Genomic DNA, 72,089 nt, shown 5'->3' with positions numbered 1-72,089 from the left:
TGTTGGGGAAGTAAGTCATTTCACTCGTAGTGGAAGATGTTATTCTAAAGAGATCGAGCCGGCAAAGAAGAATAGTGACTTGAAACAGAAAGGAAAAGCACCAATGCATATGACCGAAGATGAGCATGAAACTGTGCCTGAACAAGAAGCTAAAAAGCCTGTGGACGAGGAGGAAGCACAAGAATTCTTAAAATTTATCAAGCATAGTGAGTACAACGTGGTAGAACAATTGAGTAAGCAGCCAGCGCGAACCTCGGTATTATCTCTACTGTTGAATTCAGAACCACACCGGAACGCTCTGCTGAAAGTGTTAAATCAAGCTTATATGGCAAACAATATATCCGTTGAAAAACTGGATAGGTGGGTGAATAACTTGAATGCAGATAATTTTATTTCTTTTAGTGATGATGAAATACCGCCCAATGGTAGAGGTTCAGTGAAGGCATTGTATATCACAACCCGTTGTAAGGGCTATATAATACCAAACATGCTCATCGACAATGGATCGACACTCAACGTCATGCCTCTGGCCACACTTTCTAGGATACCGATGAATTTATCCTATCTGAGGCCCTGCCATTCTACAGTAAGGGCATTCGATGGAACAAGACGAGAAGTCATGGGAAAAATCGAGATCCCTTTAGAAGTGGGTCTCTACATATACGATATTAAGTTTCAAGTCATGGACATTACACCATCATACAATTGTCTCTTGGGAAGACCTTGGATCCATTCTGCTGGAGCAATCCCATCATCCCTCCATCAAAAGGTAAAATTTATCATGGATGGCTGTTTGGTCACTGTCGAGGGAGAAGAAGACATTGTAGCATCTATTTCTGCCGACGCACCATACATTGAAGTGAGTAAAGATGCTATGGAATGTTCCTTCCGATCTCTTGAATTTGTCAATGCCACATTCGTCGTTGAGGGAAACAGAATTCCCCAGCCAAAACTGTCAAGAAATACTAGGATGGGTGTCAAACTGACTGTAGGAAGGGGGCTCGAGCAAGGAAAGGTTTAGGAAGGTACCAGTAAGGAATAGTCAAGGCTCTAAAGCCAGTACACTACAAGGCCTGATACGGTTTGGGGTTCTAGCCAGATATACATCAAAAAAGAAAACAGTGGAAGAAGGATTAGGAGAGAAGGATTGCGAGAACTTTGGGCCGAGAAGTAGAATGGGAGCCCATAACGTACCCTCCTTTGTCAAAAACATTTACATCTGCAGGGATGATATACCCCAGACAGGATAACATACAAAGCACACTGTTATTAATTGAAAGGGGTCTTCAGAATGTCAGTATAAATGTCATTGACAAAGGAAGTGAGGCTATTAAAGATGTTTCAACGATACGCCCTTGTCCTCCTGGTTTCATGTTGAACAATTGGACTGTCGAGGACCTTCTTGTAGTTTATAAGTCTTCAGAGTAATGCTCAAACATTAACCCTCTATTGTGTCCTTAGATATAATAGAATTCTTTTGTAAGAGTTTGCATTCGCTCTTTATCATTTAAACGGATATCAATGAAGATGCATATTGTCACGATCTTTTGCATTATCACTAATTTCATAACCATCTTCTCATTTCATAGCCTATTTGTACATTTGCCTCATACCATGCCATAACATTTCGTTTGTTGGTTCCAATACTGGGATGCCCCTCTATAGTTTCCTTTTCCATTTAACTTTCAGGTGCTCGGATATCAACAGCATGAACAAACCCGTTACAAGTCCTGAAATCGATTTTCAGAAGGCTATTTTTTTAGGAGAATTCGAAGTTGAAGAAAATGTCGAAGACTATGTCTCTTCCCCTGACTTGCTAAGAATGGTAGAGCAAGAGGATAAACAGATTTTGCCTCATCAAGAATCTGTTGAAACAATAAATTTGGGAACAGAAGAAAAGAAGAAAGAGGTGAAGATTGGGACCTCCATTTCAGGGAGCACCAGGCATAATTTGATTGCTTTGCTCCTCGAGTACAAAGATGTATTCGCATGGTCATATCAAGATATGCCAGGATTGGATGAAGATGTAGTAGTCCATAAGCTCCCATTAAAGCCAGAATGCAAACCCATTCAACAAAAGCTAAGACGAATGAGACCTGAGATGTTATTGAAAATAAAAGAGGAAGTCAAGAAGTAATTTGATGCTGGCTTCCTACAAGCCTCCAAATATCCAGAGTGGGTGGCTAACATAGTCCCGGTACTAAAGAAAGACGGCAAAGTACGAATGTGCGTGAATTATCGTGACTTGAATCGAGCAAGTTCCAAAGATAATTTTCCCTTACCACACATTGATACGTTGGTGGATAACACATCAAAGCATTCATTGTTTTCTTTCATGGATGGATTCTTGGGGTACAATCAGATCAAGATGGCTCCTGAAAATATGGAGAAAACTACTTTCATAACAATATGGGGAACATTCTGCTACAAGGTGATGCCGTTCGGATTAAAGAATGCTGGGGCAACGTATCAGAGGGCTATGGTAACATTATTCCATGACATGATGCATAAAGAAATAGAAGTCTACGTCGACGATATGATTGCTAAGTCCCGAGGGGAAGAAGAGCATGTAGTGAACCTGAAGAAGTTGTTCGACAGACTGAGAAAGTTTCAGCTAAAGCTCAATCCGGCCAAATGTACGTTTGGAGTTACCTCAGGAAAGTTGCTAGGCTTCATTGTCAGTGAAAGAGGTATCGAGGTTGATCCAGATAAAATAAAAGCCATTCAAGAGTTACCACCTCCGTGCACGCAAAAAGAAGTCAGAGGATTTTTAGGAAGGTTGAACTACATCGCTCGGTTCATTGCTCAACTCACTAACCAGTGTGACCCAATCTTTCGACTCCTTCGAAAACATAATCCCAGAGAATGGAACGAGGAGTGTCAAGTGGCTTTTGACAAGATAAAACAGTATTTGTCTAATCCTCCAGTGCTAGTACCACAATGCCGGGAAGACCATTGATATTGTATTTGACTGTGTTCGAGAATTCAATGGGTTGCGTACTGGGGCAACACGTCGAGTCAGGAAAGAAATAAAAAGTGATCTACTACCTCAGCAAAAAGTTCAATGAACACGAGGTAAAGTATTCGTCCATTGAGAAATACTGTTGCGCTCTGGTTTGGGTAGCTCAAAGACTCAAGCAATATATGCTGTATCACACGACATGGCTAATTTCAAAGTTGGACCTAATAAAGTACATGATGGAATCACCCGCACTCTTAGGAAGAATGGCATGATGACAGATCTTACTATCAGAATATGACATCGTCTATGTGAGCCAAAAGTCGATAAAAGGAAGTGCAATAGCTGATTTCTTAGCAACTCGAACGATGGAGGAATACGAGCCATTGATATTTGATTTCCCGGATGAAGACTTGATGTGCATTACAGAAAAAGAATGTGAGTCATCAAAAGAAAAAGTCATGGAAGATGAGATTTGATGGTGCATCGAATGCATTGGGGCATGGGATTGGAGCAGTCTTAGTATCACCAGAAGGGAACCATTATCCGTTCACTGCCAGGCTGAATTTTTTCTGTACCAATAACATAGCGGAATATGAGGCCTGTATCATGGGACTTCGCGTAGCAATTGAACGAAACATCCAAATTTTAGAGGTATACGGAGACTCAGCATTGGTGATTTATCAGATCCGTGGAGATTGGGAAGTGAGGGATTCAGAATTAGTCAAATACAGTGATCTCATGGCAGGGTTGATTAAAGAATTCAAAGAAATAACTTTTAATTACTTCCCACGAGAAGAAAACCAGTTAGCTGATGCCCTGGCCACTTTGGCTTCAATGTTTAAAGCAAACAGAGAAACAGAAATAATGCCTCTTCAAATGAGCATATATGAAGTCCCTGCACATTGTTTCAGCATTGAGAAAGAGCCAGATAGGCAGCCATGGTTCCATGATATCTTAGAATACATCAAGAATCAAAGGTATCCCGAGCAAGCAAATGAGAATGACAGAAGAACAATCAGAAGAATGGCAGCGGGATTTGTTCTTGATGGGGACATCTTGTACAAAAGAGGAAAAGATCAGGTGCTCTTGAGATGCGTGGATGCTGTTAAAGCCAGAAAAATACTTGAAGATGTCCATGAAGGAATTTGTGGGACACACGCTAATGGTTTCACTATGGCCAGGAAGATTATGAGACTCGGTTATTACTGGCTGACGATGGAAAGTGACTGCATTAGTTTTGTACGGAAATGCCACAAATATCAAATTTATGATGATAAAATTCATGTAGCCCCTTCGCCCCTTCATATCATGACTTCTCCGTGGCCTTTTTCTATGTGGGGTATAGATGTTATAGGGCCAATCTCTCCAAAAGCTTCTAATGGACACCGGTTCATTTTTGTGGTCATTGATTACTTCACAAAATGGATAGAAGCTGCTTCGTTTGCCAATGTGACAAAGACTGTAGTTTGTAGATTTTTGAAAAAGGAAATCATTTGTCGATATGGTTTGCCTGAAAGAATCATTTCAGATAAGGCCATGAATCTGAACAATAAGATGATGAAGGGAGTATGTGAACAATTTCAAATAAAGCATCATAACTCATCACCCTATCGCCCGAAAATGAACGGAGCTGTTGAAGCAGCCAATAAGAATATCAAGAAGATTATTGGGAAAATGACTGAGACATATAAAGACTGGCACGAAAAGCTACCATTTGCTTTGTACGCATATCGCACATCTGTGCGGACATCTACGGGAGCAACTCCTTTCTCTCTGGTCTATGGAATGGAAGCTGTACTACCCATCAAAGTTGATATCCCCTCTCTACGAGTCCTAATGGAATCAAAACTAGAAGAAGCAGAATGGGTTCGAGCTCGATATGACTAGTTAAACCTTATTGAAGAAAAACGTCTGAAGGCAATCTGCCATGGACAGATGTACCAGAAGAGAATGATCATAGCCCATGACAAGAAAGTACGACCAAGAGAATTCCACGAAGGAGAACTCGTGCTGAGAAAGATTCTCCCAATACAAAAAGACTTCCGAGGAAAATAGACACCAAATTGGGAAGGTCCATACGTCGTAAAGAAAGCGTTCTCAGGTGGAGCTTTGATTCTCACAGAAATGGATGGGAAAGAGTTACCGAATCCAATGAACTCAGATGCTGTGAAGAAATATTATGCTTAAAAAAAGCAAATCAAGATGAAAACCCGAAAAGGGCATCTTAAAAAAAATAAGAAAAAAAAAAGGGATCAAGGTAAAAACCCGAAAAGGGCGTCTTGATTAACACAAAATATTAGGATGAAAACCCGAAAGGGCATTCTAATGAAGCAAACCAGGGCTTAAAGAACAAGGCATTTCGAACGGTGGGTCAAACAGCGAGACTACAATATTTGAAGCATTTATGAAAGCTCGAAATCTTCCATGCAAGAAGCCATACTCGAAAAGATTCTAGATGAAGGAACATGGAAGAGCTCATGTGTTGAATATCTAGAGCATTTGTATCCGTTGAATGCGATCCCTTTTCTCTTTATGACACTTTTTACTACCATTGATTAACTTTCTTTGTTTGCTACATTTGAAATAAATAAATATGAGGTAGCCTTTTTGCCCCTACCTAACCATTTTCATGCATCTCATTATGTGTTTATTTACATGATAAATAGTGAAATGACATACTCTAAACAAAAGAAATGTTAAGCATTACCTGGATGAAAATTTGACAAATACAAGAGCTTCAAAGCAAGGACAAAGTTCAACCAGGGGCAAGAGTGTGATATCTGAAGAACACAAATTACTCGCGAAATTTAGAGACGGGTACAAAGCCTAAAGAGAAAGTCAAGAGCTGAAGTCATGAATACAGATCATCATGATGAATCGTGACGAAAAAGGACATACGACAAACAAGCCCAAGACGCATAGCATAATCATGTAGGCATGAAAACATTTAAGACCAACATGTGTATATCATGATAACAGCATACATGACATATACAGGTACTCCAATAGAGCAAGAAGATGTGATGATAGATATACTGAATCAAGGAAAAGACACCTGAGTTCCACCAGATGACATCTTTTGGTATTTTGATGTTTTTATTTCTGTTTTCAAAAAAATTAACTCATATTACGAGAGGTGAGTTGAGCCTCGGGGCACGCTGAGGTATTTTCAAATTCAGTTTTTTCAAATTCTTTTAAAATAAAAAATAAATAAAAATCAACTCATATTGCGAGAGGTGAGTTGAGCCTCAAGTCACATGACGAGGTATTTCCAAATTCTGTTTTCAATTTATGTTTTTCAAAAATTAACTCATATTGCGAGAGATGAGTTGAGCCTTTTAATTTATGTTTTTCAAAAATCAACTCATATTGCGAGAGGTGAGTTGAGCCTTAGGGCATGCTGAGGTATTTTCAATTCCTGTTGTTTTAATTCAGTTTTCAAAAATCAACTCATATTGCGAGAGTGAGTTGAGCCTCGAGACACGCTGAGGTATGTTCAATTTTTTTCTTTAAGTTACGTTTCAAAAAAATCAACTCATATTGCGAGAGGTGAGTTGAGCTTCAGGATACGCTGAGGTATTCTCAAATTCTGTTGATTAATCTGTTTTCAGAAATCAACTCATATTGTGAGAGGTGAGTTGAGCCTCATGACATGTTGGGGTATTTTCAATTTATATTTTTCAAAAAAGGTATTTTCAATTTATATTTTTCAAAAAAATCAACTCATATTGCGAGAGGTGAGTTGAGCCTCAGGGCACGTTGAGGTAATTTCAATTTCTATTATTTTTAATGTTTTTTAAAAATCAACTCATATTGCGAGAGGTGAGTTGAGCCTCAGGACACGCTGAGGTATTTTCAATTTCTGTTTTTCAATTTACATTTTTCAAAAATCAACTCATATTGCGAGAGGTGAGTTGAGCCTCGGCACACATGTTGAGAAATTTTCAGTTTTTGTTTTTCAAATCTGTTTTTCAATTTCTGTTTGTCAAAAATCAACTCATATTGCGAGAGGTGAGTTGAGCCTCAGGGAACGCTGAGGTATGTTCAATTTTTGTTCTTTAATTTATACTTTTCAAAAATCAACTCATATTACGAGAGGTGAGTTGAGCCTCGAGTCACATGACGAGGTTTTTTCAAAATCTACTTTTCAAATTAAGTTTCAAAAAGACCAACTCATATTGCGAGAGGATCACATGTCGAGTAAAGCATAAAGATGGGAGCTGATGGAAGACACCAGATTAGGCCTTTTCAAAGTTGCAAGTCTTGATTTCCTAAAGTTGTAGTGGAACTGATCGAGGATATCAGATCTTTCTAAAGTTGCAGAAGACCAGGCTACAAATCTTATTTCACTGAAGCGATAGAAGAGCAGATTTGAAGCTATAGATCTTGTCTTTCTGAAGTTACAAGTGAAGCAGATCGAAGCCACAAATCTCATTTTCTTGAAGCTACATTGAAGTAGATTGAAGCTACAAGGCATATATCAGAAGATACAATGGATTGAACCAAAGTTACAAGATGGGCTGGAAGGAAACTATCTGAACAAGAAGAGCACCAAAAAAGTCAAAATTTGACAAGACGGGGCAAAATTGGCCTTTCATTTTGTCTTTGCTCTATTCCCGTTACACGACAATGAGCAAAGAGGGGCAGCTGTTATAGGCCAATTTTGGGCCATTCAACAATTACCCATTTACCCCTTTTACAACCCAAACCCCAAAAACATATCAACTAAATCTACCTAATAAACCAAAACCCACACCCGAATCCCATGTCAAACCCAAGACCCAACCTTACCCACTAGCCTTACAAAACCATTAACCCATTTAAACCTCAGCCCATTTACATTATAACCCAAACCCATTTACTACCCAAACCCAACTAACTACCCAAACCCACTTAAACCAACCCTTACCCACTAGCCCAATACAAAACAAACCTAATTTTAACCTAACCCATCCCCAATCAAATCAGAAAACCCTCTGCCATCTGACCAGCGCCGCACCAACCCTCTGCCACTACCGCTAAGGTCACCTCAGCACCGGCCATACCCTGCAAAACAAAGGGAACACACAAACATCAAAACGAGACAGTGTAATAATGGCTATAAAGAGCCAAACACAACATTTGTAAATGTGGGACATTTCAAACAAAGAAATAAGAAAATCATTTCAAATACAGAATCAAAGTAGCAGTCTAATGAGCATTTAGATTCAATAACAACGTTCAAAGCAAAAGAAAATATCAAAGATCGAAGAATAGGAAGCTAAAAAAACTAAGGTTATTTCTTTTTTTCTATTTTGTCTTAATATCTATCTTATTACTCATACATATAAAAATATAATAAATAATAAAATAAACAAGTAAAATATAAAAACAAAAAAAAATTGAGTTTTACCTTTTCCGCGGTGGCCGGCGCCGGCGACAGTCCGGCAGTCGACCGGTGACCGGCCCCCCCTAGCCGGCAGCCCCCCTCTCTCCTTTCCCCTCTCCCTTCTCTCTCTTCCTCTCATTTCTTCTTCTTTTTTTTTCTTTTCTCCCTTCAAATGATTTTTTTTCCTGAAAATGGGCCTATTTATAGCCCTCCAAAATGACGTCGTTTTGAGGGTTACACTTAAGCCCCAAAACGACGTCGTTTAAGCCTTACCCGACCCGATCCGACCCGCTCCGGACAAGGATTCGCGCGTTTTTTCTCTTAGGGTTATTTGCGCAATAGGTCCTTCCGTATTTTTGATGTTTTAAATCAGGTTTATATGTATTTATGAACCCTAAACTTTGTCGCGCTTCTCAATTTAGTCCTTGACCAAGCGCAGCGTTTTAAAGGCTTGGGAAAATTGCTTTTTTGCCCCCCCCACTATTTGCAAGCGCATTCAAATAGATCCTCTGATTTATCTTTTATTTTAAAATTCGCCCAAAACTTTGTTTTTAATTCGAATTTAGTCCTTTTTGTCATTTTTGCTCTCAAATTAAATTTGTAATATTAATTTTATTTAATATTAATATTATGTTTACTATTATTATTTTTAAATATTTGTGTACTTTGTATGTATATATTATTATTATGTATACTTTTAGTACGTATATATATTTATGAAGTATTATTACTAGTTGTTTATAACATTATTATTCTTTAATATATTATGCATATATTTTAATACTATATTATATATATATACAATTTTTTTATACATACTTTTAATATTATATTCATATGTATATTCTTAACATCATATTATTATATATATCATGTACAAATTTTTAATACTTTATTACATATATATTCTTATATATTATATGTATATTTTAGTACTATGCTTTATATATCTATGTTTTTTTTTCATACCATACTATGTATATATTATTTATATTTATTATTAATATTAGTACATATATTTCATTACACGTATATATATACTTTTTATTAGTATTATTTTTGTATATCGTATTATTCATTATTATACATGTATATATATATAGATATTTTTAGTACTTATTATAATATTTTTCTTATTATTTATATATGTTCTTTTAAAATATCATAGTATTCATGTATTTTATTATATATGTATATTGTATAGGTTCATTTTAAATATATTATGTATATATATTAATACCTATATTTAGTATTATTATGTAAACATCTTTCATCCCTATGTATATTTACGTAATAGGATTTTTATATATATCATTATTCCCAATATGTATATATTATGTCAATATTATATTACATACACATTTTCATGTATTTATACTTTTTAATATTGTATTTTTATCGTGCATATGTTTTGAATAACTATGTTATCTTTTTGCATATTATATTATGTATATATATATTTCTTATATACGCTATGTACATACATCTTTCAACATTTATTATGTATATACTTTAACATTACTAGTTATATATTTTTATCATTTCATATATAGTTCAAATAATATATATAGTATATTTCTAACATTATTACTACTTATATATAGGTGTGTACAAAAATATATTACGTACATACTCTTAATATAATTTTTTATATATATGTATATTCATTTTTTTCTCGTATTTGATACTATTATTACATTTAATCTTGCATGTATTGTTATTGTTTTCTTATATTACTGTCATGCTTATTATTTGCTTCAATGTATTTCTGGTTCCTTTATTTATTTTTATTTCACATCAATTTGCTTAGCATTATTTCGAATATCTTATTCTTGTTTTTTAATAAGTGAGGCAATGTATCGATTTAACATTAGGCCGTAAGTTTCATCGCTATGTTGGATGGAATTTTTAGGCTCGTGTTTAAACGGTATATCCTTCTAAAAAAACCAAAAAAAAACTAAAGTTTCTTGTCTTTTCAATTGAATCATGACTAAATATTACATTAAACTAGTATTTTTGAAAATCCAGACAATACATGTTTATGAGATACCAATTTTGGGCGTCGCGAGGGTGCTAATACCTTCCTTGCGCGTAACCGACTCCCGAACCCCACTTTTCCTCTGGATTTTGACGTGGACCCAAACTCAGCCTTCTTTTGTTTTTAAAAACATAAATCTAATAGGTGTCCGATCACACCTAAAAAAAGGATTGGTGGCAACTCCTTGTTTATTTTAAAATCAAACCTCAGTTTTCAAGTTTTCAATAGATCACCACAATTACCAACCAAGCTAAAATTTTTACATCGCTACAATGACAATCAACCTCAATATGCTTTGTATGTTCGTGATTAATGGGATTACGAGCAATATCCAAAGTAGATTGACTATTACAAAACAAAGGAATAGCTTTAAGGTGATGCATCCCGGAGCTAAGTAGCAAAGCCTTTAACCATTTCAATTCACAAGTAACAGAGGCCAAAGAACGATACCCTACTTTAGTTAAGGATCGAGAGACAATGTGTTGCTTTTTAGTTTTCTAGAAGATAGGCGATTTCCTAAGAAACATGAGTCATCTAGTTAGAGATCATCGAGTGATGGGACACACGACCCAATTTGAGTCACATTAGCCTTTTAAAGACAACCAACTATCTACATAAAGGAAGATACCTTGGCCTGGAGCACTTTTTAAATAACGAACTATTAGAATTGTCACATCCCAATGTTCCTACTATGATGTTGCATAAATTGAGATAAAACATGCACAAGGGATGATAAATCTGGATGTGTAACAACCAAATATATAAGGCGATCCATCAATGTCGATAGGATTTAGGATCTGCAATCAATTCTTTTGTAGCATGTGCAAGTTTGTGGTTTTATTCAATCAGAGAGCCAACTAGTTTGGCTCCCAATAATCCTGTCTCAAAAATAATATCAAGTACATATTTATGTTGACACAAAAACAAACCTTGAGCACTAAAGCAACCTCAATACCCAAAAAATACTTCAGTACTCCGAGACCCTTCATATGAAAACAATTACTGAGATAAGCCTTAAAAAAACTTTAATGCAGTCGAATTGTTACCAGAAATGATCAAATCAACATACACAAGCATATTTATCTATACAATACCCCTCGTATATGTAAAAAGGGAATAATCAAAGTAAGATTGTAGGAATCCATACCCCTTTAGAGTCGTAACGAGCTTGGCAAACCAACAACGAGGTGTCTGCTTCAAACCATACAATGATTTTCGAAGCCTACAAGCTGTGCCAGGATCTAAAGTGTCAAAACCAGGTAAAAATTTCATATATACCTCCTCATCAAGATCCCTATGCAGAAAGGCATTGTGAACATCCATTTGATGAAGCTCATAATTCTTTAATGCAGTGATGGCCAAGAAGGTTCAAACAATCACCATTTATTCCACCAGAGCAAAGTCTCATTATAATTGATTCCTTCAATCTAATGATTGCCGAAGACAACTAAATGAGCCTTCAATATCTCAATGGTACTGTCAAAGTTGTATTTTATCTTATACACCCATTTGCTACTCAGAGCTTCCTTTCTAGGAGGAAGAGACTCTATAGTCCATATGTCATTAGCCTCCAAAGCTTGAACCTCCTTTTTCATAGCACTACGCCACCCGATATCTTTCACAACCTCCTTAAAAGACTGTGGCTCCACCCCTGCAATTACTGTTGCAAGAAAATTTCTATGTTTTACAGTAAATTTATCACAATTAACATAATGTGCTATACGAAAATGCGTACCTGATGAAGGAGAGGAAGCAGGTGATACGGGAGATAAAGTTTTCTTAATCACAGTATGTGTCACAAAATCCTTTAATTTGGATGAGGGGATTTTTGTTCTCATACCTCGACCCATAGAGGAATCAAGAAAAGCATTCGAACTAGAAGTTAAATATTGCGAACCATTACTTAGCTGGGCAGCCACATTTATCAAAACATCCTTATTGAAACAAGAGATGATTGTGTTTGTGGCGACGAAGAGGGACGAAGCTCACCACTAACCTCTTCCGCTCCTTCTGGCACCTCACCCCCATCCATAAAAAAAAGTATTTTCATCCAAGTTATGTATAGGTTCGACATTAGCAATGTCAACATCCAAGTATGGGAAAATATTTTCATAAAATCGAACATCCCTAGATGCCAAAAAAACCTTTCTCTCCAAATTATATAACATCTAACCTTTTTTCCAGAAGGATACGCAACAAATACACATTTCGACTTTGACTTGCAAATTTGTCACCTTTTGCTTGTTGATTAAGAGGAAAACACAAACAATTAAAAACATGCAAATAATCATATGAGGGTAGAGAACCAAACAAAATGTCATAGGGAGTTTTATTATAAAGTACAATAGAGGGAGTTCTATTAATCATATGTGCCACAACTAAAAACACTCTCCCCAAAACATAACGACAAATTCCCTTGAAAATGCAAGCGCGAGCAACATTTAAAATATGTTGATGTTTTCTCTCTACTCGTCCATTTTATTGAAGAGTGCCAACACAAGAGGTTTGGAATAAGATGTCATTAGCCAAAAAATAGTCCTTCATTCAATTAAACCCAATACCATTATCACTTTGTACTATTTTGATTTTCTTGGAAAATTGGCACTCAATCATGGCAACAAAGGACATAAAAAATCAAAAAACTTTGTTTTATCAACCAATAAATATATCAGTACATCACGTGAAAGGTCATCAACTAATGTAAAAAAATATCTTGCTCCACAGGAAGATAATAGATTATAAAGAACTTAGAAATAACAATGTATTAATTCAAAAATTCATTATGCTTTATTATTACTTAAAAGAAAAGACTCTCTAGGTTGCTTAGCACGATGACACACTTCACATGCTTTAATTTAAATGTTCCCTACACCTACTAACATAATAATAATAATAATAATAATAATAATAATAATAATAATCTGACTACTTTTTTGAAATGATGTCCCAAACTCTTATGTCATAACTCCACCAAAGATAACCCTACAACCGAAGCCGCTTTAACACTTACATGCGCCGGAAGTAATAAAGTCTATCTTGTCTATCACCCATTCGTATCAGCTTCCTCAAATGTCGGTCTTGTATAGCACACATGTTAGATGAAAATTGGATAAGACAATTTAAAAATTCTACTTGCAGTGTACCAAATATTTTCTTCTAGTAAAATATAAAAAATATTTTAAAAAAGAGACACATATGTTTAACTAATAAATGTAAATCAATTTATAATTGTAATCATCACAACTTTTTCTATCTAATTTATGTTTAGAGTTCTATTTAGCAATAAAACTTTGTTTACATCAAACTTGTTAACTAATAATTATTTTTGTTGATTTAGAAATATCTCCAAACTCATAATTATATATATTATAAATTAAATAATTCATTTGTAAATAATTAAAACTTTAAAATTAATTCAATCGAATAGATTTAATGTTGACTTTTACAAACTACCTTGATATGGACCACAAAACTTTTAATAAACAAAAAAAAAGAAGGTCAAATCAATTACCAAACATTTCTTTGTTTTATGAACTAATGAAAGCTACAATGCATGTTTTTTTACATGCAAATATGCATCCAACTATAAGAATTTGATTAAATCTATGAAATTTTCTACATGCACCACCTTTTAATTATATACTATTATTCTCTCCCAGCTATGCCGGGGTTTTTCCAAATTTTTTTATATAAATTTTATATAACAATATTAAAATTTATTTTTAAAATAATTATCACACAATTTAATTACTTAATTCTTTTGCTAATTATAAAATTTAAATTTACTATTTATTTAAGATTGATGAGATGCAAATATATAATTTAAAAATAAATATTTTTTTTTCTGATAATGCAGCAAATAACAACATTTAATTAAAGATGAAATCTAATTTCAAGGTTGAGATCTTTTTGAGCACATCTTCGATACTTTGGTGTTTGATTTGGGAAAATTTTACTAATGGGGATTACATTAGAGATTGAGGAAACAACAATTTTTTTTAAACAACAATTGAAGTAGCAGTAAATTTTGTAGAACTTAAATTTTTTATCAATTGAAAATTGACCTAAATTCCATTAAAAATTGTACTATCTTTGTACAAAAAACTTAGAACAAATACAATTATCGTAATATTAAATAAAAAAGAACATCAATTTCAAAATAGATAAAAAAATTTTATGTTAGTGGCTATGATTTCTTTTATAGATCCTTTATGAATCTATTTGTTTTCTCATCCTCTGTTTGTTTATTTAAAAAAAATTGTTAAAATATTTTTTGGATTATTTAATCTGATGTCTCTTTTATTTCGAGATAAAAAAATTCTAACAAAAAGTGACACATGACACCCTACAATTGGGCCACATGTCCTGATAAGGTACCACCACTACAGGAAAATAGGGCTTTAGCGGCATTTTTAGCAGCGTTTAATCAAAAAACGCCGCAAAAATTGTAAAACACAGAGCAATAGCGGCGTTTTACCAAAAACGCCGCTAAAAATGAAGCAATACCGGTGTTTTTTGTTAAAACGCCGCTAAAAACAGAGAAATAGCGGCGCTTTTGGTAAAACGCCGCTAAAAACCAGAGCATTAGCGGCGCTTTTGGTAAAACGCCGCTAAAAACCAGAACATTAGCGGCGCTTTTGGTAAAACCCCGCTAAAAGTCATATAACCCTTAAAATCTTAAACCCAAAAAATAACATAATCACTAATCTATAACCCTTAAAAGAGTAAACCCTTAAACCTTAAAACCCTAAACACTAAATTATATCCCCTAAAACCCTAAACACTCCCACCGCCAAGATTCACCCCTCCCACCAGCCTTCCTGTCAATATCTCGTAATCCCATCTATCATTTTCCCCATTTTTTCCCATTTCTATTTCCCCCTTTTTCCTCATCCTAAATCCCTAAAGTATTATCACCCATTCTTGAATTCGACATCCCAAATCCCTAACGATTTTTCCCCGATTTGAAATCCCCAAGATTCACCCCTCCCACCAGCCTTCCAGTCAATACCCCGTAATTATTTTTGGTATATGACAAATTATTTTTTAATTTATATGTTAAATATTTTCTTATATAATTGTAAAAGAGATTGTATTAATTTTAAAATATTGAACTAATTAGCATTATAGTTTAGAGTTTACGGTATATGGTTAATGGTTTAATGTTTATGAGTTACTATTTTAAGGTTTGGGGATTATGGTTTAAGTGTGGTTTAAGGGTTGGGGTTTAAGGTTTAGGTGTTAGGGGTTAGGGGTTAGGGGTTAGAGGTTAGAGGTTAAGGGTTAAGGGTTCATGATTTAGGGTTTATGTTTTAGGATTTATGGTTTAGGGATTAGAAATTTAGGGTTTAAATTAATTAGTATTTTTTAATTTATATGATAAATATTTTATTATATAATTATAAAAAAAGAGTATTAATTTTAAAATATTGAGTTAATTATATTCATAGTTTAGAGTTTATGGTTTAAGACTTATGATTTAGGGTTTAGTTTTCAGTGTTTAGGGATAAATATGGGGATCAGGGTGCAATTGTATATATGAACTTTAATTTAATCTAGTTCTTATAAATTATTAACACAATTATTGATATAACATCATTTTATATTTATATATTGCATACATAAATATTTATATTTATTCAATATAAAAATATATTAATGTATTTATTTTTTAAAATCTCTATGATTAAATCAAGAATAAAAAACTTAAAAATTTTAGTCCATATTTCAGTTAAAAAGTTTAATATTCAAAATTTAAAAAAATCTAAAAAATGATAATCTCAACACAAAAATTTTGAAAGAAAAAAATAGAAAAAAATATGTTAAAAATAAAAAAAAAATTAAAATTGAACAATAGTAGCGTTTTTAGTGGAAACGCCGCAAAAAACTAAAGAATTACCGGCATTTTTTAAAAAACGCCACAAAAGCCATTATTTTTTATAAAAAAAAAAGCAAAATCCCGCTCATCCAATTTGTTTACCTGCTCATTAACCAAATCCCCAAATTCTCCTTTTACTCTCAAAATTTGAATTCACCCACCATAGCTACTCTTTTCTATCGATCTGTTAGGGTTTTGGAGAAACAAATAGATATTGAAGAGAAGGAGAACGAGGAAGAAGAAAAAGAAGAAGAGGAAGAGAAGACGGGGGAGGAGGAAGAAGAAGAGAGTGAAGATGAATGGACTAAAAAGGTCGAAGGTAGTAGTAGAAAGGGGAGTTCTAGGAAATCTGGTCGAGTTCGGCTGAGAAGAAAGAGCTAGTGACGCCTAGTAGTGAAGATGGGTTCATCGCTTGCACCACTTCCGTCCAACGATAGTACTGCCATTGATCAAAGAGTTGCTTTCATTCTCCTTTTACTTGCTCTGGCCCTCTTTGTTATACCATAGCTCCAGTTAACGATGGGATTAATTAACGATGGGATTAATTACAGTTGCATAACTCCAGTTAATCTTGGCCCTCTTTGTCTTTTCTTTTTGGTATCTAAACTGGTTATATTAACGTTTTTGTTTCTAGTATTTATAGCTTCTACTTTGGAATCAGAAATTATTGGTAGGAAGTGTTGAGAATTGGAGCTAATTTGGTGTAATATGCTTGTTTGACAGGTTTCATGGTTTCTTTTGGAAGGCAGCCAGAATAGGTGGGTCTCCTTTGCTGCTTGGTTAACTTCTTTCTGGTTGCATTGAGAATTTGGAATAGTCATGTAATCTAATGATTTTGATCCTAATAATAGCTCCTTTTCGTTTTTTTTTTAATTTGGGGTTCTTTTTATGAGAAACTATTTGCATGTTTGCTTCTTTAGATTATGTTACTGTTCTTTGGATGATCAAAATTCCTATATGAAGAAATTTAGTCCAAATTTGTTTCTGTTTTTCTTTCTTAATAATGGGTTGTCAAATATGACGTTAATTTACACTTCATTTTTTTGGGTTTTTTTAAAATAATTATTTGTTGGCTTAGTATTCATACAATAAAACTGGATAAAGCGGGTTTCATTTGTATCGATCAGTGTTTAAGTACTCACTACAGCATTCTCATCTGCTTATTTCCTCTATTGAGTTTATGTTTAAGTTGTTTTATCAACATTGCTATCCATACTGAAAGCTGAGGATGGCATTTTTCCCTGTTTTATGCATAATGTAAATAACATTTAATTCCGTTTTTTTTGTTCTTTGATATTGACAAATCAGGTTAGTTGATGTTTGAGTATCTTTATTGCCATTGTATATGGGCCATTCTAGTTTCTTGAATTTGTTGTTTACTGTCGGTGTGTGGTGTACTGTATATATTACTGTCGCGGTTGTGGCGTCTTTGCGCATCTTCAATTCAATCTATTCATTCTGAGTCAGTAAAGCAATTTGACTGGTGTGGAACGCTGTAATGGGATATGCACAACTGGTTATTGGTCCTGCAGGCAGTGGAAATGTGTGCTAGCCTATCGATTATTCTGTTTAAGGCTTGAGTTGGGGTCTATCTTCCCTGTATTTCCAGTGTCTTTTGTAGAATGGGGAAATAAAATCATCGTTTGTTTTTGGTCTGCTTAGTAAATGAGTTTTTATTTACATCATGATGTATAATTGCGTCCTAAAGTGAGTATCCGTGTTTTTGGAGCCAGTCAACCTACTGCTTTAGTCTGTGCCAGCATTGTGAAACCCTTGGACGGTCAATACATATTGTGAACCTTGATCCTGCTGCTGAAAATTTATGCCCTTATTTTTTAAGACCAACCAGTTCCATTGTATAAAATATTTTTTTTATATTTAAAAAAAATACTAATCAGTATTTAAAATCATAATCAATTTGTTATTTTTGAATTACCTTAAAAAAGTTCAATATGTTGAATTTCTCTCTCTAGAAGACAAGCATTAATATAAAGCTAAAATCTTTCCCTTTCAGAAATTCCTTCCTTTTCGTACGTTTCTCTTTCTAGTGATGAAGAAGAACTGAAATTGGAGAGAAACAAAACTGAGATTTGACCCCATTTCTCCTTTATTTCCAAACTCTCTTTTATATTTTCTTTACACCCTTTTACTCCACAAAAAGGGTCTTTCACCTCTTAATAATCTCTCTAAAAGGTTAATCATATAGTTTTTCTTTCATTTCTCATGTTTTTGTTTCAGGGTTTTTTGTTTTTCATTTTATCTCATGTTTGTAAATTTCTGGGTTTTTTTTCTTTCTATTAGTTTCATATGATTTTGCATGTTAATTATCTTGATGGATAAAGGCTTGATCTTTTGTTGTAGCATGAGCTAATGTACTTATAATTTAGTTTTTGATCTGGATTTTATCTGATTATTGGTTTTTTCCGTTATAGTTGATCATTTATTTAGAATATTTACATCTATTTTTGCAATTCTACTGTTTGTTCACTCTTTTGATCTGATTAATGAGAATACTAGCTAAAGGAATGGCTTTAGATTGCACCATTTCAAATTGTATTGGCTACACTGTTCTTTAAAAATTATTTATTTTTAATATATATTGTTTTATACATGTCTATCAGGTGTCTGGTTTTAAAATTTTTATTTTATGAATGAAATAATTTTTATATTTATATTTGTTGTTATATGACATGGTATCATAATCTTTGCTTTTGGATGTTTTCAGGTAGCTCAAATTTGTGTTTAATGGGTGTTGAGGTTGTTGACTCAGACCTGGCACAATTGTCTATTGACAAAGTGACTGAAGTAGACAAATCATTTCTTCATGAAAATGGGAAACTGGATAAGGATCCAGTTTATAATAACCCCATTGAAGTTGATTCACATAGTGAGGAACCAGATAAGGAAGAAGAGAATGGTGCATTTGATCCCCACTTTCCGAAGGATGTGGTCAATGAGTGGCCTGCACCTAAGCAGATCCACTCTTTTCATTTTATTAGGTATCGCTTCTACGAAGATCCGGCTATAAAAGCCAAACTTGATCAGGCTGATAAAGAGATACGAAATTATGGTATATTTACTTAATAAAAATTGATTCATTATAAATATTTATAATGTTTTAATTCGTCGTTTTTATTAGTTTAATTTAAATATGTCTACTGCTATGAGATCTTATAGATGATGATTGAACCTTCACAGAAAAGGCAAAGATTGAAGCTCAAATCTTAGCTGCTGAAGCAGCAGCAAAAATGGGCAGAGGTTGAGCTGAAAAAGCAACGGGAAAGAGAAGAGAAGCTGCTGGAATTACATTACAAAAGGTTTTTATCTTTTTCTTGCGTTTTCTTTTTTGTCCTTATTATGTTTATATAGTGGAGGGTTTTAGAGGCTAGAACACTGTAATACCATATAGTATATACAAAATATGAAACAGACCATGCCATTATTTATTGAACAGGTAAAAAGCCAATTATTTTTTTTCCCTTTTTTCTTAAATTAAAGACCGTGCCATTAAGGTAAATGCATATTATTGTTAACTATTAATTATATTAACTATTTATTTTACATTAAATTAATGTTTAAACATAAAAAAAAAAAATAAGAAACAATCAAACCAATTGGTTTAACCTGTGGTCCAGTTTCTTTAACATTGGCATTTATGTCCTTTAATGTCGAATTTCTACATTTATGTCTTTCATTTTGAATTTTTAGATGATAGTAGTGTCAATCAATTCTTTGTCCCTTGTTATGCTATTAGTTCCTTTGTTTTGCATTTTCTTTTTTTCTTTTTTTGCCAAAGCCACTTGTCCCAGTTGTCATGTTTTTTTATGCATTTCCTTGGCTATGGGGTTTTGCTTGGTAGTTATGCAGCTATTTATTGAAAGTTGAAACTCATGCCTGTTTTATGAATGCTTACATGCATGGCAAGCTGTTGTTAGCCTTTCTTTCTATTATGTTTGTTGCTTTGTATTAGCATTCTCTATGCTACTTGCCCTGCAAAGTTCCAAGTTTCCATTTTTATTAAAGATGGCAATCGGGTATTTGGAAATGTTAATTATCTGATCTTTGGCAATTTTGCCCAGCAGAATTAAGCTAATTTTATGGTTCTATCTTTAATTAATACATGACCGAGCAATGCTTCCTTTACAGGTCAGTTTCCTGTTTCTCTGTCATGGATGGATGTATTTATTGGAAAATGGGACAAAGTAACTTAATACAAAGAAATTTTACATTTGATTTTCTATGCCTTTTAGATCACCTCTAATTTTAAGATTGATTGCAAATGCCATTTTTCATTTTTTACAACTTTTTCTGACCAACTATTTATTTGTTACATATATGTTTTATTTTATTTTAATCGTTAATTGTATGTCACTAATGCTTAATTGTTATAATTTTTTACATAATTTTTTTTTTTACTCAAGGCTAAGAAGTTAGCATCACAATATCAAAAGGAAGCGGACAAATGCAATTCGGGTATGGACACGTGCGAAGAAGTAAGGGAGAAAGCTGAAGAAGCACTATCGGCTCAAATGAAATTAACAGCAATTTGGGAAATAAGAGCTCGTCAGAAAGGGTGGAGAGAAAAGGTCGCCAAATCTAATGCATTTCCTTATTTCATTTAAGTAACTTCATTATAATGTCTTATTTTATTGATATTTTTATATTTAATCTAGTTTTTATTATTTATTTTAGTTTTGATTCTAAATTTTTATTTTTATTTTAATATTTAAGATAACTTGAGTTCTAACTTTTGGATTTTAATTGTGTTATTAATTTATTATTTTAAATTCTAAATTTAAATTCATTAATTTTTGTATTTAGTTTTAAAGTTAAAATTTTAATAGAAAATTTTTATATTTATATCATTCAATATTTTGATAATGAATTTTAAATTTTTTATATTTTTCACAACTTTTATAACATTTTATAATTTTCTTTTTTGAATTTCATGACCTTTAGCGGCGTTTGTGGGAAAAGAGTCGCTGTGTTTGTGCGAAAAGTGTCGCTAAAGGTCATGATCTTTAGCGGCGTTTTTTTCAAATAAACGCCGCAAACTTTAGCGGTGGCGGAAACAGAGGCGTTTTTAGCAGCGCTTGGAAAAACGCAGCAAATAGTTTTAGTGGCACTTAAAAGCGCCGCTAAAGGTCTAAAAAAACGCCGCTAAAAGTTAGTTTTGCTGTAGTGCACATTGATAAACAAAGAAAAATTTTAAGTACCAAAATAGATATTTTCAAATTGTGTACCATATTAAAGATATAATAACATACAGGGACTAAATATGATATTATCCCAAGTACTAAATGTCAAACATGGAGGGCCAAATCATAAAAAGGAAGAAAAAAGTTAAGTGTCAAACATTGAGGGCCAAACATCTACAGTGCCCTCAGTGTATGTTATTTCTATATATGTTATGTATATATACAGGCTTGTATGTATTTAGAAAAAAAAAAGTTGTTTGCATTTTCACGAATATCCCTTTTTAAATTTTGATATTTGCTCAGGTTTTCATAATTGTATTAAATGGTGAAATCACTAGTTTTTGGTTAATTATTTAAAAAATATAAGAAAGGAAAAAGAAAATCAGTTCAACTATCAACTCAATCAATTTTTTAGTTTGGTTCAATATTTCATGTCGGTTCATGAGTTAATCAATTCAAACCCTTGTTTTGGATCAATACCTAGACCAATTCATGGTACAACCTGTTGGGATCTAATGACCTTGGTGTAATATTTTCAATTAAGTATATTTGTATTTTTTGAATAAATTGATTTAATAAATTATCCATTAATTACATTTACGCCCTTTATATATTGTCTTTAATGTTTTTGCACACAGAGCAAAATGGAAGTAAAAATCGGCTCATCAATTATCTAAGATTTAATTAATACTAAACAATATTACGTGTCGGATCATAATACAGAAAGACAACTTATTTTAGTATATGAACCTAAACATATCCTTAGTCTAATTGAAAATGAGCAAATTGGTTGAAAGACTAATATGTCATCTATTGAGTCCAATTGGAGAGATGTTTTATCTTGAGTATCGAAGCGAATGATTCCTTAAAGATAGAGATATAGATATGGCTGATTGGGCTGACAATACATCAAACATGACCCAAGTAGAATAGATTCTAGATCCATTTATGGATTTATTCACATGCAACATTCATAATGCAACATACTTTAATCTTGAGTGGATGATGAACTATATATGCGTTGCTCGTATATTTTGATTCAAGTAAAAAACTGAGTTCAAATAGATAAGGAATCGAAAGTTGGTATGTTGGATATATGACATCTGCAACATGTAGCATCATTCACAATAGTGAAATTCATAGTCCAACTAAAGAGTAAATGATATCCTCTAATTGACATTACATGACAGATGAAAAGTAAATGTGGTTACGGGTTGTTTGTCTTTGTGATAAACGACTTGATTATTATTTTATAGTAATTGAATTTTCATGAAGGAAGATATAATGATTACCATAAGATAAAATATGATTATATTAGGAGAACTAATTCATTCCAAAAAGATTAAAAATATCCTATGAGGGTAGGTAATACATTTATGAAAAGGTTATTGGACAAGCATTTATTGAGTAGCTTTCGTGATGATATGTAATTAAGCGAGCTCAGTCACAATAATATTATAATGGAATGACTATGTGATTAAATAAACTTATTGCAACACCCTTTACCCGTATCCAAGGCCGGAACAGGGGTACGAGGCATTACCAGACTTAACCATACACATAGACGAAAACTGAGCCATAAAATTTCATTTAATTCAAAACTTTTTGAACACATGCATAGACTCATATTTAAAGACATAAAACGTGGCATAAATGAGCACTTACGCATCTATAATCATGCAATAACTTGTCATTCACTTTAAACATATTTGCTTACCATCCTGTATATAATATACATTCTTACATTAACTAGAACTAGACATGTTAAATGTAATACCCCCTACCCGTATTCATTGCCAGAATAAGGTACGAGGTATTACCGGAGTTTACGAATTAAATTTTTTTTTAACTCAATATAACCCCTTTATAGATATCTAACATTCCCTGCAATTTTAAACCAAAAACAATCCACATCAACCAATCCAATTCAACATATTTTCAAGATAGATTAACGCATATAGATTAACGCATATTTATAAGATAACATCATCACATACCAAAACCAGGTTTGCTAACCATACTAATGGCTAACTTTACATTCATTTCACGTTAACATTTACTTTATTAGCTTATACAGGCCATTGATTTCCAAAATAAAGTTTCTTGATATACCGAAATCTTGAAGTTGATAGTGTGACCGACCAAATCCGACCTCCGAGCTTTTAACACAACAAAACAGGCAAAAAGGAAATAGGGTAAGCACTTTGTGCTTAGTAAGCTCATGTAACAAGAATTATACTTACCTAATATTTTCAATACAATGCAATAAACATTCATATATCAATTCAATGCATTATTACCCTAACATGCACAAACTCAACATTCAAGTTAGTACAATAATTTTTATGTGTCAATAATATATATACCATAATTGATGAACTCATCAATACCATGATTTCCATTCCCTTATTATTTTTCCATATTTATCCTGTTGAATTTCTTGAAATTTTAGATGGGTTTTCAGAGGTACACTTTTAGTGTACAATTTCCGGGTCCGTCAATTCATATTCATGTGTGCACATTTCCATTTTAGAGAGTACACTCCCGCGAACCTCATCCTTACAGCGGGATTACCAGTCCAGGCTAAATCCCCTGTAATATAAACTCATAGAGTATTGTCAGGATTACCAGTCCAGGTGAAATCCCCTGCAACGACAATTACTCTAATGAGCTTGGATCTGAATTACCAGTCCAGGCTAAATTCAGACCTTGATTCGGATTACCCATCCGGGCTAAATCCATTTTACACGTATTCTTCGGGAGGGCTATATCAGGATAGGATCACCCGTCCGGGCTAGATCCTTTTTACCGTCAATTTCTTTTCAGAGATCCATCAAAATTTCCTTTCATTCAACCAGGATTTCTTCCCCTTTTTATCAAATATATCAATGTTTCATCAATTTTCATACAATGAACATTCAAATCATATTCACATCAATAACATACATTTCAAGCATTTAAAAATATAATTCAAGTTACACGAACTTACCTCGATACTTGTTCGTATACACAAATCTACTGATCCCGAACTTTTTCTTTTCCTTGATCTAGCTTAGTATTTGAATTTTCTGGATCTAAATAAATAAATTTAATTATCAATTTAATACATTTCATGTTCATATGCAACATTCTCTATAATTCAACTATTATTTATAGTTCATTCAAAGCTGTCTACTTGAGTCATAGTCACTAAATTATTTTTATCTTGAGCTACAGAACTCAAAATTAGGATCTGCTAATTTTCTCTGAAACTAGACTCACATATCTTCTTACAATAAAATTTTTAGAATTTTTGGTTTATCCAATAAGTACAGTTTATTCTTTAAAGTCACCCCTGTTCTTCTGTCCAACAGTTCTGATCTCTCTTCACTAAAAATTAATTATCTCTTCATACAGAATTCAAATGATGTTCTCGTTTATTTCTATTAAAAATATACTCATTCAAGATTCTATAAATATAAATTTAAGCCACTAATTATTTTTATTCAATTTTTTATGATTTTTCAAATTCATAACAGGGGAACCTGAATTCATTTTGACCTTGTCTCACAAAATTTATTATATCTCATGATTTACAAATCCATTACTTACACCGTTTCTTCTATGAGAAACTAGACTCAATAAACTTTAATTACATGTTTTTTTCATCTTCTAATTCGATTTCTAAAATTTATGGTGATTTTTCAAAGTTAATCTACTGCTGCTGTCCAAAATTGTTTTAGTGCAAGCTGTTTATTACCATTTTTCCCCTAAGCTTTTAATAAATAATAATTTAGTCCCTACTCAATTAGCCTCTTAATTGAGCTGATTTTTCTCAATTAACACATTATTCTATCACTTTAAACTACCTTATAACCTTTGGGAATCAGAATTTCAGCACTAGACTTTAATTCCAAACATTTTCACAATTAGATCCTAAAAATCAATTTCTATTGAAATCACCTAATAAAATCATCTTATAAACAAATTAAAGCTTCAATTTCATTATATTTCATCATAAGCTTATAGCACTCAACCATGGTGACTTTCAATTTCATCCATGAAATCAAAAACTAATGAATTTAATAGTAGGACCTAGTTGTAAAAGTCTTAAAAACACAAAAAAAATATAAGAAAAAGGTAAGGATTAACTCACTTGGTGCAAAAATTATAGAATACCAGCATAAAGAACCCCACCTATGGTGTTTTGGCTGATGAGAATGAAGAAAAATGAAGAGAAATCTAGATATTTCCTATTTAGTCCTATCTTTATTTAGTTAATTATTCAATATTCCAATTTTGCCCTTAAATCATTAATTTTCCTGTTGATTTCATGCCCGTCCAGCCCAAATAAATTTTGGGTCTAATTTCCTTTTAAATCTTTTCTCATTAGACACTTAAGCTATTTAGTCATTCTAGCAACTTTTACACATTTTCCAATTTAGTCCTTTTCATTTAATTATCTACCCAAACGTTAAATTTTTCAAACGAAATTTTAATACCACATCACTAACATTTTATAAATATTTATAAAAATATTTCCTAATCATTTTTACGAGATCAAGGTCTCGATACTTTGTTTTTACTCAATTCCTTCAATAATTCTTTTTTCTAACTAACCATTAAATCGATAAAAAAAATTTATCGATATTTTCATACGATTTTCCTATTATATAAATATTCATGAAAAAATATTAAAATAAATTTCTCTTTAAATCGAATTTGTGGTTACGAAACCACTGTTCCGATAACCTTGAATTTAGGCCATTACACTAAATCTTATTCTCATTTTATACCATCATAATGTAGTTACCAATTTATCCATTAAACAGCCATATTCAAGGCAACATTACTCATTTCCATTTAACTCATGATCCACTGGTCTGCATTTAACTTACCTGATGTATTACCAATCATGCATAACAAATAAAACTAACTATATCATCACGTCAAAACATAGGACATGGCATGATTAATTAAACTTACAAACCATAATGGATAAGGACCACATCTCATGATCATATACGATAACTCAATGCAGACTGATACGTGTGGTCAAAGTCATAATAATAATACATATCACAAACCAACTTCCTATACATGTCACTCACTTGATATTTTTAATATTTGAATTAATTCTCCCAAAAATGATAGCTTGATAGTGTGATTTTGCCTCCGACAATCTCCAACCCCAAGCCGACCTGCCAAAACTGAAGAAGTAGAGAGGAGGCGTAAGCTTTACGCTTAGTAAGTCCATATGAAGTTAATAAGCAATTACCCACATGTTTTTTTTAAGGTAAAACATCATAATTATACAATTTACTCTTGTTCAGGCTAAGCTGTTTTACCGAGTTACAGTTACTAATTCATTTATATCTGGAACTACAAGACTCCAAATTAAGTTTTGTTAATTTTCCTTGAAACTAGACTCATATATCTTTCTCCCATAAAATTTTCAGAATTTTTGATTTAGCCAATTAGTACAGTTTATTCATTAAATTTTCCCCTGTTTTGCTGTCCAACAGTTTTGACCTTCACTAAAAATTATTTTTCTCATAGTACAGAATTTGGATAATGCTCTCATATATCTTTCTAGAGAATAGACTTATCAAATATTTTAATAATATAAATTACAACCCATAATTATATTTATACAATTTTTAATGATTTTCTCAAATCGAAACAGGGGATCACGAAGTTATTCAGACTCTGTCTCACAACAATTTAAATATCTCATAATATAAATTTCAATTGCATATACCGTTTCTTCTATCTGAAACTAGACTCATTGGAATTTAACCTCATATTTTATTCAGACCCTAATTCAATTTCCACAATTTATGGTGAATTTCCAAAGTTGCTCCACTGTAATAACCCAAAACTGCCAAGGCTAAATTTACTCATTCATTACTATTATTCACCAAATCCATACAATATCATTTCATTCATAATGGTAAGAACACATAATTATGCTTCATAAGCATAAATCCATAATCTCAATGTCATCAAGTATCAAGGACTTATTCCAAATCATGTCATTTTCATAATATTCACCAAATACTATATACATCATAGGTCATCACATGTCAAGGCATCACACATAAGTTTAGTGTACATACCTGTACAACTTGTAACATAACTCAAAGACAAACTCACCAATGGCCTATCTCATTGAGATCATCAACAAATACTTCGCCAAATTACCCGTTGAACGCTCAGAATATAATCGGATACACGGAATGCATGCACATAAGTGCCATGCCCACAGCTGGACAAACTCAATAGCCTGCGGAATATATGTGTAGCCAAGCTACCATGTAACCCACCCATAAGTGAACTCAGACTCAACTCAATGAGCTCGGGTGTGCGCATCCATAAGTGAACTCGGACTCAACTCAACGAGTTCGGATGCCTAATTACATCTCACGAACTCAGACTCAACTCAACCAGTTCGGAACTCAAATATCTTAGTGACATGTCACTTGTATCCTAATTTATTCCTAAGGTTCAAACGGGATTTTCCTCGATCATACATCTTTTTGTCTTCTACGGAATGTCGGAACCGATACTTGGTAGCATTTCATATTTATCAAGTAATTCACATAATTTTGCATATTACTCAACAATAACCACAAAGCATAATATTTCATAATAATAATCATCATATCATATAAATAACATTAAATTACTTAAAATGACAATTATATTACCAACATTTACACATGAACTTACATCTCATTTAATATCAAGGCAATAACATTAAATTACACATTGCATTATTAAAAATCATATGAACTTACCTCGTATGCGAAAATGGCCATTTTTACCATTTTATCCACAACCTGATATTTTCCGATTTTAGCCTGAATTTCTATTTTTCCTTGCTCTATCGTTTCAAATATAGCCTACTTAGGACTCAAATTATTCAAATTAACCCAAAATCATATTTTGGAAAAATTACAACTTTACCCCTAAACTTTGTCAAAATTACATTTTTTCCCTAGGCTCGTAAATTAAACTTCATCCTATTTCCTTATGTTTTATGACATACTAATAATTTTTCCCTTCTATAGCAACATCAAATTCACACTCTAACATGAACATTAGCTATCATCTTCTTCATTCAACCGTTTCTACCAGCAGCAGCCATGGTTAAGGTTTGTTCAAACTCCCAAGCTCGATTGTAAGTGCTCCTTAGCCACGTTTTTAAAGTTCTTTTCATTTTTGAAATCCCGGTAACTTGGTTAAGCTTATTCTAGTAATAATTTAACGTAAGGTTTATATTGAGAAAAATACCCATAGGTGAAATGTGTTTATTTTGATGTTTTATGGTAGAATATGAAGCTTGAAATTGTGTTAATCAACTTTTACTAAGCGATTTTACGTGAAAATGAGTAAAACGACATAATCGGTTTATAATTAATAAGCGAAAAGTTGAAACTTAAATTATAAATTATTTGAGCCCTAATTATATATGTCCAATACATCATCTCGCTAGCTCGTTAAAATAAAAAATTAATTGCATGTAGAATTAAATGAACAGAAATGAATGAAAATTATAATTAAATAATTGAAGTTTGAAAATGAAATTAAATTAATTAGTCATTATGAATCCGTTGAAAATAAAAATTAAATATATTTTCTCATGTATTCTTTTACGGTAAAATTGTCATGACTTTACCAGAATTAAAATTAGGTTGAAAAAATTATTTAATTGAGAAATTAATTTATTTAAATTAATTAAACCAATAATATTTATTTTGAAAAATAGAAAACAAATATTAGATTGAATTAAATTATAAAGTGCTGACTCAAAAGTTTAGAAAACACATTAATTGGATCCAATACATAAGAGACTAATGCTTGAGGGGCAACAACTCTAATGTTTTTTTTTTATCTAAGGTGTGCTTTTCTATTAAATAAATATTATTTGTTTAAGTCTTATTCAGTTAGGATTTTTCTGTCTCTTCCTATAAATAAATGATACTAATAGAGATATTAACACGAGTTTCATATATTGTTGTTTTGCTAGAGAATAGTGAATTTTTTTAAATAAATTGTATTTTTCGAGAATTACAATTTCTACTGATTTCTATTTAAGAGAATTAATTTCCTACTTAAAGTAATTAAATTGTTTTTGTTCTATGTTTGGTTTGTGTTGCTCAAGCCCACATTTGACGCAATTTGAGGTAGAAGGATAACAAAAAATATTGTTTGGTTAAAAGTTAGAAATGATTTAAATTCTTTTTGCTCTAAGCACAGGTACGTTTTAAGAAAAAAATTATTACTATAAATATTACAAATCGATTTGATTTTCTAAATTTTTAAATTTATGTTATTATTGACAACTATTTTCTAAATGAAAATTTTCCAACCTAACCAATTCAATCTACCAATCCAATTCTAAAAACAATGATATTTGCTTCTTAATTCAATAGATTCTTTTGTATTGTTTTGCTTATTATAATTATTTTAATGTTCGTGTCACATTCCTATCATTAAAATATGCTTTTATTGTTTTTACTCCGTAATGGGTATAAAAATTTTAAGGAAATTCTATCACACATGTATATGTGGAAACTATGTAATTTGAATATATAAGTGTGTTTAAAAATAACATATGATAAATAATGAAACGTTTGATTTAAAACTAATTAATAATAATATCTAGAATATGTACGACATCAAAATGAAAAAAAAATTATACACCAACTCAATCAACAACATTATTAATATTAGAAATTTTATCACACGCGTCTGTATATATGGAAACCATGTGTTTTAAACATAATGGTTTGTTTAAAAAGAACATAAAAAAAATAACATGCAATTGACTTGAGTTCAATTCTCACAACATGCAAACTTTTTATGGATTTTTTAAAAATTAAAAAGACTAAAGTATCATTAGATAATATAACTTATTTTAATTACAAAAGGACATTTTTGTAATTTTTTTAATTAAGTTGATGTTTGATTGACTTATGACACTATCCCAGTAAGGAGTGTAAATAATAGTATAGATAAATTATACTTTCTCTATGCTAATAACACTTAGAATGTGTTTGATAAACTGAAATTTTATGTATCGAAGAATTAAGTACTAATATAATTATGTTGTTTGATAAAAATAAATACTAATTTTAATTTTTTAAAAATTTTAATCTTATTAATATAATATTTTATATTATTTTAGATAATTTTAGATAAAATATACATATGATAACTTTAAATATCACATTTAAAAAGAAAAATAATTTATTTTAAATGTTTTAATAAAATAAAATCAACTTAATATTTTCTACCTTCTTATTTATTTTATTCAACATTTTTTCTTAAAAAAATTATATTAAATAAAAAATTAAAATATTTATTAATCATATTTAAAATATTAAATATTAAAAATTTCAATATTTTATGACATTTGTAATCTCAATTTTGAATCTCACGTTATATAAATATAAATCACATGTAGATTTATAATTCGGATTTTATTTTAAGTTTCATTGTCGTGTATTATTTATAATTACAATTACGAATATTATTCAATCTTGAAATATATATATATATATACTTTCTCAACCATATCTCCTATACCTTTCTTTTTTGTTGGGAAATTACCATCAACAAATAATTTTATAAATTAAAAATGTATTTTTATTTAAAAAACAGGTTAGATATTATCTTAGCAAAACCCAATCAATTTGTTTTCAAATTTAAAAACAAATAATTTATCATAATTATTGCCTGCAAAGTTTCACCTACTCAAAACAACTACTACTCTACTAGTATAAAAATCAACCCAACAAACATTAGTTTTTTATTTTGAAAATTCAAATGTTTATATATTAAAGAGTTTAAAAATATAATCATAGATACGATAATTAATAATACGTGTCCAATCAATTAAAAAATAAAATAAACTTTTTTGTGTTAAAAAAATTATAAATACAATTATTTTACAATAATGAACAATACATGTCGAATCAAATAAAATTATAATAAATTTGTTACAAAGAAAAACAGAATATATCGAATATTGCACACATGTAATGTTACATAAATTTAGAATACATGTTTACTCAACTAGAATGATGTGATTCGAATTTGAGTGCTCAATACAATAAACCTTTCCTTTTACTAGTACTATAGTAGTCTTAAAAATTTTATTTTATGAAATCAATGAATCTTACATGTTTTGAAGATTGATTATTTTAAAGTTTGTGATTAAATTTTTTAACAATCTCGTCATTAAATGTTAGAATCCGAATTTTTCTCGTAAAAATATAATATCTTGTTGATACCTAATTAGTTAGGTTCTCATGTATATTTTTTATTGGATCATAATTATAATTAATTTACTTTATTATTATATTTAGTGTAATATTTTATTAATCTTAATCAAAATTTAAATATATAATAAAAAATAGTAATTTTTGTTTTAAAATACTAAAATCCACCTACTAATATAATATCAATTTTATCATTGAACTTCCTCTCCAATCATCCAAAACATTTTTATTTCTCTTTCTTTCTCCAAAAAAAAAAAGTATTTCCTTTTTCTTCGTCCAAAAGAAATTTCCCGAGAAAATTAAATCCTTGTCTTATAACCCAGATCCAATTGATCACCCCCCCTAAATTCTTTGCCCATAAATTCGTTCCTTTTGGTTTCTTTTTCCCGTATTCCCCTTTACCGGGGCAATCAAAATATAGCCTTTTTTCCCCCTTCTATACTACTGAACGTTTATCTCCTTAAAATTTTCTCTTTTCTTTTTCCCAATGCAGCTTGATGGTCCCAAAACGTTTGCCTTGGTTCACTGATTAATGGGTATTCCGTAGTTTCTCAGTCAAGTTTGCTTCTTTTGTTTATTATCCTTTTAGTCACTAAAGAGGTTAACGCCTTTTTGTTCTTTTAAGGGAGCTTTTATAAGGATTTTAGAAACTGGGTTTTGATCTCTGGAGTTGATAGTTAATAATTTTGATCGATCTGAGAACTAGTTTAAAGAGAAGGATAGTGAGTCAATTTGTCAATATTAGTTTAGTGAAATAAGAGGCAAGGGTGTTTTTCTTTCCCTTTATTGTGATATATAGTTGAGTGTGCAAAGTTTATTAAGATTAGATCATGGAACACATTATTGGCGGAAAATTCAAGCTTGGTCGAAAGATCGGGAATGGATCATTTGGTGAACTTTATTTAGGTATTATTGTAACCATATTTCTTTTGTTTTTTTTTGTTTTTTTCCTTCTTTTTAGTTGTTTCATTGATTTTGGTGTTTTTTGTTTTGCAGGCGTTAATGTTCAAAGTGGAGAGGAAGTGGCTGTTAAGCTGGTAATGTTTTGAAGTTTTACTGCATTTCTCACACATTGGATTTGGTGGAGTTTTTTAAAAGATTGTATTGGTTAATCACTAGACGTGTTATATGGTCAATTAAGCCGATACTATTGTGCTTTTGTTTTCCATTATTCTGTGATGTATTTCTTTGTGTTTCATTTGGATTACTAGTACTTTAGATTAAGCCCTTGCTTGGTGCTTTAGATTAGGGAGTGTAAAACAATTTCATTAGTATATTTGACGCTAGATTTTAATGTTTGTAGAGCTACCTTGTCAAAGGAGATCAGGACCATCAGGTGGCACCTGTGTTTGTTCAAATCCAAGCAGTTCTTTTATGCCATTGAAATCTAAGAAAACCAAATAGTGAACTTTCTGCTTTTATTAAGTAGTTCACTGAGTTGGAGTTTAGATGTATGCAATAAGTTCAAGTTGACTTGGCTACAAAGCATTAATGGAGAGTTTCTTTATATGTTTACTTTTGTAATGTGAAAATGGAGTCAAGGTAAGAATTTGTTTGACTGTGATTTATTTCGAGTAGTCGTAGAATTGGAGAGTGACGTTTGCTGCTAATACAGGGATGGTGCTTAAGAAATTTCTCTAGAACTTGAGTTCTTACATTGTAGTAATGTTTCTATCATTTCTTTTTCCATTTGTTATTCTAATTGAACTTTATAGTATTGTCATTGCTTGAAAGTTTGAACCAATTATCACTGTGTACTCTCCTTGTTTGCCCAGGAACCTGTCAAGACCAAACATCCTCAACTTCACTATGAGTCAAAGCTGTACATGCTTCTTCAAGGAGGGAGTGAGTTTTCAGTTTTGTTGTGTTTACTCTCTCTCACATGTTTATCTGTATATTATCATAAGTTGGAGTCAGTAAGTAGTTTCTCTTATGTGCAGCTGGTATTCCTCATTTAAAATGGTTTGGAGTTGAGGGTGAATACAGTATTATGGTCATTGATCTTCTTGGACCAAGCCTTGAAGATTTGTTCAACTATTGCAACCGGAAGTTTTCTTTAAAAACGGTTTTGATGCTGGCAGATCAGTTAGTAAGTATGCTGCTTTTTTCAGGGAACTTTTAACCTTGTCAATTGGCTGCCTTACTAATACTTGTTCTTTGCTTGTTGGTAATTCAGATAAATAGAGTTGAGTATATGCACTCTCGTGGTTTTCTTCACCGTGATATAAAGCCTGATAATTTTTTGATGGGTTTAGGGCGCAAAGCAAATCAGGCACGTTTTTCTGTTTATTTCCTATATCTAGAGGCACATGCATTTCATGGATTTGTAAAGAGATGATAAGGCTCAAGATCATGCTTATAAGATTTTCACAGTATTAAATTCTATTTGAAATATCATTTTTCCTCCAAATAGCTATTGTTTTCCTGTAACTGAAAATTATGTTTGAGATAAAAGGACTGTCGGAGTAAAAAAGATGTCCTAGTATATGTTGCTTAATTCTGTTGTTTCCCACTTTTCACCATAGGTATATGTAATTGATTATGGCCTTGCAAAAAAGTATAGGGATCTTCAAACGCACAAGCACGTACCATACAGGTAATACTTATGATGTTTTTTCTTGTAGGATTTAATGTTTTGTCTTTGAGATTGTTCATCAACTTACCCAACTTAAAGAACTCTAAGCTTGACTTAATTCATCATAATAGATTTAAAGCCCACAAGTTATCACAGAAGGGCTATTTATGTTAGCAAACGGAAGATGGTTAAAATTTTCGTTGTTCATGTTTGTCGTGCATCAGCATGCCTAAGGCATCCATTTTCAATCCTTGACTTGGAGTGCCTCATAATTAACTACTTCGAGAAAATTTTGATATTTAATTTTTCATTAAGCTTTAGCATCAATTGTCAATTCTTCCCATAAGCGCATAGCTTATATGTTGCCATACTAACTTCATCTTGTACTATTTTTGTCTTCTTTATGAACCTTCTTACTGGACATGGGCTCTCTTTTTAAGTTATCCATTTTTTCTAATAGGGAAAACAAGAATCTTACAGGAACAGCTCGATATGCAAGTGTTAACACTCACCTTGGAGTCGGTGAGTGAACTTACTGCATTTTTATTGATATGGGTTTTACTTTCAGCAAAGACCTGTCACTTTGGACTGTTCTGGCTTTATGTATGATTCACCGTGCTTTACATAACTCGCAGAGCAAAGCAGGAGGGATGATCTCGAATCTCTTGGTTATGTGCTTATGTACTTCCTTAGGGGAAGGTTGGTTGAACACATAACTGGTTGTATACTTCACAATTCTTTTATATATTGAGTCACATTGTTAACTTAGTTTGTTGTTCTGTCTCAGCCTTCCATGGCAGGGTTTGAAAGCTGGTAATAAAAGCAGAAGTACGACAAAATTAGTGAAAAGAAGATGCTTACCCCCATAGAGGTAGTATTATTTGCTTGCTTTAATTACCAGTGAATTCTTTTATATGAATAAATTGAAGATGGTTTGTGTGCCTGACAAGTAATATGCCATTTTCAGGTCCTTTGCAAATCATATTCTTCTGAGTTCACATCGTACTTCCATTATTGCCGATCACTACGGTTTGAAGACAAACCAGATTATTCATACCTGAAGAGGCTATTCCGGGACCTTTTCATTCGAGAAGGTTGACTTGCTAGTCTAATCCTCACTTTTGTTTTGAACATTGAATCAGTCTTCGGATTAGTTCATCATCTTAAATTTGCTAGAGATTTCTTACCATTATATATGCTTTTTGAACTCCCAAAATTATTGATTTTAACAACAAATTGATGCAGGTTATCAGTTTGACTGCGTATTTGATTGGACCATGCTGAGATATCCACAGGCTGCCTCTAGCTCAAGAGTACGGGTCAGTGATCTTTAATATGCTGGCATTGATTTTCATGGAACTAAACTTGTTTCTTAATTAAGATTCTTATACTATGTTTTGTATTATTCTTTAACAGCCAAGCCCAAAGCCGGGTTTAAATCCTCAAGGAGTATCTGCTGAAAGAACCGGAAGGCCTTCAGGTCTGTTCCTTTTCAGAACCTGGTTTGAGATTATAAGAAAATTTTACTGGTGAATTAAGTTTTTCGACATAAATATTTTATTTAAAAGGCACCCTAATTTGACATGTTCTGACCTTGATTTGCTGTAGTTGGTCAAGAGATTCGAGAAAGGTTCTCTGGTGCTGTTGAGGCATTTGCAAGACGGAATGGATCAGGGCATGGTGATCAGTCTAGACACAGATCTCCCGACAATGCGCTATCATCCAAAGACACGGTGAGCAATCCTGCTTCTGCATTTTTTCTGTTTATTTCAACTATTGTGTTCCTATGAATGCCAGCATACCATTTTCTTTCTTGGAAAATGACACTTTTAAATGTCTTTAAGCATATGTGCGACAGAAGTAATGATTTTCTTCTAAACTCTCTCCTTCAGCAACCTGGTTCTGATAGGGCTCACTCTTCCTCAAGAAATGGTAGTACTTCAAAGAGGCCTGTTGTATCAGGCAGCCGACCTAACTCCTCTGGTGAGCCTAGTGACAACCGGTCTAGCAGATTGATCTCAAGCAGTGGTCGCCTGTCAACAACTCAGAGAGTTCAACCTGGGTTTGAATCCAAATCATCAACTTTTACTCGTACTGCAGCCACGAGAAGTAGCCGCAACGATGCCCTTAGGAGCTTTGAGTTCTTGACAATCGGGAGCGGGAAAAGGAAATAAACAGCACTACACATCTAGTAAGGATTTGCTTGTCTTGAGGGAGATCTCCGCACTATTTCGGTATCTACAAACAGTTTACTCTTGTGTATCAGTGCCCACAATTCGGTTCCATCAAGAACCGCAACAATCTCCTTGTGCACCCTTTCAGGTATTCTCACTAGTATCATGCCCCTCTAGATTGTCATTGAAGAAAAAAGAGAGGAATGATATCATGCTCACCTTAGGGAAAATTGTTCATATATTTTCCAAGTTTCAACTTTTATTCTAGCTGTAATAAAACACTTGATGTTTCTTTTATTTCATTAGAAGCAAACAAGAAGAAATGCCTGAAAAGTATATTATAGCAAAGACACTATGGCTTTTATGTGTCATCTACATTGGAAGTATTGTTCTCTTCAAGTCCTTCGAGGCTTTGGTTCGAACCAAGGACCATTTTTCGCAACATAAGTATTAAGTACTGGCTAAGTTTGTAATTTACTGTTAAGAAAAATGGATGCTGCTATGATTAAAAATTTAACATGGGCTATGTTGTTAATCATTGTTCTCTCTTTTTTCCTTTTATTATTATTGTTATTATTATTACTTTGTCTACTTCAGTTTAAAGTGAGAAAAGGGTTTGTTTAGTGTCCTTTTATCATCATTTTGGTAGGCATTAATGAGTAAAAGGGAGCATGTAGGGCATCAATAGTTGACATAACTTTATCATATATATGCTACATAACATAATGTGTCGGATTTATATTCTTATCTGATACTTGTTTTGTCTTTGGTGCTAGATATTGCTTTGTATTGTTCATGATTTATCTTTTTAAATAACAATATTATTAGAATAACTCCATGAAAGGGGTTGAGAAGCATATAATAATTACATGGCTGAAGTGGTGCCTTTTATTCACATGAATCAATGATGCAAAGCCAAAAGATACTTATTCATGACTTAAATTTTATTAATTTTTGGGTAAGCTACAATTATGCTTTAAGATTTATTTTTGGTCATCTAATTAAAAAAATTACAAAATAGTTATCCAAATTGTATTTGTTTTTTTTGTCTAATTTTGTTAGTTGTCGTTGACTTTGTGATGAAGTGGCAGTTCTAAAATCTTCTATTTTCCTTTTTGTTCTAAACTCCTTCCCCATAGAGGATGGATTTGGGAAAGTAATGGAGGATAAGAAAGGAGAATACAAGAGAATAAAGAAAAGAAGTTAGGGAAAGAAAGAGGAAAAAAGGTTATGATATATATATTAAATTGAGATAATGTATAAATGTTGGTTAATTTTTTTAAAATCATGATTAAATATATAAATGTTGAGAGTTAAATTTAATATTATATTAATTTTAGAATTGAAATGACATCTTTTCATCACAAAATTAATAAAATCAGATAAAAAAGATAACTAGTTGATAGAGTGATTATTTTATTGACAAAATTTGAACATAATAAAATGTTTTATAGCGTAATTTATTCTTAACTTTGTGTTGAGAAAAGAACAGAAATATAATAAAATTTACAAAAGCATGGGCGTTGTAAAGCATTAATATATGATGCATGGTAAATAGCCACTCGAGTGGACATCTAACAATAATATTTTTACCTCATTTCAGGTTGTTTTCAAAAATAAAACTAGTTGAATAATTTTTGATGATTTAGTACAAATTCACATAATCTTTTGTTACGGATCAATCGATTTAGTTCTTGAATCAAGTTTGAAATTAATTTTTAAGATTAAATCATTTCCAAAAAATATACATTATGGAATCCTAAAAACTGCCATCAGACTGTATTTAACAATAAATTAGACACAAAATTAAAATAAATCACAATATCACTAAATTTATTCTATTAACAAAATTATAAAAATTCAAACCTAATAATATAAATAATTAACTTTCATAAAATTAAAACTAAAATCCGAATTACACTAAAAATTCAACACCATTATTACGTTTAAATAGTGCAATACTAATGCAAACGGTTACGGTACTGGTATAGCTGAGAACAAGTAACTAATAATTACATGCAAAATGAAAAACAACAATGGGGATCTTATAAAGTAACTTCTTTCAGCTATGTCAATTGACATAATAATTTGGAGAGGGAAAAAAATTACACAACAAATATGAAAAAAATATTTACTTTCAGATATTATTTTTACAGAAAAGAACAATTTCCTAACTGGCTCAGGAAGAGCCAAATCCCATATCTCAAACCACTTTGTTTTGGGGACCTTTGCCCCTAAAACTTTGAAATGTTAATGTGGCAAAAAGCAAACGCTAAGCACCGGGGAACACAAGGTTATCACGAGGATATGGCAGCATTCATTTTCTCGAACGGTTCTCTGGGGCTTCTTCTATTTGTGGAGGCAAGAGGTTTATAAAGCTCCCTTGGACAGGTTGACTGGCAGCTGCTGCCGATTCATCCTCTGCAAAACATAGATCAAGATTAACACCTGATTGATAACATCCGGTGCGTGTGATGTGCCAAACGTAACCCAATAACCGGAGCGCAACCACCAAAAGCATAATAACAGTGATAGCATCTTACCGAAAAGGGCTTTGATGGAAGGTCGCTTGGGTTTTGAACTTTTCTTTTTCAATTCAGCTGCACGATGGAAGAGATAAGAACCAGTCAAATACAAAGATCTTGCTAGGTTCGAAATTTGCAGGAGATAAATCTTCAGTTCATAACAACCAGAAGAGGAAGATGTGAAAGATAAGGAGCACCGAAAACTGAAGCAGCGAAAGAAAAAAAATATAAATAGGAGTAAGCAAAATACCGATGCCAGGTAACTGATTATCATTTACAATTTCATAGTTCTTGTACGTGTAACCCACAAAGTTTATATCCTTGGACGGAAGCATCTGCATCAACGGAAAATCATTAAATAATTTTGGCTCGTGAGCGATAGAAACATTATATATAATCCACTATCCCTTCTTAACCATGCTATTATAAGTTAAAGACAGTCATTATTACATATGTTTTTTTTTTAGAAAGTTGATTTCAACAATTTAACATAATGAAGTATAACATATATATTAAAGCCAACAGTGCCGACAATGCTGTGTTCCCCAAGATAAGTTTTCACATTAAGGTTCTGATATGAAAGGAAAATGCAGATTTTCAAAGAATTCATTTGATTGAACATTAGAATAGGTGCAACAAAAGAACCAGCAGAAATCCCTGACCAGACACCAAAATATTGAAGCCATTTAATTTTGAAAACTTCTAGCAAACTTGGTTAAGAAATGATCACTGAGTTCTCAGTTCAGGACATTTTATTGAAAATGTGTCCTGACCTTTCTCCATGGACCTGATTTTGTTGCAGATGGAATTTGGTTGTCAGCCTGGTGTATCAAAAAAAGGACAGTAGTAAGGAAATGTCTAAACAGGCCATTTTGCATATTTGTACGAATTGTACCATTAATCTACCTCTTCAAACTTCTCAAAGTTTTGTGTATCTAACTCATCATTGACTTCGGGAATAAACGCAGCTTTCATTTGGTATAACTTGTCCCATTCAATACCTTTAAACCATGGGTGAATCTGGAAGAAAACAGATAGAGCCAGTTAATTTAGCAATTTGCATTCTATTTTTAAAACAAAAATCAAAGAATCTAGAACAGAACACACCGCACAACACCTTAATTTCATGGGCACCTTTTGTGCCAAGCCTCTGCTCAACATTACATAGAAGTTTACTGATAAGATCTTTCGCTTCGGGTGATAGTTTTGCTTCTTCTGGAAATTTTAAGTGTGTTCTCCAATTCACTATCTGGAAAATGTAGAGAAAAGGACAACGCCAGTCATCAGTAACAAAGAAAGTACGAAGTAAAATAAATAGTTGCTATACGGAACCTAGTTACAAACAATGTTCAGATTCAAAGATAGACAGAAGTATAAATAATAGCACAAACGAATGACAGCACAATAACTTAATGTAAAAACATACCTTCCGACAGGTTGACATTGGCTCATCCGAATAAAAGGGTGGATATCCAACAAGCATTTCATACATGATAGCACCAAGAGACCACCTAGACAAGTATCCAAAAAATACCATTGTAACCATATCTGACAATAATAAATACAAATAAAATATCATGTTTCATATACAAACCAGTCGCATTCCATTCCATATCCTTTCTTCAACAAAACCTCTGGAGCAATATAGTCAGGTGTACCGACTGTAGAATAAGCCTGAAGTATCACAACATTTAAATGTTCAAGCAACATTCATTTGTGATTTCAATAAGAGTAACTATGAGCAATAAGTCTTGCAAACTCTGAAAAATAAAAGCAAGCCTGAACTATGGAAAATAAAGGAGAAACAAGTTGGGAACTTTCTTGCTTTGTAAACCCAACCACTATTACTATCGGTAGAAAAAAAAATACTTATGTGGTAGTCAAGCACTTACAAGCATCCTTCTGTTTCTTTGCCAATGCTGCAACTGCTCTTGTTGTGTGCGTTTTGGTGCTGCAGGTCGTCCATCACTTTGGAGAGCCCCACTGAGATTTTTTGCCATAGAAAAATCCTTTTCCTGGAGATTACTACAATCTAATGGCTTACATAATCCAAAATCTGATAATTTCATATGACCATTTCTATCGAGTAGTAGGTTGTCAGGCTTGATGTCTCTGCAACATGTGACATAGAATGGGTTCACCACTTAATGCAAACTCAAGAAGACCGTTATATAACAGTGTATGAAGGATTAGCATCATGCCGAATCACCTATGAATATAATTATGTTTGTGGATTGATTCAATCGCCAGGACAGTTTCTCCAACATAAAACCTGGCCTCGTCTTCAGTTAGTATATCCTTCCGCATCAATAAAGTCATCATATCTCCCCAGGTAAATATTCCATAATGAGATATAGATACTCTTCATCTTGGAAGGAGCAATATAGTTTAACAATGCAATTACTGTCAACCTCCGCAAGTAGATTTCTCTCAGCTTTCACATGTTCAACCTGAACATTAGAAATGCAAACTAACAAATTATCATCATGGCGCAAAACCCATCAAGGAAACTACATAGCTGGCTTAAAATCATATACCTGGCCTCTGCGAAGCATCTCTGACTTCTTGAGCTTCTTCATAGCATAAACATGACCAGTTGCCTTCTCCCTACAGATTCTAACCTGTAATGAGAAAAAGTTACGTTAAAAGTAATTCTGGCAAAAAGAGAACAAGATGTTTGAGATTGAAGATAACTACACAAAAGGGTGAAACATAGGAGAGAGATAAAACTTAGGTTCAGAAGCATCAGTAACAAGCAAATCAAGCGACAAAATCAGATATAAGTAGAAGGCTTTCCTAGAAGTTCCCTAGATCCATTGTCTCAGTTAAAAAAGTTCTGATGGTAGGGAGAAATTTTAAATATAAGGTTTTAGCATAATGATCTAGAGGTCTTCATAGCTCATTTAATTTTGACAGGTAGATTAAAGCAAGACCAGAAATAAAAGCAAAAGAAACACCTATGTTATGATGTACAACGTGACAAATTTAATTACCTCTCCAAATGCACCCTTGCCAATCATGGTCAATGGCTCAAAATCATCAGCCCCCATCTTATGCCTTTGCATACGCATGTATTCCCTCTCCTTCTTTTCAAAATACTTAAGTAAGTTGTTCTGTTCTTCTTCAGAGACTTCAGCATCAGCCAACTTCTTTTCTAGAATATCACGCCTGCATAAAATCATAATTACCCGAAACGTCATCCCTATTCTGTAAAACAAAACTACCATTACTTTTCTTGCGTTCCTAAAATCACAAAGTACGCTTTATCAAGTTACATTGTGCAGATGATATGGAGTGAAATGCAAGTACTAATCTTTTTTGAATAAATTTCTGTAACTGAAACCTGCTACAAAATAACTCGACACGTGATAATTCAGCCATTCATCAGTCTGTAGTGTAGCACACAGTTACACTGCATGCTATATCATAGTTATGTGACCATGGCAGTAACTATTAGACAGGGAAATATCCAATACCGCTCCTTTCTTTCCTGCAGGCTTTTCATCTGCTTCTTATAATGGTCTTCAATATACTGCTTTGCAGCTGCTACCCGTTGTTTGGTGACATCTGATGGTGCCTCTTCACTTGTTGGTGGTTTAGACCCCTCCTTTGCATTACCTACAGCTTCTTTATTCTTAGAAGACCTTACCTTGTCTTTCGATTTGAACTTGTTGAACCATCTCCTCGTAGTTTCCATCGGTTTACTCGATAAATATGATCCTTATAAGCCCACACTACTAAAAATGTGCGGTACGGTCACGCAGGTTTCTCACACACAAAAACTTAATGATTTTATCACATCATTGTGTACCAAAATATCCAACAAACAGATTCTGCAAATTCAAGAACAAAAGCAAAATAAAGAGTACATTAGCTTAGAACAAAGTAATAGTATTAATAATCCCCAACACAGTTCAGAACAAAGAAATGAGATGATGCTGTAATCCTCACCGAATAACCACCTAACTGAAAGCACTTTAATTCAATCAATAAAATTCAAAACCAATTCAACTCATATATTCTGGAATAAACTATAAAGAGTTCATAATACTTAAACATTCTGCTACAAATTTTTAGGACACTCAAAAAGAATTCCGAGACGAAGTGAATCTAACAGCCTAAAATCACTTTCTAGGCAAAAAAAAAAACTTCAATTTTCCAACGTTTTCTCAGTAAACAACCAAAAAAGTCAAATCGAAATCTCAACTCAATCTTAAAACTAAAACAAATTGAACTACCTGATTGAATTTTAAGAGAGCTTGATTGTTGCTGAGCAGATATAAAAAGCAGAAGAGTAGTGAAAAACCTAAAGCTAAAGAGAAAACCGAAAGAAGAGAAAATTAAGTGAAGATTGACGAAATTGAAATCCCATTGGTTGGATTTTAGGTCCTTTTGAAAGGTGGGAAGCTTTGCCTCTTTGACTTTGCCTTTGCTTTTTAGCTGCTTTTATTTATCTATCTATATGTTAATTTTTCTATTTAACTTTTTTATATCAAAATTAAAAGTCATTTAATAATTAATAATATTTCGTTTTTCCCCTGAAAATTATAAGTTGTTTATTAATTAATACCATATCAGTTTTTCTTTTCCGCATTTTATCTGTTTAATTTATTTATTGTGGAATCACCGTAAGCTTGTAAATAGGTAATTTTTACTCCTTTTGGGTAAATGGAAATATTATATTTTTGACCCTGAAATTTATTTTTTTAATTTTAATCTCTTTATAATTTTATAATTTTATATGTCCATCACGGTAATATTTTGAAAACAAAGTCAACCAAGGTTAATTTAGAGAAAAAATAAACTCTTGTTATTTTCAAATATCATAAAACAATATAAATACAGGCACAACACAAATATAAATTGTAAGTACAAATATCAATATTTGGTTAACCAACTACAATGGTATATAGAATAACGAAGAATCGAAAATAATTAGAGAAAACCCTAACAAGTAGAATCATAAAGAAATGGAAATAATCGGAAAAAACTCACAACAATGACATCACAAAAAAAAGAAAAAATTTATACATGACACTTCATAATTACACATAGTGAAACTCGAAGCAAAGACTTGATTTTAAATCTTAATTTATATGAATTGAATTTATGTATTCTTTTCCCTTATCTCTATCATAGCAAATAGTTATCATATTTATTTTCTAGTAAAAATTTTAAATAAATAATTTTTTGGAAGGAAAAATAGTTTTTAAATTTTAAAAGCATGGTTGAAAGGATAATGTATATATTAACAATTTATTTAATAAATAAAGCATCTAATAAATATTTAATCTCATTAAAATATGTCATGGGAGAATATAAATTATAGAGATATGAGCTGGACCACTTAAAAATAATTAGATTAGGGAACTATCAATATTAATTAATTGGACAAATAATAATAATAATAATAACTTCTTTAATTAAAGAAAAAAAACACAAATATTCAATATCAAAGCCTTGATGTCCGCCTTAGACAAAGCCGCGTTATTGACACGTCTCTCTTGCCCTATGTCCTTACCAGTTGTCGCAGGCAGGGAACGTATCAAGGGAAAAGTATTACAACCATGTTTTAAATTAGATTAAGATATGTTGAAAGTTGATAAATTTAGAATTTAATCTTTGTATTTTTATTTTTAGAAATTTTTTTATTTTTTATATTTAAAAATTTATTAATTGTTAATATTGTTAAAAATATTTTGTTAAATTCAGATTCAATTGTTGCCACTTAATTTACAGATTGAGAAAAATCTATAAAGGCTCGGTTGATTGAACATCATTTTTGAAGTTGAATCTGAAGAGTCAATCATGGATGACACCAATGCGAATGATATTGATAATGCACAAATTAATTTACGAGCTCCTCCTTCTACTCTTGTTATTCATATTTCCTAGGTCTATTAGAGACTATGCCATACTTTATATCGAAGGGCTTTGAACTAATATTCACTTTTTAATTTGTGGAAGTGAACAACTTTGAGATCAAATCAACAATTATTCAGATGGTCGAAACTAATCATTTTTTTCTGTTTTTCTCGTGAAGATCCCAACCAACATTTACGAAAGTTCATCAAATTGTGCAGTACATTCAAATCTAATGGTGTTTCAGTAGAAGCTATTAAATTAAGGTTGTTTTTGTTTTCTTTATTTAGATAAGCTACGAATTAATTAGATGACCTACCAAATGAGTTGATTACAACTTAAGATCAAGTTGTAGTTGTTTCCTACAACAAAATTACGAAATGACATCACTAATTTCTAATCATATAGAAAGGAAACTTTACATGAGGCATGAAAACTGTTCGAGGACATGGACATTGATTAAGTATAGACTATTAAAAGGGTTTATATATAGCCTTACTTCTTACTTCTATTATGTAATTGGGCTATAAGTCTAATACATGCATGTTGTCGTTCCTCACTCGATTCATGTTTATGTTAATATATACTACTTGTATTTTTTTGGATAAAATTCTTATATTATTTTCTAGAAAATAATTTCTTTAAAACAATTTGACTTTTTCTGGTTTTTGACTGTTACAAAAATCTAAACACTATATATTTTTTGACTGTTGCACGGAAATAGTGGGTTGGTTTTGTAACTGACCCTGCAGTTTTTTACTCTTTTGCCCCTACATATTTATTATTTTTCATGATTGTGTTAACACGTGTCTTTGAAATGTACCGCGTATATTTCTTTTTGGATAAAATTCTTATATTATTTTTCAGAAAATAATTTCTTTAAAACAATTTGACTTTTTTCGATTTTTGACTGTTACGAAAATCTGAACAGTATATATTTTTTTACTGTTGCGCGGAAATGGTGGATCACTGTTGTAACTAACCCTACGTATTTTACTCTTTTACCTTTGCATATTTACTATTTTACCCTTCTGTTACTAGTACAAGTAGAGAGCTAATTTTCCTCATTTGACACACTGAAAGCAAAATACCTTCCTCATTTGACTCCTGCAAACTTTCTTAGGAATCAATTCTAATGTGATTTCCTTGAGAAGAGAAATATCAAATGTGCTCCACCTTTCTTATTCCGGTGTAAATTTTGATTTCTTAATTCTAGGCAGTGGTTCTTTCACAACGTAGTAAATTTTGATTTCTTAATTCTTGATTTATTTTTCCACTTAGTGCTAACAAATTTGTTTTGTAGTAGTATATAGTCCAACATCCTCACCATCAAGTGTCAAATTGGTTGTTGATTCAGACTTTATACAAAGAGTTGAGATAGTTCATTAAAGGTAATCTAGATGTAATAACTAATAGGGCATTATTGAGTAAGTCGCCTGAAAAATTTGTCAAGATAATTGAAGATATGGTAGAAAATAATCCATAGCGGATTTCGAGCAGAACTGGTGTAAAGCCAAAGAAATTGGTTAAAGTAGTTGAGGTTTGTACAAGCCCAATTTTGGGCCCTAAACCCACTAAGCCACAACCCAAACCAACTTAAACCTACGCAAAACCCAAATAACCTAGCCCAATACATTAAAGAAAAATAAAGGAAAACCTAAAACCCTAGCCGTCAGCACATGCTCCCCACCCCATCCACCACCGACGCCTGCAAGTGGCCTCTGCTCCACCACCGTTTACCTGCGGCAATAAAAGAAGAAGAGACAGAAAGCAAGAAGCAAGTTGTAGAAAAAAATGCCTATAAGAGGCCAAATCAAAAAACCATTTGTAACAATCGGCACTTGTGAAATAAAAACAATATTAGATTTCAAACATACAAGCAAAGAATATAGACTCTAGCAATATCAAAAGCAGGAAAAGAGCCCAATATCAGAGATCGGAGAACGAGAGTAGCGAATCTAAGGTGATTTAACTTCATTTTCGTTTTGTTTTTTAGACCCATTCCCTCATTTATACATATAAACAAAAAACATAAAAAAATAATAAAAAGGAGAAAAATTACCCCAAAGGCGATTTTCGGCCACCGTGTACGGTGGCCAGCGCGGCGGAGACACGGTGGCGTGACGGTCGGTCGTCGGTGGCCTCATTGGCCGGTTTCTGGGTTTAGCCCAGAAGGAGAGAAGAGATTTTTTTTTAAAAGAGGCTGGAAGAATGATTTTTTTTTTGCTAAGATTTTGGTATTTATAAAGGGACCATACGATGTCGTTTTGGGCCTTGATTTCAGGCGCCAAAACGGCGTCGTTTCGACAATGACCCGAGCACCCGACCCGCCTATGCTCAGGGTCCACGTGTTTTTGGACTGAGGGGTTATTTGCGCCCTCAGTCCTTCCGCTTTTGAGGCTTAGTTCAATAAGGTCTCGTGCTGTTTCCTTTTTCTTTAATTTTACCCCTATAACTTTACTTCTATTTCATTTTAGTCCTGTATAAAACGTTGTGTTTTAGGGGGAGGGGATATTTTCCCCTTTGGTCCCTCCTGTTTGCTCGCGAGTCCAAATTAATCCCCTTTTCCTTCATTTATTTTAAATTAGCCTCAAGATTCCATTTTTTTAATTCGATTTCGTCCTTTCTTTTATTTTTCCTCATTATGCTAATTTAATTGTAATATAATTTATTGTATTTTATTATGGTTGTATCTTTATTAATGGCTCACTATTATCGTTTTTATTTAATACTTATAAATATATGTTATAAAAGTATTATTAATAGTTTTAATACTATAATTCTTATTAATATATTTGTATGTCACCTAGGTATTCTTTTAATATATATGTGTTATGCTCCATGTTATGTATATATGTGTTAATACTATACTATGTCTATATTTTTATACATATGTACATATATATTATGTATATTTCTCCTTTTAATACCATATATATATTCTTTTATATATTACGTATAATATCCAAATATATATTCTGCACATACTGTTAATATCACCATATATTTATTTTTAACATACGTATGTATTTTTAGGTAATACCTTTAATAATTGTTTTCTAACATTATTATCATTTAATATGTGTATCATATACATATCCTTTTAATATTGTGTTCTTCTATATGTTACGTATATATTTTTAATAACTGTATTATACATTACCATATCTATATAGTATTATTATTATTATTATTATTATTATTCCTAATATACATATACGTCTTTTAATATCATAATACAAATATATATATGCTTTTATATCATATTATTGTTATATCTATTTTCACCCCTATTATATTTTATACATGTATATATACCCTTTATATATAGTAATATTATTATATATATGTCACATATTATGGTTCATAATATTTTCATTTACTTATTATTTTACTCAAATATTATTATTTATATCACTATTATTCTTACATTTTCACCTATCACCTTTTAAATACACTTATTTTATTCTTTCCTCACTCACATTATATGTTATTTACTTATACACGTACGTATATGCACTTTCATACATCATTTCTAAATCATTACCCGTATTATCACTATTAATATTATTATTACCATTACTATACTATCATTCTTTAGTTTTACATAATAATTGTTTATTACGAGTTCTTTTTTTGAACATCTCCTGTTTTATTCATTATTTTCTTTTTATTCGCTTTATTCGTTTATCTTTACTTATATCGTTATCATCACTTTCATTATCATTGTCATTTTATTTCGTCATTTTTATTTATTAATTTACTTATGTATTCGACCGTTTCCTTTTCCTCATGCATTTATTTATTAGCCTTGTCATTATTTTACCTATCGTAATTGCTCGTATTATTATGTTTGACACTGTCACGCTTATTTTTATGCATTCGCCTCATGGTTTGCTTTTATATCTCATCATGCTTTTTATTCGATACCTTAAAATAATTCCTTCATAAAAGTGATATTCCATATTCGGTAATTCGTGACAATCGTGCCTTAACTTACTGGGTCTCGATTTTTCTCATTTAACCTAAATAACGGAATACTCTTTCAAATCACTATACGAGTTTTGAAAAATGCTTATTCTCGAAGATGCGAAGTGTTGTGCCCTAACTTACCGGGTATGACATTTTGTCATCTCGAAATAAGAATTTTGTTCCGAAATAAAGGCAATATTCGGTGTTTGAGAATTCGAGAAAACGTGCCCTAACTTACAGGGTTTCGACTTCTCTCGTTTATTCTAAATAATCGAATACCCTTTTAATAAAATACACAGATTTTATAAAAGGCAAGCTCGCTCTCGAAAATTCAAGATGTCGTGTCCTAACTTACTGGATGTGACATTTCATATTTTGAGACGAGAAGGTCTTTAACACTTGAGCTATTTATAAAGAAGGATCGTATTTTAAAATTCTTTCAAGTTTTTAAATTTTCGACACTAAGACACTAATTAATCAACTAGGTACCAATTTTGGGCGTATCGAGGGTGCTAATCCTTCCTCGTGCGTAACCGACTCCCGAACCTATTTTCTTGATTTGCGTAGACCAAAATTGTTGTTTAAATAAATCAAACTATTTATTAAAAACAACCACTTTTATGAGGTGACCCGATCACACCTCGTCAAAAAGGATCGGTGGCGACTCCCAATTTTTCGTTTTCATTTTCAAAATCCAAGTCGATTCCCGTTTTTTCAAAAAAAATGGTTACGACAAGGTTGATGCAATGATTGCTCTTCTTGCTGAACTAGTTGTTTTGGGTGAGATGTAAATGAGAAAATTGATCAGGTTAACATGAAGCAACCAATCTATGCTATCTGTGACCAATGTGGGGATAATCACCATTCTTGGCAGTGCACATTTGAGTCAGAATTGGTTGGATATGTTAGAAATTTGGAAAGACAACAACATAACCAATTCGTCAACAGTTATATGCCAAGATGAAGGAACCATCCCAACTTTGCTTGGGGTAATAATCAAGGCAATTTTTATCAAGATAGACTAGCTGAACCTCCGGTTTTCCCTCAAAGCCAGTATTAAAGGCAACATTCGCAACAACCCACAACAATTTATACAAGCAATCGATGTTAGGATGAAGGTATTGGAAACCCAAGTGGGTCAAATAGCTTATGCCATTCATAATAGGCCACAAAGAGCATTATCGTCAAACAATTAGCCTTCTTAATGTTATTAATCCTAGAGAGCATTGTAAATTTTTAGAAATGATAGGGAGCTATCGAGTGCCTCTCCATCAATTGAGGTAAATGCAAAAAATCATTTGCCTATCCCACCAATCGACAAGAGTTCTAATGAGCTTTAAGAAAGCTCTAAAAAACATGTTCATCATGAGACAGCCATCAAAGGAGATGGTTAAGCCAAAATATTCTCCACCACAATTCCCGCGAAGGTTGCACCAGAATACGTTAGACAAGCAGTTTCAGAAATTTCTTGATGTGTTTAAGTAGCTTTCCATTAACATTCATTTTTCTGAAACTCTTTAACAAATGCTTAACTATATAAATTTTTTTTGAAACTCTTTAACAAATGCTTAACTATATAAAATTTATGAAAGATATTCTGTCGAAGAAAAGATGACTAAGTGATTATGAAAATATAACACTTAGTGAAGAGTGCAATGTCATTGGTTCTCACACTTTCCATAAGGCACTCTACAAATTGATGCCGCTCTCTATAGCTCGGAAGCTAAGTTTGGGGATATTATGCTAACCTCGGTCACATTGCAAAAAACTAATAGAACTCTGAATTACTCTAAGGGGTGGTCGAAAATATGCTAGTTAAAGTAATATTAGTAGAGCATTTATTATAATTAAAATTTTAAAAATCAATTAAAAAAGTTCATCCAACCCAAATTCAATTCAATTTAAATAAATAACCCTTCAATAAATTTATACTTTCTTTTTTTTGGGGGGGGGCAAATAAAAGTTTCTACATGCAAAATAAACGAAAGGTTATAAATGTAATTCCAAACAAAAGAACAAGATTTGGGAAAAAGAAATGAGGGCGATGCCAACTTGATTCAACAATGAGAATGTTGTGGATTTCCCTTAGAAATAGTGCATAATAATTTGGGGACCTTTTACTTTTAATCCATGATATGGATAGATATCAATTTAAAAAATAAATAGTGAAAAAGTAAAATAAAGACAAAAAAAAGAGAGTTTTTTTAGACTTGTTTATGAGTTCGGCAATTCGACTTTACTCGAAGGCCTACTCAAAAAGTGAGAGGATTTTGGTAAAAATATATGCTCGAAAAATAGGTTTGGGTAAAAAATAATTTTTAAACGGTCTAAGCCTCAGGTAAGTTTTTTTTGGCCCATACCCGGCCCAAATTTACAAAAAAAAATGTTTTTTCATTGTTTTGCTACCATTTCTCTGTTATATTGCTACTATTTTATCGTTATTGTTTGGATATTGTACAACTCTTGTTTTATTATTAATTTTGTTGCTATTTTAGAGGTGTTTACTTGTTAAGTTGAGTTTATCTTAGTGTTATTTAAGTATATATTTTATTTTTTTTCCATTTTTCAAGAAACATTTATTTTAATGTTTTTAGTGTATTTGATGTATTATATTTTTTAAATTTATTTATATAAAAAATAATATAAAAAATTTTAATATGAGTCGAGCTCAAGTTTTAATATTTTTATCCAGACCAGGCTTGGATAAAATTTTAGACCTATTTTTTAGGTCGGGTCTAACCCGAACCTAGAAAATGAGCCTAATTTTTTTACTCAACTCACCCAACTCATAAACAACTCTAATTTTTATGTTTGTGAAGACTACCACAATGTAAAAAAAAAATTTGTTTAATCTTAGATATTTAGGTTTGGAAAGAATATAAAGAAACCCTCATTTGATTAATTAATTTAATTAAATTATTATGCATTTATCTTTTATTAGTAATCGAATCAATCACTAATATTTTACTTATACCGAAATTATCTCTTATTCTTTAATTTATAAATAAAGAAACTATTAGCATAAAATCAATATTTGAAAAATACCAATCAAATGAAAATAAATTAATTTAATTACAATTAAAAGTTTAATAATTAAATAATTATTAATTTGTGAAAGTGGAAACACAAGGAGACACCACTACATGTTTTATTGAACATTATATACTAATCTCAAAACCTTTTTTGACTTTCCCTGCATGAAGAATATTTATGTGATATGTTTTTCAGCTAGTCCGGTTTAGATAATCATGAAAAAGGGCTTTTATATATCATCATGCTAATATATTAGAAGTACTTATAGGTCGAAATGAGTTTAGATAGATTCATACATGATGTTAATTACATACTTCACATAAAATATAATTATCACATTTTATTATAATGGCTAATTCAAATTTATTTAGGTTTGTGAATAATATATTTTTCATATTATTAATTATATATTTTATATATTTTATTAAATTTAAAAAAACAACTTTAAATATTTTTATTATTCTTATTATAGTATAATATTAATTTTTATATAATATAAATTACATAATATATATAATATAAACTTAAAATTAGGTCCAGATGAGTTGAGCTTGAACCTTAATTATTAGAGCTCAAATCTAACCCGTATTTTAAATAATAATATTATTTTTTATTAAACCCACTTTTCAATCTTAACATTTTTGTTCAAACACTCTAAAAATTTTAATCTAACCATTAAGTTTGGACAAATAGTTTGATCCTTGAATAAATCCACAAAAAACTTGAAACACTACATTTTAAGTATTTTTCCACTTAAACTATACTCATTGATACTAAACTATTAGTAAGTTTATGTTTTGGTTACTCAACTTCAAAAGGTTACAAAATGATCACTAAACTATTTGAAAGTTTTATTTAAGTAACTGAATTGTTAAGGTTTTTTTTTAAATTTTGGCTAACGAGCTCTAATCAATGATTTGACGGTTAGTACAATAGATCAGTAACCATCGACGAGTAAAAGAATATACCTTAGATCCAAGGTGATCTGACGATCAGTGTCGGAGATTAAAAAAGAAAATTGTTTGGATTTTGGTTCACAGATTCATAACGTTCAAAGTTGTTTCATGGAAAACAAAATTGAGCTATAGAAGAAAAGAGGAATGAAAGCTTTTGATTGGTGTAGACAGTGCACATAAAAAAGTCCATACTATAGCTATTTTAATATCCTAGTGACTTAAATGAAAAGTTTCAAATAGTCCGATGACTATTTTGTAACTTTTTGAAGTTGAACGAGTAAAACATAAACTTGCTAATAGTTTAGTGACCTTTGTAGCGACGTAAAAATTTTAGCTTAGCTTCGCTTGGTCGCTAATTGTGGCGATTTATTAAACATTTGAAAACCAACTTTCGATTTTATTAACAAAGGGAGACGCCACCGATCCTTTTTTATAGGTGTGATCGGACACCTAATAAAATTATTTTAAAACAAAAAGAAGGCCAAATTTAGGTCTACGTGAAAGTCCAGAGAAAAATTGGGGTTCGGGAGTCAGTTACGCGCGAGGAAGGTATTAGCACCCTCGCGACGCTCAAAATTGGTATCTCATAAACATGTGTTAACTTGATTTTCAAAAATACGAGTTCAATATAATATTTAATCGTGATCCAATTGAAAAATGAGAATTTTTAGTTTTCGATTTTTTTAGAAAGGGTGTCCCGTTTTTTAACACAAGTCGACGAATTTCACCCAACATAGCGATGAAATCGATGGCTTAATATTAAATCGGTACATTGCCTTATTTTTGAAATTAATTAAAACATGAGAAAAAATATTCCTAAAGTGAGAAATTAAAAATAGATAAAGGACGCAAAAAATGATATCATTAATGAAAAATATTAACATGGAATACTAGAATATTAGAATAACAATAATAATGATATTTACAAAATAAAAACAAATCATGTACTAATAATAAAATAGGAAAAATAATATATTTGGTAATAATAATATAAAATAATAATATGTACATAAAAATACATATATATATGCATATAATAAAAGTATGTAATAATAATAATAATAATATCTACAATAAAAGAAAATATTAGGAAACGTACATAAAAAATATATACATAAAAAATTTACAACAATAATATAAAATAATGATATGTGCAAAAATATATATATACATATGTACATAAAATATACACTAATATAATAATAGTTATAATAATACTAGCAATAGTAATAATTTGTAATAATAATATATACACAATATGGTATTTAAAATATATATATGTATATAATAGTATTTAAGAATATATACATAAGAAATATATAACTAATGGCATTAAAAATATATACATAATATATATAAAATACCTAAAAAAAGAAGGGGAAAGAAGAGAGAAGGGAGGGGGGAAAGGAAATCCGGCCAAGGGGGGCCGGTCATCGGTCGATCATCGGTCGCCGCCCGTCGTCGGCCACCGCCTACGGTGGCCGGAAAAGGTAAAATTTATTTAACAATATATGTATATATAAAGAAAGGAAAAAAACAACACAAAAAAAAAGAAAAAAAAGATTCGAAAGAAGAGGAAAAAAGAAAAAGATGCAACCTTTTTATTGATGTTTCTTTTGTGTTCAAAATTTGAAGGGATTTTTGTGTTTTTTTTTTCAATCTTTATAAAATCTATCCTTACATGATTTTGAATGGCTTTTTATAGTCATCTTTTACATGATTTTCTATTATTTCTTTTTCTATTTTGTAGGTGGTGGTGGTAGATAATGGATATCAAAAATGGGAGGAAAAATGGGGCAAGTTGGAAAGTGGCTAGGTGGCTAGGGTTTCTTGGTTTTTTTTGGGGGGGGTTAGGTTTTTTTTTTTGGGTTAGGTTTTTTTGGGGGGGGCTTAATGGGCTTTTGAATTGGGTTTAATATTTGGGTTTTGTAATGGGTTTGGGTAGATGCAAATGGGTTATGGGTTAAGAGTTTTAGTGAGTTTAGAGGTTTGGTTGGGTTTTGATATAATCGGGCCCGGGCAATTTGGGCTTCTACAGCTGCCCCTCTTTGCTCATTGTCGTGCAACGATAATAGAGCAAAGACTTTCAAGGAAGACCAAATTTGCCCGGTCTTGCTAGGTCTTGACTTGCTTTGGAACTCTTCTTGTTTAGTTAGTCCCTTTTCAGTCCACCGCATCTTGTAGCTTTGGTTCACTCCACTGCATCTTGTGATATACGCCTTGTAGCTTCAATTTATTCCGATGTAACTTCAAGGATATAAAATGTATGGCTTCGATCTACTTCGCTGTAACTTCAGAAAGGTGAGATCTACAACTTCAATCGACTCTTCTATTGCTTCAGTGAGATAAGGTTTGTGGTCTTTTCTTCTGCGACTCCAGAAAGGCAAGATCTGATACCCTCGATCAACTCTACTGCAACTTTAAAGAGACAGAATCTGACGTCTTCAATCAGCTTCAATCTTTATTCTCTACTCGGCATGTGATCCTGAGCTCAACTCATTTTTCGCAATATGAATTGACTCTCTAAAAACAAACATTAAAAACAGAAATTGAAAATAGCTCAGCACGTGAGCCAAGGCTCAACTCACCTCTCGCAATATGAGTTGATTTTTGAAAAACAGAAATTAAAAGTCTCAACTCAACTCTCGCAGAAATTAAAAAGCTCAACTCACCTCTCGCAATATGAGTTGAATTTTTTTGAAAAAAAAATAGAAATTGAAAATAGCTCAGCACGTGAGCCAAGGCTCAACTCACTTCTCGCAATATGAGTTGATTTTTGAAAACAGAATCTGAAAAACAGATTTTGAAAATACCTCGACATGTGACCCGAGGCTCAACTCACATCTCGCAATGTGAGTTGATTTTTTTGAAAAATATAAATTGAAAAAATACCTCAATGTGTGATCTAAAGCTCAACTCACCTCTCGCAATATGAGTTGATTCTTGAACAATGTAAATTGAAAACAGAAATTGAAAATACCTCAGCGTGACCTGAGGCTCAACTCATCTCTCGCAATATGAGCTGATTTTGAAAAAGTAGAAATTAAAAGGTTCAACCCACCTCTCGCAATATGAGTTGATTCTTGAACAACGTAAATTGAAAACAGAAATTGAAAATACCTCAGCGTGACCTGAGGCTCAACTCACCTCTCGCAATATGAGTTGAAATTAAAACACAAAAATTGAAAATACCTCAGCGTGCCCTGAGGCTCAACTCACCTCTAGCAATATGAGTTGATTTTGAAAAACAAAAATTAAAAGGCTTAACTCACCTCTCGCAATATGAGTCAATTTAAAACATAAACTAAAAATACCTCAGCGTACCCCGAGGCTCAACTCACTTCTCGCAATATGAGTTGATTTTGAAAACAAAAATTAAAAATACCTCAACGTGTCTTGAGGCTCAACTCATCTCTCGCAATATGAGTTGATTTCCCTTGAAAAACATGAATTAAAAACATCAAAATACCAAAACCTGTCCTTTGGTAGAACTCGGGTGTCTTTTCCTTTGATTCAGTGCGACTCTCATTCAAGATTTCTTGCTCTGCTGGAGTACCTGTATATGCCATGTATGATGTTATCATGATATGCACATGTTTGTCTTAAATGCTTTTATGCCTACATGATTATGCAGTGCTCCTTAAGCATGTTTGTCGGATGTCTATTTAGCCACGATTGTTGAGGATCTGTGTTCATTGCTTTGATTCTCGACTTTCTCTTCAGGCCTTATACCTGTCTTCAAGCTTCACGAGTAATCGACGTTTCTCAGATATCACTCTTCTGCCCCCGATTGAACTTTGTTCTTACTTTGAGACTCTTGTGCTTATCAAATTTTCATCCGGGTAATGCTTAACATTTCTTTTGTTTAGAGTATGTCATTTCACCATTTATCATGTAAATAAACATATAATGAGATGCATGAAAAAGGTCAGATAGGGACAAAAATGATATTTCATATTCATCTATTTCAAATATGGCAAACAAAGCAAGTTAACCAATGAGAGTAAAAAATGTCAAAAAGAAAGAAAGGATCGTATTCAACGGATACAAATGCTCTAGATATTCAACACATGAACTCTTCCTCGTTCCTCAATCAAAAATCTTTTTGAGCGCGGCTTCTTGCGTAGAAGATTTCGAGCTTTCAGAAATGCTTCAAATACTGTAGCCTCACTGCTTGACCTATCGTTCGACCGCCAGGTTTGTTTCATTAGGACGCCCTCTCGGGTTTTCATCCTAATCTTTTTGTACTAATCAAGACGCCCTTTTCAGGTTTTCGCCTTGATCCTTTTTTTTAAGATGCCCTTTTCGGGTTTTCATCTTAAGCATAATATTTCTTCACAGCATCTGAGTTCACTGGATTCAACACTTCTTTCCCATCCATCTCGGTAAGGATCAAAGCTCCTCCTGAGAATGCCTTCTTTACGACATATGGTCCTTCCCGATTTGGTGCCCATTTTCCTCGCAGGTCTTTTTGTATTGAGAGAATTTTCCTCAGCACAAGTTCTCCTTCATGGAATTCTCTTGGCCGTACCTTCTTGTCATGGGCTGTGATCATTATTTTCTGGTACATTTGTCTATGACAAATTGCCCTGAGACGCTTTTCTTCAATGAGATTCAGCTGATCATATCGAGCTTGTACCCATTCTGCTTCTTCTAACTTTGATTCCATTAAGACTCGCAGAGAGGGGATCTCAACCTCAATAGGTAGCACAGCTTCCATTCCATAAACCAGAGAGAAATGAGTTGCTCCTGTAGATGTTCGCACAAATGTGCGATATGCATACAAAGCAAATGGTAGTTTCTCGTGCCAATCTTTATATGTCTCAGTCATTTTCCCAATGATCTTCTTAATATTTTTGTTGGCTGCTTCCACAGCCTCGTTCATCTTTGGGCGATAGGGCGAGGAGTTATGATGCTTTATTTGGAATTGCTCGCACACTTCTTCCATCATCTTATTGTTCAGATTCATGGCATTATCTGAAATGATTCTTTCAGGCAAACCATATCGGCAAATGATTTCCTTTTTCAAAAAATTGCACACTGCAGTCTTCGTCACATTGGCAAACGAAGCGGCTTCAATCCATTTTATGAAGTAATCGATAACCACAAAAATGAATCGATGTCCATTTGAAGCTTTTGGAGAAATTAGCCCTATGACATCCATGCCCCACATAGAAAAAGGCCACGGAGAAGTCATGACATGAAGGGGTGAAGAGGCTACATAAATTTTATCGCCGTAGATTTGACATTTGTGGCATTTTTTGGAAAAATTGATGCAGTCATTTTCCATTATCAGCCAATAATAACCGAGTCTCATGATCTTTCTGGCCATATTGAAACCATTGGCATGCGTTCCGCAAATTCCCTCATGGACCTCTTCAAGTATTTTTCTGGCTTCAACATCATCCACACATCTCAAAAGCATCTGATCCTTTCCTCTTTTATACAGGATATCCCCATCAAGAACAAATCCCGCTGCCATTCTTCTAATTGTTCTTTTATCGTTCTCATTCGCTTGTTCGGGATACCTTTGATTCTTGATATATTCTAGGATATCATGGAACCAATGCCGTCCGTCTACTTCTTTCTCAATGCTACAACAGTGTGCAGGGACCTTGTATATGCTCATTTTGAGGGGCATTATTTCTGCTTCTCTACTTACTTTGAACATTGAAACCAAAGTGGTCAGGGCATCAGCCAGTTGGTTCTCTTCTCGTGGGAAGTAATGAAAAGTTATTTCTTTGAATTCCTTGATCAATCCAGCCACTAAATCGCTGTACTTAATCAATTTTGAGTCTCTCACTTCCCACTCTCCACGGATTTGGTAAATCTCTAGGGCTGAGTCCCCGTACACCTCCAAGATCTTGATGTTTCGTTCGATAGCTGCACGAAGCGCCATGATACAGGCCTCATATTCTACGATATTATTGGTACAGAAGAAGTTCAGTCTTGCAGTGAACGGATAATGATTCCCGTCTGGTGATACCAGGATTGCTCCAATTCCTTGCCCTAAAGCATTTGACGCACCATCAAAGCACATCTTCCATGACTTCTCTTTTGATGACTCATATTCTATTTCTGTGATGCACATTAAGTCTTCGTCTGGGAAATCGAATCTTAAAGGCTCATATTCCTCTGTCGTTCAAGTTGCTAAGAAGTCAGCTATTGCGCTCCCTTTTATCGACTTCTGACTTACATAGGCAATATCATATTCCGAAAGGAGGATCTGCCATCGTGCCATTCTTCCTGATAGTGCCGACGATTCCATCATGTATTTTATTGGGTCTAGCTTTGAAATTAGCCATGTCGTGTGATACAACATATATTGTCTGAGTCTCCGAGCTACCCAAACCAGAGCGCAACAATATTTCTCAATAGACGAATATTTTGCCTCATATTCAGAGAACTTTTTGCTGAGGTAGTAGATCGCTTTTTCTTTCTTTCCTGACTCGTCGTGTTGCCCCAGTACGTAACCCATTGAACTTTCGAACACAGTCAAATACAATATCAATGATCTTCCAGGAGTTGGCGGTACTAGCACTGGAGGACTGGACAAATATTGTTTTATCTTATCAAAGGCCATCTGGCATTCATCGTTCCATTCTCCCGGGTTATGTTTTCGAAGAAGCCGAAAGATTGGGTCGCATTGGTTGGTAAGTTGAGCGATAAATCGGGCGATGTAGTTTAATCTCCCTAAAAATCCTCTAACTTCTTTTTGCGTGCGCGGAGGTGGTAATTCTTGGATGGCTTTTATTTTATCTGGATCAACTTCGATACCTCTTTCACTGACAATGAAGCCTAGCAACTTTCCCGAGGTAGCCCCAAATGTACATTTGGCTGGATTAAGCTTTAGCTGAAACTTTCTCAGTCTTTCGAACAACTTCTTGAGGTTCACTACATGCTTTTCTTCCCCTCGGGATTTAGCAATCATATCGTCGACATAGACCTCTATTTCTTTATGCATCATATCATGGAATAACATCACCATAGCCCTCTGATATGTTGCCCCTGCATTCTTTAACCCAAAAGGCATCACCTTGTAGCAGAATGTTCCCCACATCGTTATGAAGGTAGTTTTCTCCATATCTTCCGGGGCCATTTTGATCTGATTGTACCCTGAGAATCCATCCATGAAAGAAAACAATGAATGTTTTGCTGTGTTGTCCACCAACGTGTCAATATGTGGCAAGGGAAAATTATCTTTTGGGCTTGCTCGATTCAGGTCACGGTAATCCATGCACATTCGTACTTTGCCATCTTTCTTTGGTACCGGGACTATGTTAGCCACCCATTCTGGATATTTTGAGGCTTGTAGGAAGCCAGCATCAAATTGCTTCTTGACTTCCTCTTTTATTTTCAACAGCATTTCGGGTCTCATCCGTCTTAATTTTTGCTGGATGGGCTTGCATTCTGGCTTTAATGGGAGCTTATGGACCACTAAATCTTCATCTAGCCCTGGCATATCCTGGTATGACCATGCGAAAACATCTTTGTATTCGCGGAGTAAAATGATCAAACTATGTCTGGTACTCTCTGAAATAGAAGTCCCAATCTTCACTTCTTGTTTCCTTTCTTCAGTGCCCAAATTTATTGTTTCCACAGATTCTTCATGAGGCAAAATCTGTTTATTCTCTTGTTCCACCATTCTTAAAAATTTAGGAGACGAGACATAATCTTCAACATTTTCTTCGGCTTCAAATTCTCCTAAGCAAACAGCCTTCTCAAAATCAATTTCAAAATTCGTAACGGGCTTATTCATGTCGTCAATATCTGAGCACCTGAAAGTTGAATGGAAAAGGAAGCTATAGAGGGGCATCCAAGTATTGGAATCAACAAAGAAATGTCATGTCATGGCAATGAGGCAAATGTGAGTATAGGCTATGAAATGAGAAAATGATTATGAAATTAGCGATAATGCGAAAAAAATCGTGACAAAATGCATCTTTATTGATATTCATTTAAATGATAAAGAGCGAATGCAAACTCTTACAAAAGAATTCTATTATATCTAAGGACATAACAGAATGTTAACGTTTGAGTATTACTCTGAAGACTTATAAACTACAAGAAGATTCTCGGAGTCCAATTGTTCAACATGAAACCCGGGGGACAAGGGCGTATCCTTGAGACGTCTTTACTTGCGTTAGCTTCTTTGTCAATGACATTTATACTGACATTCTGAAGACCCCTTTCAATTAATAACAGCGTGCTTTGTATATTATCTTGTCTGGGGTATATTATTCCTGCAGATGTAAATGTTTTTGACAAAGGAGGGTACGTTATGGGCTCCCATTCTATTTCTCGGCCCAAAGTTCTCGCGATCCTTCTCTCCTGATCCTTCTTCCACTGTTTTCTTCTTTGACGCATGTCCGGCTGGAACCCCAAACCGTATCGGGCCTTGTGGTCCACTGGCTTTAGGGCCCTGACTATTCCTTGCAGGTACCTTCCCAAACCTTTCCTTGCTCGGGCTCCCTTTCCTACAGTCAACTTGACACCCATCTTGGTATTTCTCGACAGTTTTGGCTCGGGAATTATATTTCCCTCAGCGACAAATGTGGCATTGACAAATTCAAGAGATCGGAAGGAACATTCCATAGCATCTTTACTCACTTCCAAGTACGGTGCATCGGCAGAGACAGATGCGACAATGTCTTCTTTTCCCTCGACAGTGACCAAACAACCGTCCATGATAAATTTCACCTTTTGATGGAGGGATGATGGGACTGCTCCAGCAGAATGGATCCAGGGTCTTCCCAAAAGGCAGTTATAAGAGGGTGTAATGTCTATGACTTGGAACTCGACATCATAAATGTAAGGGCCCACTTCCAAAGGGATTTCGATCTTTCCCATGACTTCACGTCTTGTTCAATCGAATACCTTACTATAGAATGGCAAGGCCTTAGATAGGACAAATCCATCGGAATCCTGGAAAGTGTGGGTAAAGGCATGACATTGAGTGCCGATCCATTGTCGATGAGCACATTCGGTATTATATAGCCCTTACAACGGGTTGTGATATGCAATGCTTTCACTGAGCCTCTACCATGGGGCGGTATTTCATCATCATTAAAAGAAATGAAATTATCCGCATTCAAGTTGTTCACCCACCTATCCAGTTTTTCAACGGATACATTATTTGCCACATAAGCTTGATTTAACACTTTCAGTAGAGCGTTCCGGTGTGGTTCTGAATTCAACAGCAAAGATAATACCGAGATTCGCGCTGGCTACTTACTCAATTGTTCTACCACTTGTACTCACTGTGCTTGATAAATTTTAAAAATTCCTGTGCTTCTTCCTCGTCCACAGACTTTTTAGCTTCTTGTTCAGGCACAGTTTCATACTCATCTTCAGTCACATGCATCAGTGCTTTTCCTTTCTGTTTCAAGTTACTGTTCTTTACTGATTTGACCTATTTTGAATAACATCTTCTGCTACGAGTAAAATGACCTACTTCCCCAACGCTTCCAGTCATGGCTTTGGGTTTTTCATCTTCAGGTGTGATGATATTAACGTCATATTTCCATGGTACTGCTTTATTGTCCTTGTAGGGGAAAGGAGATGGTACCTCGATTATCACTTTTGGTTTCACTGGTTCCTTCTTCGCGTCATAATAAATTATTAAGGGTCGGTCGGCGCTATACGGACAACCTGACGATTGATTGTCGGAGGTACATACTTCTTTCTCATTGGCCTCTTCGCCTTTATAAAAAATCCCAATCTCCTTATTGTCCATCATATTTTGCAGTAATCTCCTGAACTCTTCGCAGGATTGAATATCGTGCCCTTCAATACTATAGAATTCACAAAAACTTGGATCTTTTGTATTCCTTCCCTCGAATACTCTGTTAAGATGACAAAGCGAACCCTTTTCAACTAGCACCTCCCAGATTTTCTGCAGAGGTGTTCTTATTTCAGAAACCCGTCTTCTACTTTGTCGTTTGTCCTCCTCTCCTACTGCGCTCACATTCCTTTCGGCGTGGTTTGGGAATGGGTTCCCGGATGTACCGCCAGTGCCATCAAATCGCAGAATACCCGCATCGATAAGTCATTGAACTCTCCTTTTGAAGGCCAGGCAGTTTTTCGTAGAGTACCCCTAGTTCCCGGCATGGTATGCACAACTAGCATTTAGATCGTACCATTTCGGGTATGGAGGTTTAAGGGGTGCCATGTAATGGGGAGATATTAATTGCTTCTCCAGAATTTTTGGGTACAGTTCCCCGTACGACACAGGAATAGGGGTGAATTGCTGTCTCTCGGGATTGGGCCTTGCTGGTCTTGGTTCATTTCTGGGTTGGCTTTGAGCGGGTATAGTGATTTATGGGAATGAGGTGATGGGTCTTTGGTTGTTCGTGGCGTAAACGGGATAGGAAGGAGGTGGTGCTTGGTAGTAAGGGTTTTGAGGGGGATAATAGAAATTTAGAGGTGGATAATTTCGAGGTCGGGGTTGGTTCGGATATGGATTAGAGGCATAACGGCTTCCCATTCCCACCATGTGGGCTTCTGGTTCTTTCTTCTTCATAGGTGCTGCCCTTTTTGAACCTTCTGAGCCTTCCATTCTACCGCTCTTGACAGCATTCTCTATGAGCTCACCAGATATTACAATATCTGCAAACTTTTTCGTGGCACTTCCCACTAATTTGTCATAAAATGGCGCCTTTAAGGTGTTGATAAAGAGAACAATTATCTCCGTTTTTGTTAGTGGGGGTTCCACTTGGGCCGAGACGTCTCTCCATCTCTGCGCATACTGTCTGAAGGTTTCTGATGGCTTTTTCTCCATCATTTGCAAGGTCATCCGGTCTGGCACCATATCCGACACATGCTTGTACTGCTCGCAAAATGCTGACGCCAAGTCCTTCTAGGATCGAATATTTTCTCTACTGAGTTGGTTGTACCACTGAAGAGCTGACCCTGTTAGACTATCTTGAAAGCAATGTATAAGTAGCTTATCCTCGTTCACATAACCGGTCATTTTTCGACAGAACATGATGAGATGTGCTTTTGGGCACCTTGTCCCATCATACTTTTCAAAATCAGGCGCCTTGAATTTTGGAGGCAATATTAGATCAGGTACCAAACTGAGTTCTTTGGCACCTAGTGCGGAGAAGACTTCAGTGGCTTCTATTGCTTGGAGTCTTTCCTCTAGACTTCTATATTTTGCATTATGATTATCCAATTTCAACTTGGCTACCTCTACTGGGTCGTCCAGATCTGGAACTAGTGGATCAGCAGGGCTTGCCCCTTGGTTCAACACGAATATTCCTTGCCCTAGATTAGTGGGTGGAGCAGGTGGCATAGGTCGTTGTTCCAAGACTGTGGGTTCCCCTTGAGTATACCCTCTTTGTGCTGTATATGCGGGTGGTGGAGTGAATCCTGGGGGATAGAGTGGATCCTGATCGTGGTGAATTCTTGACTGAGGTTTCATAACAACGGGGTTCTGCACGGGTCCTTTTCCTTTGACCAAAGTTGTCATCATCTCTATCATTTTGGCCATCTGATCTCTTTGCTCGAGTGATTCCTCTCGAGATCTCACCATTAGGTCTCTCGTTTCTTGTTGCGATTTGGCCAGTTGCTCTTGTAATTCCTTTTGAGCCCTTTCCATCCTTTCAATTCTCTCATTGAATTCAGCCTCCATTACTCTAGCTTGTCGGCGCGTTTTATACGGATGGTGGTTCCAGTCTTATGGTATTACAACTGCGAATTATATATTTTATCTTCAGCGACCGAGTATGGGATATGCAATGTATGAATGAATGCATGAATGAATGCATGAATGTCAAATGAATGTCAGTCATGAATGAATATGCAAAAATTTGGTGTTAATTTCAAGATAGCCCCTATTTAGGCATTTCTTTAATCAAAGGAGTATTACACAACGTTTCGGTCACTCGTATAATTGACTCCTCCATTAGAAACCCGTTTTTGGCAACCAATCTCTAATCAACACCTTCCTAACAAGATGCCTTCGATGCATGATGAAAAATAAAAATACAGACAAACGACATTGGTTAGCGCAACACATATAAACAGAGAAAAACTGTGGAAAATCTAACAAATTAAGCTACTTGGTCCAGTGGACTCGATTCCCTTGCTTAGAAAGCACAAATGTAAAAGAAATAGAAGGTAAGATGTGCTTTTCCCGTGTACTTATTTCAGTGACTACTAAACGAGCAGAGGTTCAGCATGGCTCTAGTTGGGTGGCTCGTATGGTTCACTATATGCGGTTTTGGTTCTAGACAGGTACTTGAATTGCTCGTACTATCATCTGCTAAGATTAGCACGAAGCCTCGGTCATAACCCATCACAGGCTCACGAGTTCAATTCGAGAGATTACATTTACTTATGCCTATGCGGAGGGACAAGTTAACTCACGAAAGCATAAGTCATATGTAACCCGAAAGTATTCACTAGCCTATGCGGAGGGACGAGTTAACTCACGAAGGCATAGCGTTTACTTTCACTTAAACGGACAGAGCCCGGGTAGAGAGCTTATGTTATGCAAAATGCAAGTGCACGGTGTGTGGGAGAAACTTGCAATCCTTCACTTATTTTAAAACTACAAAACTAAAACGAAAGATAAAACAAATTAGGAGATACGTATGTATGATTTTTTCGAAAACAAAACTTAAGGATCATGATTAAATATTAATTTGAACACAGAAATTTGAAAATTTTGACAACACGCGTTTAATTCAACTCGACTCTCAAAAATGGAGCTCCCCAGTGGAGTCGCCAGCTGTAGCGACGTAAAAATTTTAGCTTAGCTTCGCTTGGTCGCTAATTGTGGCGATTTATTAAACATTTGAAAACCAACTTTCAATTTTATTAACAAAGGGAGTCGCCACCGATCCTTTTTTATAGGTGTGATCGGACACCTAATAAAATTATTTTAAAACAAAAAGAAGGCCAAATTTAGGTCTACGTGAAAGTCCAGAGAAAAATTGGGGTTCAGGAGTCAGTTACGCGCGAGGAAGGTATTAGCACCCTCGCGACGCCCAAAATTGGTATCTCATAAACATGTGTTAACTTGATTTTCAAAAATACGAGTTCAATATAATATTTAATCGTGATCCGATTGAAAAATGAGAATTTTTAGTTTTCGATTTTTTTAGAAAGGGTGTCCCGTTTTTTAACACAAGCCAATGAATTTCACCCAACATAGCGATGAAATCGATGGCTTAATATTAAATCGGTACATTGCCTTATTTTTGAAATTAATTAAAACATGAGAAAAAATATTCCTAAAGTGAGAAATTAAAAATAGATAAAGGACGCAAAAAAATGATATCATTAATGAAAAATATTAACATGGAATACTAGAATATTAGAATAACAATAATAATGATATTTACAAAATAAAAACAAATCATGTACTAATAATAAAATAGGAAAAATAATATATTTGGTAATAATAATATAAAATAATAATATGTACATAAAAATACATATATATATGCATATAATAAAAGTATGTAATAATAATAATATCTACAATAAAAGAAAATATTAGGAAATGTACATAAAAAATATATACATAAAAAATTTACAACAATAATATAAAATAATGATATGTGCAAATATATATATATATACATATGTACATAAAATATACACTAATATAATAATAGTTATAATAATACTAGCAATAGTAATAATTTGTAATAATAATATATACACAATATGGTATTTAAAATATATATATGTATATAATAGTATTTAAGAATATATACATAAGAAATATATAACTAATGGCATTAAAAAATATATACATAATATATATAAAATACCTAAAAAAAAGAAGGGGGAAAGAAGAGAGAAGGGAGGGGGGAAAGGAAATCCGGCCAAGAGGGGCCGGTCACCGGTCGATCATCGGTCGCCGCCCGTCGTCGGCCACCGCCTACGGTGGCCGGAAAAGGTAAATTTTTTTTAACAATATATGTATATATAAAGAAAGAAAAAAAACAACACAAAAAAAAGAAAAAAAGATTCGAAAGAAGAGGAAAAAAGAAAAAGATGCAACCTTTTTATTGATGTTTCTTTTGTGTTCAAAATTTGAAGGGATTTTTGTGTTTTTTTTTCAATCTTTATAAAATCTATCCTTACATGATTTTGAATGGCTTTTTATAGCCATCTTTTACATGATTTTCTATTATTTCTTTTTCTATTTTGTAGGTGGTGGTGGTAGATAATGGATATCAAAAATGGGAGGAAAAATGGGGCAAGTGGGAAAGTGGCTAGGGTTTCTTGGTTTTTTTTTGGGGGTTAGGTTTTTTTTTTTTGGTTAGGTTTTTTTTGGGGGGCTTAATAGGCTTTTGAATTGGGTTTAATATTTGGGTTTTGTAATGGGTTTGGGTAGATGTAAATGGGTCATGAGTTAAGGGTTTTAGTGAGTTTAGAGGTTTGGTTGGGTTTTGATATAATCGGGCCCGGGCAATTTGGGCTTCTACAACCTTGAGCATAATTTACTCTTTTTATATTTTTTGGTGTTTTTGACATGCTCGTTTCATATTCTATTAGAATAAGAAAGAATTTTTTGCTTGGACCGTGAGATGTTTCAGCCCAGGTGTTTGACCTTTTCTTTTTCCTACCAAGGAGTGACATGTTTGACAAAACAATGATACATATTAAGGATAATTGATGGGATAGTTTTAGCTTTTAAATAAGAGTTTAAAACTTATCAAAAACTTTGTTGGATAGACTCTTATAATTAGCCTATAAATAAGTTGGGCGTCACTTTGAGAGCAGTTTTTGGGTGTCTTTATGAGAGCTTTGTTGTGTTTTTGTGTTATTTTGCGACACTCTTTTAAAAATTATTTGGAGCAGTTTATTGATTGTATTATAAGGTATTTGAGTGAATGATTTGTGATTATTGGAATTGGTGTTAGGGCATGGTAAATTAGGCTTAAGCCAATAGGTGATATTGATAATTATTGAATAAAATCATTTAGTGGGCCGAGCTCCATAGGCGTAGGACCATTTATGAATTGTATTAACAAATATCGCGTGTTAATTCTTTCATTACTTTGCTCATTATGTTACTTTACATTTAATATTTATGTTCGTTTCTATTCTAACTGCAGATAAAATAAAATTATTTTCAAGTTTAAACCCATTTTTTTTTCATATTTGATACATATTCAAATACAAACATAAAAAATATAAGACAGTTATAAAGTAGTTAGGAGTTTGAATATTGCTTGCGTTGTAGATATTCAGTTGCTTGCAACCAAGAAAACAAAGAGGGACACGCAACAAAGAACAAAAGGACAGAACTTTTGGGTTCCTCACAATTCATGTATATATACATATATATGTATGTATGTATAGATGGAGAATAAGAAAGGAAAAATAGTTGAGTTTGATGTTGGGCATTGGTCCCCCGGTGACCAAGTAAACAAGTAGTAGAACCGTAGAAACAACAATTTGTCGTTACAGTCATTTCATGGGCTCCCAATGTCTTGGTTTTTTCTTACACAGTTATAATTAGACAAAACCAATAATGGGTTAGGCTTGTTTGGAAGATTATAATTTATATGTTCATATCCATTATCGGAATGTATTAGTTACAATAATCACATTCAGATAATTTTCGGAAAACAAAAAATCCAAATAATAAAAACATGGGTAAATTCAACTCTTCTGTTTAAAATAAAGACAATACGACATTTTCACATTTTATATATATTATAGATAAGTATCACAAATCAATTAAGTATTAATTTATTTTTGTATTCATTAAAATAGTATTATTTTAAAAAATAATAATTTTTATTTTTTTTATATATTTTTTAGTATATTATAAGAGGAGAGCAAAATCTTAATAATTACGCGATTAGCACGGCTTAAACCCAAACCACACCTACAATGAAACTAACCGTATCTTATTTTCTCTTTTAAAGATTCAATTTTGGTTTACTCCAATTTGAAGAAAAAAAAAATTAGATGTGAAATATCTTACTTATCCTTGTAATATTGGACATAAATTGTTTTGTAAAAAATAAATATAATTGAAGAAAGAATGTTATAATGGATCATTTCTTTTTCTTTCTACAATGCCTTTTCCTTACTTTTAACTATCCAAACAAATACAAGTTAGAACATATTACAACATACATGTCCTCTTAAAAATTTGAAGCATAGTTTGATTTGTAAAGTCAAATTGTGAATGTACATTCATGTTCTGAACATTTAGGGTTTAGAGTTTGTGGAACTCTAAACTAAGAAATTGGTCAAATCTATTCCCAAAAATGCCATAAAATCATTTATTCTTCCCTTGATGGTCAACCCCAACTTTGTAAATTACAACTAGAAGGGGCAAAACCAAACATAAAAATTAGGGATAAATCTGCCAATGAAAGCCACAGCTTTTTCAAAAGTAGCCTAACCACTAAGAGTAAACGACAAGGCATGCAAAACAGAAGTACAAAGGATAAGAAGAATATTTTTCAAGGAAAAAGAAAAAAGACATGGGCTATGTTTACTCAAACTCAAGCATCAAGTTCTTCCACTATATTCTTATACTTATGTCGGGATACGCATGTTGTTCAAGTAAAACGAAGAGTCGGAATAATATAGTAATTGGTAACCATGATCAGCCGAAGCAAAGCTTTGGACGGCATCAAAGTGAGATCTGTTTGAAGAATAGCCTATATAGATGATGATCATTTCATGGCTTGTCAAAGTAATTCAATACAAGGAAAAAGGGGTAAAAAAGAAAAAACAATTTGAACCATTGCTTAATGCCACAAAATGAAATTGCTTGCCGGATTAATAATAGGAGAGCTTCTTAATACCTTGGAGCTGCTGAAGAAGATATAATGAGAGTACGTGGGAATTGTAATCCGGAAATATTCTATTCAGAATTCAGGATGCTTTCACTTGTGAGCCACAATTTCTTTTGGACAATAAACACGACGTTGTCTCCTTCGTGTTCTGAATCCGAACTTGAATCAGCAGTTGCTACTGCTTCCCAGTGCAAAGCTGATAAATACTTCCTTACGAAATCTATAACTGGTTGTTTGTCCTGAATGATTATGAAACCCCTGGGACGGAGAATGCGATCCATCTCGAGTAACAAATCTTCAGCACTGCAGCCCTTCTTCTCAATATCAGAAAAGACAGTCCAAGCATGGAGTAAATCATAGGTTCGAGGGTATGTGGAAAAGGCTTCACACCTGCCAAAAAGTTCAAATTCAATCAATACAAATTTTACTATCCTCAACATGCATTCCACTATTTCACCAGCCAGACGGAAAAAGATCTTTATAAGACGAAAATGAAACTACATCATTGTACTTTCTCCTAACTATGATACTTGGACTCCAGTGCGAGTGTTGGATACAAATATGTTTAAACAGATTTTCCACGTTTCTTCGTGTACGTGAAAAATCTTTGGAAAGTCGTATCCTTAATCATATCCAGACATGAGTAGGACACAGAGCATGTAGCAGTCCTATTGCAGATAGCTGTGTTTTGTCAGAGAATCCATTTCACTGAATATATATATACATGCTTTTTTTTTTGGGGGGGGGGGCAAAGCTGTAGCTGTGTTTTGTTAAAGATTCCATTTCACTACACCTAGTAGTCCGTTTGCAGATAGACGAAATACGGTGTTTATCAGAAAGGAGAAATATGTTAATATTTCACACTTGGTTATGCAGATTTTCAAGTAAATTTGCGCATACCAGTTATGAGTAGTGCCAATGAGGCCTCTGTCATATATCAACTTAAGTGTGTTTGGTCCATCCTCAGGGATGACATTCATCACCCAAACATTCCTCTCTTTTAGAGAAGCCGCAAAAGATCCCATGTTCGCTTTCATGTCCATCAAATTTCTCAAAGTGTTGGCCTCAATCTTTGGACTCAAGAGATTCCAATAATTCTCTACCCGCTGGCGCCAAGTTTCCTATGAAATTGCAAAAGCTATATTAGCATCTATACCCTATGTCATGGCCACATAAGTCACAATATAAGAACAACACACTAATCATAAGTAAAGGCATAGATGAAACAATGCTGCCTCCATTACCATGTCTTTTTCAAACATTTCATTTGAATAACCAAAATCAGCAAGCCTTGGAGGAGGAGATGTCAATCTCGCTGGCCAAGGAGCCAAACCACTTCCCTTGGCTTTCTGATCATCTGATAGAAACAAAGAGAAGTTTTAGTTAAGATAAAGTTTAAACTAATCTTTTAAAGCTATAAACTCGAAGAATCCCTAGAATTTTCCGTCGCAAAATATACCATAATTTATAATCAGGAATTACATGTAATTGAGCAACAATTATATCGTATAACTCGCAAATATTCAAAAAGAATAATTGAGCAGAATGAATGCACTTGATACCACATAACCTAAGCACAAGGCCACTAATTCCAAAATTATCAAGCAATTACTTTTATTTGGTAAGATTCCGGTTCATATTTCTCTCTTTATCCTTAAGCTAAAAGCAAATCGAGCTTACTGTTAAGGAACTCAACTACATAAAAGAATTCGTCAAGATTTCACCTCATCAGAATTTGATATGAAGTTGAAAAACAGGCCATCAATGTTGCTTGGACTTAGTGTAAGCATCAGATATGAGTATGTGTCAGGGACAGGTATGTTTAATTTTTTTTCAATTTCTTTTCTATGTATTTGGAGGGGACTTGGAAGGTCATTTCCTCAAACCCAAAATCGGATATGTGTTGGAGACAAGTGCCAAACTAGGGTACTTCAAGCAAAATGGAGACTTGGAAAAACATAGCAAGCCATTTCATATTCTGTTAAAATATGTAAGCAACATAATCTGTGGAAGAATAAATGTATAACAACCATCAGCCAGCCAATTTATGAATTCAGAAATCAAAGTCAACTTCCAAATCAATGAAAAACAAAATTCAAGACACGTTATATGAAAATTTGTATCTAAATATTAGCATACTCGAAAAGAAAATATCAACTAAAAGGGGAGGGTGGGGGGGGAGACTAATATTAGCAACACTGACAGATAAATATACTCACGGTCAGAATAAGGAGAGATACAAGCTTCCATTGGCACACCCCAAACTGCATCTGGATCATCATCAGACCGACAGAGCGGTGGATTTGTACCAGGTGCTCGTTCCATATAACAATCATTTGTCAAAGGCTTTTGCCAAATGACAGTTTGGTTCCTCTTTGCAGCTATTCTCCAACACATACGTTCCACTAGGGCACTCATCTCTTTCCATATCCGGAGATCCTCTTCATCTTGTGCATAAGCCTCTGGAGACGAGTAGGCAAAATAGCCTCCAGGTCT

At 33.2% G+C, this 72,089-nt stretch overlaps 2 protein-coding genes and 2 pseudogenes across 2 annotated transcripts in view; 2 read left to right on the top strand and 2 right to left on the bottom strand.

The window, feature by feature from the left end:
• Positions 1-18,422: 18,422 nt before the first annotated feature.
• LOC121214926 (proton pump-interactor 1) lies at positions 18,423-20,937 on the top strand. The gene is made up of 4 exons (XM_041089433.1): positions 18,423-18,439; positions 18,972-19,316; positions 19,445-19,563; positions 20,668-20,937. The coding sequence occupies exons 2-3, from the start codon at positions 18,992-18,994 to the stop codon at positions 19,507-19,509; spliced, it is 390 nt and encodes a 129-aa protein (XP_040945367.1). The 5' UTR covers positions 18,423-18,439; positions 18,972-18,991; the 3' UTR covers positions 19,510-19,563; positions 20,668-20,937.
• Positions 20,938-31,916: 10,979 nt separating this feature from the next.
• On the top strand, positions 31,917-36,978 carry LOC121214913 (casein kinase 1-like protein 10; annotated as a pseudogene).
• Positions 36,979-38,485: 1,507 nt separating this feature from the next.
• Positions 38,486-43,448, bottom strand: LOC121214912 (serine/threonine-protein kinase tricornered-like; annotated as a pseudogene).
• Positions 43,449-69,285: 25,837 nt separating this feature from the next.
• LOC107943310 (probable methyltransferase PMT3) overlaps positions 69,286-72,089 on the bottom strand; it is a 5,289-nt gene continuing 2,485 nt past the window's right edge. The window contains exons 5-8 of the mRNA XM_016877060.2: positions 71,813-72,089; positions 70,838-70,950; positions 70,494-70,714; positions 69,286-69,983 (exon numbers count right to left, since the gene is read on the bottom strand). The exon at positions 71,813-72,089 is cut by the window's right edge and continues 318 nt beyond it. Coding sequence (XP_016732549.1) covers positions 69,662-69,983; positions 70,494-70,714; positions 70,838-70,950; positions 71,813-72,089 — 933 coding nt within the window. The 3' untranslated portion in view covers positions 69,286-69,661. The remainder of the gene's footprint in view (positions 69,984-70,493; positions 70,715-70,837; positions 70,951-71,812) is intronic.

Source organism: Gossypium hirsutum, chromosome A02 (assembly GCF_007990345.1).
Source record: "Gossypium hirsutum isolate 1008001.06 chromosome A02, Gossypium_hirsutum_v2.1, whole genome shotgun sequence".
Lineage (NCBI taxonomy): Eukaryota > Viridiplantae > Streptophyta > Magnoliopsida > Malvales > Malvaceae > Gossypium > Gossypium hirsutum.
This window is presented reverse-complemented; position numbering and strand designations above follow the sequence as displayed.

Excerpts from the sequence above, each read along its gene's own strand:
- LOC121214926 (XM_041089433.1), top strand. The coding sequence starts at position 18,992 with ATGGGTGTTGAGGTTGTTGACTCAGACCTGGCACAATTGTCTATTGAC. Across the intron at positions 19,317-19,444 it reads TAAAGAGATACGAAATTATG|AAAAGGCAAAGATTGAAGCT; the intron begins GTATATTTACTT and ends GAACCTTCACAG.